The following is a 72089-nucleotide window of genomic DNA, read 5'->3' as shown; positions in this document are numbered from 1 at the left end:
GTAGTGCTGGAACAGCAACTCTGGCAAAATAGGACGTGCTGGGAACCTTCCATTTTGGGCAGATGGTTGTCACAAATGCCAGAAAATCCACCCCTTCAACAAAAGAAAAAGGGAGAACGTCCAGTGCTAACATTTTAGCCAGCTTAGCATTGTAAAAACTTGCTATTGGGTGGTTGCATTCGTACTTTTCTTCCTGCCTAGTAAACATGCTAAAAATGGTACGCTGCATGCTATTTCTTTCTGTTCGGCTTGACGCAGCACTTTGCATCGCAGTACTCCTTGGTGTCTCCGGCTGACTCTTACTCTTGTGCCACTGAGATGTTGCTGATGAGGAGGATGTGAACTGTACCACTGCAGTGCTAGGGACAGGGCTACTTTGTGTACCACTACCAGATAGAATGTCTCCCTCTTCTTCTTCCTGTTCGACCATGAGTGGACCTTGTACTAGATCATCCCCACCAACATCAATGGTTCCAGTGTGTATGCTACCAAGGTGGTCCTCTCACTTGATGGTGCGTGGTGTTTTTTCAAATGGGTCATTTGGCCTCCGGTACCATAGTTTGTACCAAGCTTACCACGCCTAACAGAGGAATTACAAATGGAGCATATAGCAATGTTCTCCTCCTTTACACTAACCGTAAAGAAGTCCCACACTGGGGAGCTTAACTTTTGTCTCCTGCTAGAGGTGCCACTTCCCATGCCGGATGAACTAGAGGGTGTGTGTTGAATTCGACTATGTGGCTGCACAGTAGTACCACTACCTACGTCTGCTGAGGTGGTGCTTATGCTGGATGTAGGACACTGCCGGCCCTTTGCTAATGTAAATATGGAAGCTGGAGGTCGTGTTGGTGTTGCCTGTGTTGGAGGTATGCGTGCTACATCCCTACTAGTCCCAGCCATTCTGGATAGGGTAAAAATGTTGGTCTCCATGTCCTCGGGCCAGGAGTGATGCTTGTGATGACTGGGTCAGAATCAACATCATCATTATCCTGCTGTTCTACATAGACCTCAATAAGTGTAAGGCTTTCTGGAACCTTCCTTTTCCCTAGCCTGATCTTGGGATGTGTCTCCCTCTCATGCTCAGGTTGTTGTGGCTCCCAATTGAGATCTAGATCATCAGAAGGGATGCTTGGCGTAGAACTCGATGCACTAACCCGCCTTTTCCTTGGTGGGGATTTGGAAGACAATAGATCTCCTGCATGAGTGGCTTCATCTTCTTCTTGCTCTGCATGAGACTCAATTTCCTGAACTGCCCCTACTTCGGGAGGAACAACAACTAATATTGCGGGCGGTGGTTGTGGTTGTTGTTGTTCACCACTTATCTGCTGTGTTCCCTCATGAGTTGATTGCGATAAGTTTAGGTCAGGCTCCGCATCGCTGCTTTCCACCATTAGGTTGGCTACCTCTTCCACACTCATCTGCTTGGGCCTGGGTTGGTGGGTTGGGCCCACTCATGCGGGGGTGCTGCCTCCAGCTTGCCCCTAGGACACCGCTGCTTCAGGCGCACTTTTTGATTTCCCAAAAAAGGTTTTGTGGTTAACACCAGACTTAAGTGTCACTTCCTTCTTCTGTTCGTCCTTCTTCTTCTCTGCAACTTTCTTGGTCTTGGAGGACCTGGTACCTGCTTTCTTTGGACCCATCTTCTTCAGATTTCAGCAGCACTCAGTTGCACAAGTTGTAGAGATGTCTGGTCAGGTCACACCAAACGTCACGTACAACAGAAGGACAACTGTCTGGCAGTACAACGGGCGATGAATGATGCCAGACAGACACCTCCTCCTCAGTCTTTTGTGCACCTACAAGCAAAGAAAGCAGAAGAACATCAGTGAAATGTGGAATTTGTTGTGCTTTAATTTTAATTACTAGTAGTGTTAGTACACTCAGTAAGAGTAAGAATAGCAAAGAACTAAAATACAAATGTAGTGGAAGTGGAACTTGTTTATCCTTAATTTGTGCATCATGTCGGATGGATGCAGCATCAGTGACCTGCAGCAGATAGCAATGGGGATGGAAACAGTAAGCTAACAGGAACAATGGAAAGCCACAAAGGCCTATGTGTCAAAAACAAAACAGCACACTACTACTACCACAACCACAGCCCCCAGCCACATGGTCACTCATCACAGGCACATGGGTAAAGCCCAGAAAACAATGAACTCAAGCAGGCCTTTATCCCTATATGACCAGATAAAGGAGGATGCCTGTTACACATCAAAGCTTTCATACAAAAAAGAAAATCCGCATGGCTAAAAAGGTTGGAAAGTTACACAACAATAACACATACAACAAAGGCATTTATTAACACACATCCAAAAAGTTAACTACACCCCAAACACCACATTTGGGAATTCAATCCAATGGCATCCATGCCCTAAATGATGTTTAAATTCAACAGACAACATAGAAACAGCTACATCAAGCACCCCCGATGACTACCTCTGGGACTCTAGGCCTACTGGCAGAATGGGCCACAAGTTTAGAGGCCTATGGCAAAAGCATAGTGGAAGGTCACACAAAATGGCTGCCACCACATGGCCTGGCCACCCACAACAACATGAAAAGAAAGAGAAGACAGACAATGCATGCCTATGGCAAAAGCACAATGCTTGGCTTCACAAAATGGCTGCCACCCACATGGTCAGCCCACCGTCAAACAACAAAGTACATACAAAGGACAGGAACAGGAAGTTGAGGTCTCTGGGGAACTTCCTTCCTCTTTTAAAAAAAAATGAAAACAGAAAAATGACTCCATGCTCCCTTGTTGAGGTAGACTGGCTGAATCTCAGGTACAGTTTGAGAGTATTGATCCAGCATCCAAAATCCTGTCACATGGTATCTTCTCCTTTTCCATAAGATCAGAATGTTATCTATGTATTATCGACACGTTAGAATATTGGCTTTAAAGGGATATCTATTAATTTCTCCACATAGCTAGACATGGGCAAAATTAGACCTATTTGTGCTGCATGGTAAGGGGACTTTACAGCCTGTTGGGGCTCTGTGAGGGCCTAAAGAGGTGCGTTGCAGGATGTCTTGCATTGCGGGGTCTATGACAGTCTTTGCATCTTCATGTTATGCTTTTGTCTAATTTTTCCATATTTATTTGAGTATTTGCAGTTCACAGTACAGTGTGCTCTTGGTACAGGAACAGCGCTGCTTCTTACACCATTCACTGTTAAAGACAGGGCTCTCTGTTCCCATATGTAGTGCTCAGCCCAAGATCACTGAACACAAAAGCACTGGCTCTGATCCCCGTAAGCAGGGCTGGCATCCAGTGTTTGCTGATCTTACAGACAGCAACACTATCCCACATTTATCACAGACCTTACACCGGAGACCTATTCCTCATTTTACACAGATCTTACACATCTCATCAATAGCGGTTGCGCTGTCTTTTATTTTTGAAAGAGCAAGGAAAGGGTGCAGTACCACAGGCTGTTATTAGGTGCCCCTTTGGAGTTTTAAACGGACCTCTATTAGCTACTGTACTTTTTTTCTAACAATTCTTTTTATTAACAGTGAACAAACGAGAGACATCAGGTGGCATTAATCCGTTACACAGTTTTCAAATATACAGGTCCATACTTCAAACAATACATACAGGATGATGATCAAGGGATCACGGGGACTCCTGTGCCTCCTCTTCTTCCAGATTGATCGGGGGCATACAAATTTCACCACGGTAACAGTTCCAATCTGTCCAGATCTTACCCCACTTTTGGGAACAACCTCTAGAAGCGTAGACCGATCTCTCCCTAAACATGCACTAGTCCATGTCATCTGCCTATTTCCTGATCCGGGGCGGCTGTCTCACTCCCCACAGCTGATCAATGTTGCGCTTGGCAACCATGCATGCTGACGTTACCCACTGCCGCTTGTACACACACAGGTCTAGGGATTCCCAAGCATTCAAAATACATCTACGAGCCTCCGGCCGTATCTCCACCCCAGGACATCTCGTAGTTTATCATGGATCTCTGCCCAATAGTTCTGTACCTCCCTACAGTGCCACAAAATATGTATAAATGTGCCAGGTTGTCCACAACCCCTGCGACATTCCCCACTCTCTGACCTTCCCATTAAGACCAGATGAGGCCCCATGATATATGATCTGTGAAGAATCTTTAACTGCACTAGTCTGAGCCTCATCCAACTCAATTCCGTCTGCGCTCCACTGTGTCCTCAGTAGTACTAGCAGGTACTCCGTATTGTTGATTCGTTTTTTATATATTAGAATAGATGGTATTCTCCGGGAGAAGACCATCCAACACAAGGTCTTCAAGGGGAGAAGCATCTGGGAGTATCGTGCCAATGGGGATATGTGTGAGTAATGCATGTCTGACCTGGACATAGCTGAAATACACCCTATTGTGAAGGTGATATTGCTGCTGTGAATTGTATCTTTCCCCAGCCGTCTTTAATCTGTGTAATCTCGATGATTTCCCACTTGTCGAACCCCTTAGATTTCCAAAGGTTTCCTAATCTTTCCAAACTCAATAGTGGGGTGGCAAGTGTTAGTCTCCCCTCCCACTTAAGGTGTTTATTGGCCTCGTGCCACACCTGTACAGCGTGTGCCGTAGGACCCGTAAGGGGAAACCGTCCCGATCTGGCATACAGTGCCCTGGTAAATTCGCCCCCTGGGTGCTTGCCAGCGTTCGATCGCATAGCCGGGGTCCACTGGAGCTCCATATATAACATGGTTTACCGCCGACAACTGGGAGGCCCAGTAATATTTTCGTAGGTCGGGCAATCCTAGTCCCCCATCGTACCAGGGGAGGGTGAGCTTGGAAAAGGCTATACGGGACTACCATCCCAAAGTAGTTGTCTCTGGAGAGTCTCTATTTCCTTGAAATAAGACGCTGGTACAGGGTCCATAGCGATCTGGAGCGCATATAAAAATCGGGGAAAGGCCATTATCTTGAAGAGCACTGCTCTGCCCAAAAGAGACAGCGGAAGTGCCCGCCAACGCATCACGTCCCCTTTATGCCGGGCCATAAGGGGACCCAAGTTGTTATTGTATCGCAACTTCGGGTCAAGTGTGACATAGATACCAAGGTATCGAAACCCCAACGGCTCGACCTGTATCGGACAGTTTTTCGGGACCACCGACGGATCACCTCTGAGGACAAAGAGGACTGATAGAGCAGAATATCATCGGCATACAGTGACATTTTATCCTCCCAATCCAGCGTCCACCGCAGTCCTCGGATCGACCGGTCCCATCGGACCCACGCCGCGAACGGCTCCAGAGCTAAAGCAAACAAGAGCAGAGACAAGGGGCATCCCTGCCTCGTGCCTCTACCAAGAGGAAAGTCAGCAGACTTATGATTATTTACCGCGACTCAGGCAAGGGGGTCAGCGTACAAAAGACGCACCCAACCAATGACCTCTGGTCCAAAGCCCATCTTTCCCAGGACTGGATGAAAGGTAGGGCCACTCAACCCTATAAAATGCCATTGTGGCATTAAGCGACACCAGTACCGCTGGTTCCTGTATCGTCGGTGTAGGAGAGTAGGGTCTGCAATCCCATGATCACCCAGATTTTTTGCTTTTGTTTCACTGGTTTACGACTTTCTCTGGCTGTGGGCCTGCCAATCAGACCCACAGCCTGGCTGTTCTCTTTCTAAATTACGACATGTACCCTAGGTGCATTTACCAATTGGTACTGGGCCACCTTATCAGACCCCGTAACGCAGGGCATAGGTGTACCCAGGGCCGCCAGGGGCTGCAGCATGTATTATGCCACCCCTGGCTGGCCTCCTAAATTTGACACAACTGGCTGCATGACAGCTGGGGCAAAGCCGTGTAACCACCCTTTGCTTTAGGTATAGTAGCCCTATATCTAACCATACAATGGACGCCCGAGTTCCTATCAGTCACTCCTATGGCAGGCCTTGACAATCCTGAAGGCAGAGTGCGTGGGCTCGTGTGAACTAGGTTCTGGCCCGAGCCGAGCCCGGTTGCAGCTTGCGGAACAAAGACCCAATGGCTGGTCCATGATAACGCGTCCCACATCGGTAACTTCGGTGTCGCGTTATCAAGACATGTCGAGTAAGGTGTCATACGAATCGGGATGCTGCCCCCTCACCAATTCTGGCGACGAGGCTAGCATTCCGCCCTCCTAGAGGGACACGACATGTACGTAACTATGAACCCCGGTTAAAGTTAACTAAAGCCTCAGCTCCACAAAATGGATGCTGCCACCACAGACACGAGTCTGACCTCCTGCTGCTGGGAGTCCTTCCAGCAAGGAGCGCTTGGACAAAGGGTTTCCTGCCAAGGGCGGTGTTCGCACCGTCCCAGACAGGGTTTGTGTATTCTGGGTAGGTAGGGCTTTTGTGAGAAGGTGACTGCGGAGTGGCACCCCGGTGCTCACTACACATCTGCCGGTCAGAACCAGTTCCAGGGGCGCCAGCCCTGGCCTGGGGAAAGTCCGGCAGGGGAGAGGGGTGTAACTACCCCCCTTCCTGGTCCCACCCTTAGGGCAGGACCTAGTCATGTACCCACCCCTTTCTTTAGGATAAAGGCCGGAGCGGGGACCCTTCCAAATTAGATCATCTTTGAATCAAGAACTACTTTCTACGAAAGGACCTTCGAGACTCTTCTCAAGATTTCTCCCTTGTGACTAAGGAGTAGTCACCCTGCATCAGCGGGCACCATCTAAGAACTCTGCGGTTTGCTGTAAGTCCTTCCTCAAGGAATCCGACGGCCCAGCTCGACGAGAACCGGCTTCCCTGGCACCTCTGACCTCTACCCACGTCATCAGCTCAGCTGTGATCTGTGGGTGCGACGAGACCTCGAGGGACCGGCCATCATCAAAACCTGCACGCTTTCTTAAATCAGCACGACCATCGAAGCAATTCTCTGGTGAGTGCTCTGGGGTCCGAGAAGCCCCGACCCTGAGCCGCTCCAGCACCGAAGTGCAGTCTCCCAGCATCTCCACGATCTGCGTGGGGCCCTTCTGCTCGCTGCTCAACACGTTGTCTGGTCACTAGCCGCTGGCTTGTGCCCTTCCTTGACGACAACCGACAAACAACACTGCTGGTCTGGTTGCCCCAGATCGGCCCCTGCTCCCTTTTCCGAGAGGAGCACCCCGGACCCTCCTGGTCCCCTCAAGACGCCATCTTTGGCCTACCACGTGGCCCTGAGATCTGCCAAGGCTTGTTGCCCCAACCCTGGGCCCAGCGACGCCGACAGCATCATCCTTCGTGGGACAGCTCACACCTCCATCCTGGTCGCCGACAACGCCTCCTGGTCCGTGAGACTGCAGAGCCTAGCGTCGCCCACTCACCTAGTCGAGGTGACGGCCAACCGGTGCCCTCCTGGTACCCTCTGACTACTGGCTAGTAGTACGAACTTGGTCCCCTCTGCTTTCAGGTGTCAACGATCTCTGATCCAGGCTTGGATCTCTACGAACTATTCATCACTGGTCGCCGGCCAGCAACTCTTTTTCTTCCGGCTCCTGGCTCGTCAGCGAAGACCCCGACGCCTGTAAGACTTGTGCAGCCGCAGCCCTCGTGGCTAGGTAACTCGGCATTTCGGTGCCTGCATAGCCTCTTTACTCTAGGGTCCTGAGTCCCTCGCTTCCGACTTGCCTTATCGGGTCCGCCCGAGACCTCTAAACTTTCCGTGTCCTCGGACACTTGTTTTAATTGTGCACTTGAAGTATTTTCCAAGAGATTTGGTTTGTGCTTAGTACCCTGTCCTCATAAAGAGTACAGGGCTGTTGTGAATCTTAATAAATATCCTGTTTATTTTCATAACACTTGTGTGGTGTCCTTTCACTTGGTGTTCAAGGGGTACATGTGTGGTAAACAGCTGGCTTAACACGCCCTCTCGAGTCTTTAGCCTTAGACTGCTCGTATCCACGCTACTAGGATAGCTGGTCTATAGGTTGACTTACAACCAAACACCATAAGGGTCGTTGGAACGATACATAGCGGTCGCTAGAATAGCGAACGTTGCATATCGGGCCAACTTCTCACATTGGTGAGCAGCGGTTGGGATTTGAGCTTGCTGTTGTTTTACCACGCGTATCCTAAGAATATCTTGTTGAAAGATCACATAAGTACTGTTAGTACATATAACTAAGCTTAGAATACTCTGAGTTCTACTGAACCAGCTGTTGCAGCTCCTCAAGGCCTAGCACACCTTGGCTGCAACTCTTAGCAAGGGATCAGTAGGTAAACACATAGTGTAGGTAGGTGCATCACTTACACCACACTAGAAACAGTATGTCGGACAAAGGTGGAAACTCTGAGTCTCCCCTTGTGTCAGTTGACCCTCCACAGGTCATCCCTTCAAGATATACTGTGCTGAGCTTCAAGGAGTTAAGACAAGTGTGTCACTCCAGGAAGATCAAGCAGGGGTCTAACCCCACAACTTCCTTTCTGATTGGTCTCTTGGAGACTTATGATGCCAGAAAAGCTGAGACCCTTCTTAGCTCTTCTAATCCAGAAGGAGACATGCCTCCCCTTGAGGGAACCAGAGGCGATCCTGACCTCATCCACCTCTCAACTGAGACTGAAGATGTAGAGGATGATGAGGATGAGGATCCCTCTGGGGATGAGGCAGATAAGGGACAGGTAGAAGTCGGTAGACTAAGCAGGTCCAACTTAAGCAAACATGACAGTGGTACGGGGGGACCCCTGGGGCCACTATCAGGTCAGCTTAACATTGGGAATGGACGAGCCAGATCTCTGTCAAGAGACTCTGGCAGATCCCTTCAAACCAATGGCTCTCACAACTCTTCTCAAAGAGGGATGACGTCCCCTCAGCGGAGAGTGTACGAAGCTAAGGAAAGGGCAGCTAATCTGAGGATTGAAAGGGAAGAACTTGCCCTGGCCAAAGAGAGGCTTGCCTTTGCTAGAGAGCAACAGTTAAGTGGGGTAGTCCCCACTGGTGGCAGCATTGTACCTAGTAATAGGGAAAGGAGTTTTGATACAAAACACCTTGGTAAGATAGTGCCCCCCTTTAAACAAGGGGACGACATCCACAAATGGATTACTGCTTTGGAGAGGGCCTGCACTGTGCAAGGAGTTCCCCAGAGTCAGTGGGCGGCTATCTTGTGGCTCTCCTTTGAAGGTAAAGGAAGAGACAAGCTCCTCACCACAAGGGTAGAGGATGCTAATAATTACCACGTCTTGAAGAATACACTGGTTGAAGGGTTTGGCCTAACCACTGAACAGTACAGGGTGCTGTTCAGGGATACCCAGAAAACGCAGTCTCAAGATTGGTCTGACTTTGTCGATTGTGCCACTAAGGCTTTTGAGGGCTGGTTGCTGGGCAGTAAGGTTACTGATTACCAAGGATTGTATAATTTGATGATGAGAGAACAAATTTTAAACAACTGTCAGAACCAGTTGTTGCATCAGCATCTTGTCGACTCGGATCTGACCTCTCCCCAAGAATTGGGAAAGAAGGCAGACAGATGGGTTCGTACAAGAGTTAAGCAGAACCAGGGCCAGAATCAAGGTGGTCAGAAGAAAGCAGACCAAAAGGGTAAAGATTCTAAGGGGGAACAAAATGACCAGAAGTCTTCGACAGGTCCCCAACAACCCAAAGAGGGTGGGGGTCAGGCTCCCCAAAAGAAGAAAGAAGGCCAATCCAAAAGATGGTGCCAGTACTGCAAAAGTAAATCTCACTGGTTTAGTGAGTGCACCAAGAAAGGAGGAGGGCAGACTCCTGCCACTGCAGCCCCTACGGCACCTGTGCCCCCTAGTACAGCCAGCAGTGGTAGTGCACCTCCCAAGGGTTTAGTAGGGTTAACCCTGGGTTCTGAGGGGCGTGACAACTTAGTTGGTACACTCACTCAGGCTGTCCTTGTCAGTACAGGGGATGTGGATATGTCCCCTGACGTAAGTCCCAATACTTTGGGCAAATACAGACAGACACCTTTCATAAATGGAAAAATGGCTCAGGCCTATAGGGACACTTGTGCCAGTGTCACCATGGTGACACCTAACTTTGTGGACCCTGGACAGATCATGCCAGGTACAGAATTCCTGGTGACCAATGCAAGCAATGTCACTACCAATCACAGTATGGCAATTGTAGCTTTCTCCTGGGGAGGGGTAACTGGCCAAAAGAAGGTTGTAGTTAGTTCAGACCTCCCAGTGGATTGTTTGTTGGGCAATGATTTGGAGTCATCACAATGGTCAGAAGTGGAGCACCGGACTCACATGGAAATGTTAGGCTTGCCAGCACACGTGTTCGCTGTGACCAGGTCACAGGTCAGGAAATGCCCCACTGAACAGGTGCTGGATCCTGGAACAACGGACCAGACACCTCCCAAGAAAAAGAGCGGTAGGGTTAAGGCTGCGCCTTCCCCCTTACCGCAGGTCGTGGATCAAGTCTCAGAGGAGGCTGACCTACAGGAATTGAGGGAAACTGAGCCGAGAGAGTTCGAACTTGATCAAGTTGAATTCTTGGGTTCAGGGGGACCCTCAAGGGAAGACCTGGGGAAGGACCAGTTAGACTGCCCTCCTCTTGAACCCCTCAGACAGCAGGCTGCTGCTGAGGCTGCTGGGAACCCCACAGGTACCCACAAGGTATACTGGGAAGATGGACTCCTGTACACTGAGTCAAGAGACCCCAAGCCTGGCATGACCAGGAGGCTGGTTGTACCCTTGTCTCAGCGAGGTTTCCTACTTACCTTGGCCCACGAGATTCCCTTAGCAGGTCACTTAGGCCAGACGAAGACGTGGGACAGGCTTGTCTCACACTTTCACTGGCCTCATATGAACGAAGACACCAAGGAGTTTTGCCACTCCTGTGTCACTTGCCAAGCCAGTGGTAAGTCAGGTGGCACGACAAAGGCCCCCCTCATACCAATGCCTGTGGTGGGGGTGCCCTTTGAACGGGTGGGGATTGACATCGTCGGTCCCATGGAACCACCAACAGCATCAGGGCACAAGTTTATACTGGTGGTAGTGGATCATGCCACCAGGTATCCTGAAGCTATTCCCCTTAGGACCACTACAGCACCTGTTGTGGCAAGAGCCCTAGTTGGAGTATTCTCCAGGGTGGGCTTCCCTAAGGAGGTCGTCTCCGACAGAGGTGCAAACTTTATGTCGAGCTACTTAACTGCTATGTGGAAGGAATGTGGTGTCAACTACAAGTTCACTACACCCTATCATCCACAATGCAATGGGCTTGTTGAGAGATTCAACAGGACCCTAAAAGGGATGATTCATGGACTACCTGAAAAGCTTCGGCGAAGATGGGACGTCCTGATCCCCTGCCTTTTATTCGCTTACAGAGAAGTCCCACAGAAGGGGGTTGGCTACAGCCCTTTTGAACTTTTGTACGGGCATCCTGTAAGAGGACCCCTGTGTTTGGTGAAGGAAGGATGGGAGAGACCTCTCAAAAAGCCTGCAACCAACATAGTGGACTATGTGCTTGGCCTCCGCTCGCGGATGGCTGAATACATGGAGAAGGCATCCGAAAACCTTAAGGCCAGCCAAGAACTCCAAAAAGCTTGGCATGACCAAAAGGCTGTCTTGACTGTTTACCAGCCCGGACAGAAGGTGTGGGTGTTGGAGCCAGTGGCCCCAGCAGCGCTCAAGGACAAATGGTCCAGGCCCTACACCATCCTGGAGAAAAAGGGAGAGGTCACCTACCTGGTCGACCTGGGAACTCCCCGGAGCCCCCACAGGGTGCTTCATGTCAACAGGCTCAAGGCATATGTCGACAGGAAGGACATGAGTTTGCTCATGGCCCTAGATGAGGGACAGGAGGAGGAGAGTGACCCTCTCCCCGACCTGCTCACTCAGAATCCTGACGATGGATCGGTAGATGGTGTTGTCTTTTGTGGCAGCCTCTCCGAACATCAACAGAAAGACTGTAAACAGGTTCTTCAGTCTTTCAGACATATGTTCTCTCTAACACCCAGTCAGACCGATTGGTGCACCCATGAGGTTGACACTGGTGACAGCTTGCCCGTCAAGAGTAAAATCTACCGGCAGCCTGATCACGTTAGAGACTGCATCAAGAGTGAAGTGCAGAAAATGTTGGAGCTGGGAGTCATTGAACCCTCGGATAGCCCTTGGGCTAGTCCCGTAGTTCTAGTGCCGAAACCTCACACCCGGGCGGTAAGAAAGAGATGAGGTTCTGCGTAGACTACAGGGGTCTCAATGCAGTCACTAAGACTGACGCCCACCCGATACCAAGGGCAGACGAGCTTATCGATAGATTGGCTTCGGCCAACTACCTAAGTACGTTTGACCTGACAGCTGGGTATTGGCAAATCAGGTTAGCTGAGGACGCCAAGCCTAAGACCGCATTTTCTACCCCTGGTGGGCATTATCAGTTCGTGGTGATGCCCTTTGGTCTGAAAAATGCACCTGCCACCTTCCAAAGGTTGGTGAATCAAGTCCTTACTGGGCTGGATGACTTCTGTGCGGCGTATCTAGATGATATTGCTGTCTTTAGCTCCACCTGGGAGGATCACCTGGTCCACCTGCGGAAAGCGTTAGGGGCTCTGCAAGCAGCAGGCCTCACTATCAAGGCCACCAAGTGCCAGATAGGGCAGACACAGGTTGTATACCTGGGCCACCTTGTAGGTGGAGGCCAGGTTCAGCCACTGGAGAGCAAAATACAGTCAATCAGGGACTGGGCTCCCCCAACCACCCAGACTCAGGTTCGAGCTTTCTTGGGCCTGACTGGTTACTACCGAAAGTTTGTCAGGAACTATGGTTCCATTGTGACACCATTAAATGAACTGACAAGTAAGAAAATGCCAAAAAAGGTTCAGTGGACAGCGAGCTGTCAAAAAGCATTCGATGACCTAAAGCAGGCCATGTGCACGGCGCCTATCCTTAAGAGTCCAGACTACTCCAAACCATTCATTGTCCAAACAGACGCTTCTGAGTTGGGTGTGGGAGCTGTTCTTTCTCAACTGAATTTTGATGGTCAAGACCAGCCCATTGCTTTTATAAGCAGAAGGCTGACCCCTAGAGAGAAGAATTGGTCAGCTATTGAGAGGGAGGCCTTTGCTGTGGTTTGGGCCCTGAAGAAGCTGAGGCCATACTTGTTTGGCACTCACTTCAAGATTCAGACCGACCACAAGCCCCTCTTGTGGCTAAATCAGATGAAGGGTGAAAACCCCAAACTGCTTAGGTGGTCCATTTCCCTACAGGGGATGGACTTTACAGTGGAACATAGACCTGGCACTGATCATGGCAATGCCGATGGGCTCTCCAGATATTTCCACTTAGAACAAGAAGACTCACCTGGTCAAGGTTAGCTTATTGTCCCAACGTTTGGGGGGGGGGGTCATGTAGGGTCTGCAATCCCATGATCACCCAGATTTTTTGCTTTTGTTTCACTGGTTTACGACTTTCTCTGGCTGTGGGCCTGCCAATCAGACCCACAGCCTGGCTGTTCTCTTTCTAAATTACGACATGTACCCTAGGTGCATTTACCAATTGGTACTGGGCCACCTTATCAGACCCCGTAACGCAGGGCATAGGTGTACCCAGGGCCGCCAGGGGCTGCAGCATGTATTATGCCACCCCTGGCTGGCCTCCTAAATTTGACACAACTGGCTGCATGACAGCTGGGGCAAAGCCGTGTAACCACCCTTTGCTTTAGGTATAGTAGCCCTATATCTAACCATACAATGGACGCCCGAGTTCCTATCAGTCACTCCTATGGCAGGCCTTGACAATCCTGAAGGCAGAGTGCGTGGGCTCGTGTGAACTAGGTTCTGGCCCGAGCCGAGCCCGGTTGCAGCTTGCGGAACAAAGACCCAATGGCTGGTCCATGATAACGCGTCCCACATCGGTAACTTCGGTGTCGCGTTATCAAGACATGTCGAGTAAGGTGTCATACGAATCGGGATGCTACCCCCTCACCAATTCTGGCGACGAGGCTAGCATTCCGCCCTCCTAGAGGGACACGACATGTACGTAACTATGAACCCCGGTTAAAGTTAACTAAAGCCTCAGCTCCACAAAATGGATGCTGCCACCACAGACACGAGTCTGACCTCCTGCTGCTGGGAGTCCTTCCAGCAAGGAGCGCTTGGACAGAGGGTTTCCTGCCAAGGGCGGTGTTCGCACCGTCCCAGACAGGGTTTGTGTATTCTGGGTAAGCATGGGCGAATTTTGCGGATCTCGCGTTCGCGAATTTGCGGATTTTTGAACTCGCAATCCGCAAAATCCGCAAATTCTTGCGAATTTGCGGATTTTTTTTTTTTTTTGTGTTCGCAAGGATTTCTGCCAGTTCGCGAGGGTTTCGTACCAGTTCGCAATTGCGAACTTACATTTCGTCGCGCAACGGTCGCGAATTATGTTGTTTCTACGTCTGGTTCATCATCACAGGTTCCCAGCACCCTCTGTTTCACCACTGCAACCCTCTGTTACATCAATGCCACCCTCTGGTTCATCATTACTGTAGATTATGGGGGGGAAAAGCAAGCACACCATCCCTGCTTCAACTCAGATGAATTAATTTGGGGTTAGTTTATTAATGTGTCACTGTTTTAAAATTCCAGTCTGGCACCTGCTTCCTTATCTGTAATTTTGCTTTCTGTTGCAGTGCATTTTTTTTCCCCAGGACCTTCTTTGTGGCCTACTTGTAGCTATTGTATGAGCCTGCTGTGAGGGTCAGAGCAGGGTCATACAATTGTTGCAACTAGCAACTGAATTCTGGAGGGGCCCCAGTCAGGAAGCACTACCGGGAATTGTTACTAATGATGAGTTTGAACTCTTGCCCCTGCCGAGTGCTTTCACTTTTGAAAAACTCGTTTTTCTGCAATTTCGCGGGGTTCGCGGGGTGCGAACACGCGCAAGATCGGATTCGGAAGCCGCAAATTCGTGCGAATATGCAATTTGTTTTTTTTGCAGCGTGTTAGTTGGCAAGGTTTTGTGCGTTTTTGCGAGCCGCTCGTAGCGCAAGACGCGAAGTTACCCTCGCGGTCGTGCAAGGGCGCAGCCATCTTGTTTGCCTGACGTATTTCCGTTTCCGGGCGCGAAGTGTAATCTCGCAAAGTCCGCGGTTTGCCAGTACAGTCTCGCGCGTGTTCGCAAGGAAAATCTCGCGCGAACTTACCCGCGCGGTCGTGAACGGGCGCGGCCATCTTGTTTCTCATTCATTGCTATGGTTCTGGGCATGGTCTTTGTATCCTCTGTCAATCTCTGCCATCCTTTGCTTGTTTGAAGTTTTTTTTTATCTATTTTACTTATTATCTATCCCTCTATTTTTCTAGCCCTATATTTTTGTGTTTACTGCTACTTTTGGTTAATTTTAAACTACTTTTGTAAACTCTTTTCTTTTCTTCTCTTCCCTATTCTATTTTCTTTATTCCTTTCCGCCCAGACCATGGTGAAGGGAGCCGGGAAGCATCCCGAGAAGGGGAAGGGTCCCGCACCCCGTGTCCGGCTCCCGTGCGGGCGTTTGAGGGGGGAGCTAGTGATGCCACGGGAGATCTTTACCCCGGAGGAGGTGGGCCAACTCATTTTTTATGTTCAGCGCCGCCTCCCCAGGACCATCATGGGAGGCGGCAAGATCAGTGCCGGGTACGGGGCCCGGGAGCGCCGGAAGCGGTGGGAGAAGGTGTGCCAGGCCATTTACCACCACTCTCGGGTCTGGCGCACCTACAACCAGGCCACCCACCGCTGGACGGATGTCCTGACCCGTGAGCGAGATCTGCTCGACCTCCTTGGCCTTGAGATCCCCGGGCTTGGTGAGTAGTAGTAGCTATGTCTTTACTACTATGTTTTCTCCTGCTGTGTTATTATATTGCAAATTTTTGTTTTTTTTACAAGAGCAATAATGCTGCTCATTACATTGTAGGTACATTTTATTTCAAAATCTTCTGTGCATTTCAGGTACACTGCTCTCCTTCTCAGTAGTGTTGCTACTATGCTTATTTGTTTTAGATTTTGTGTTCATTTCATTGGCCTGTGAAATTATGTATGAGTGTAGTTGAAAGAACTGCGCAATGCTACACACTAAGGTTCAGATTTTTAATTACCGGCGCATCCCTGCAAAGTTGCAGGGATGCGCCAGTAATTGTGCGTCACGCCACCATCACCCATGGTGCGCCGTATTACAATGCGGCGCGCCATGGGCCCAAAACGTCACCAAAGCGTTACGCATCTGTGCCGTAAAGGTGGCGCATTGCTGGAGTTGCGTCGCAACGATGGTGCAGCTCCATCAATTCTCTGGGGTGCCCTATCTCCCCAATGCTGCGTCAAGCCGTACGTCTGCTTCAAGCAGGCGCAGGGTTTGAGTCACGCATCATTGTCCTCAAAGTGACTGATTGAAATCTTGTAGATTTCCCTCAGCCACTTTTAGGATGCGTTCCTGCGCAGGAACGCCCTCCCTTGCGCCGGAACACCCCTATTGGCGCAGGGCTTTACAACGTGATGCATCTCCCAGATGCGTCACGTTGTTAATATACGCCGCACCATTGCGCCTCTTATGTGCTGTCGCTGCGTCACAAAAGTCACGCAACAATGGAGCAAAAGAGCCGCAAGGGCCTTATAAATCAGCCCCTACAGACTCAAGTCCAGTCCTTCCTTTGTACACATGGCGATAAGAAGAAATAGTGGTGGTGGATTAATAGTTTGAGTATTTTAATGACTGGTGAATGTAGTAGGAAACTTTAGTGTTGTCGCTGATCTTCAATCACGATGGACTTTGGCTGTCACTTTGCGTGCTGCGGACTGCTGCCTGCCAATCCTAGGCAAACCTTTTTAGTACTTTGTTTAGTGAGTTACATAGGGTAGTTTCCAATTCGACGGTCCGCAAATCAAGCAATACTAAAGTAATGACGTAGTCGACCACATGAGATTGGTCAATAATATATCCCGTGGAGTCGTTCCCTATTTGCTATTTCGCAAAAATATTTTGTTACTTTGTTAGTTCTTTTTTAAATGTTTGATTTGGTTGAGAAATAAATATCATCCATGTTTTCTGTTTTTCTTTCTTTCATGTTGTACATCAGCTTCCCCCAGGGGCAAGAGGAGGACACAGGAGGAGGAGGAGGAGGGTGCTGTTGTCGATGCAGGCCAGGACCGGGCAGTCGAGGGCTCCTTTGCTGGCCCCAGTAAGTTTTAATTTTAATATAGAGTACTTATTTTTTCCTAGCGTTCCTCATTCGATTTTTTCTAAATCGTCTTTGATCTTCTTGTAGACAGGATCTAAATTCTTATCCCTATGACTCCGTGTGGTATTACTAGATTATTCTTATTAGTCTGTCTGTGTAGCTAACTAAGATTGCACATTTGGCATTTCCATTGGACTCCCATTCTAGTCAGCAATAGCTCTATGCACTGAGTGTAGTCCTCTGGGATTGTCCATATTGTCTTTTCAAGTATTCTAAATGTTTATGCTTTGACCATTGCCAACAATAAAAAGGTGAATGACCACCACCAAGAAATAATAAGATACTACTTTACTTTTGGTTTGGATAGGACAATCCATTCTACTACTGTTGCAGGGACAAATCTGCACAAACAGAACTATGGACACTAAATAATGCATCGCTTAGCTTATCAATTATAATAGGTGCTGTAACTGTTAGACTTTCCACATACCTCAGTGATAACAGACTTTGTAGTTGAACCCCGGCCCCAATCTCCTTACTGACTAGATAGTGTGGCAGAGTCATTTAGCTCCCAAAGTCACCGATGGCAGAGGCACGGACTCATGCTTGCAAAAATTCGAAAACCTTTAGCTCATCCACTCTAGTCTGGAGGACCAAAAACCACAGACTCTATTTAAGTTTAAAAGCTTTATTAAAAGTAAACACATTTATTAAATTCAAGTTTGTCATAAAAGTGAACGTGTAACTGAAAATGGAAAAGTGCTTAGTGCTGACGATTAATTGGACACATTTCTTGTGGTCGAGCCGAGCTCTCACCTGGTTTGAACTTGATCCTGCTCGTGTTCTTAGAAGTCAAGGTTCTGTCTGTTAGGAGAAAAAGTGGTGCGTGTTAAAAAGTAAAAAGCAAACATTCATCAGTTGTGCCAAAAAGTGCAGCAAGACAACAGCCTTCCCTGGAAAAAGGGACCTTTTTACTCTAGAGTACACAGTCAAAAATTATTAAATTGTACACTTTTTTTCACATTTCTTTCTTCCTCCTAGACCAAATATTATATAGTAGTGAGTGGTGTATTCTAACATTATTAAATGTACTTTGTAGGTGGAACATCTGGAGACGGGGCCAGCGCGGAGGTGGTGGCATTGGACGAGGAGGACAACTCTGGGGAGGAGGCGGTGCAAGTGCCGGAAAAGGACATGCCTGTGAGGGTTCACACGGTGGTGGCGGGCAGAGGTAAGCTATACATTCCTTAGTCATTGAGATTGAAGACTGCAGAGTGTGCTTTCTGCACGGGTGTATTATAAAAAAAGCAGGTAGTAGCCTCCTCTAAATGTACTTCGACTTAGCTGTGAAGTTTTTGGCGAGAAGAATCCCAATCAGATCTGAGGTGAACTTGATGGATGGGATGAACGAAAAGCGAAAGAAGGGTGTAAGTAAGTGTGGAAGCACGAGAAATGTAATGATGACTGGCAAAGAAGAATGATATGTGTTTGCTTGGTCCCCGAGGTGGCTGGGAAGGTAAGAAAATGGTATGGTGCATGGCTGGGTGAATGATGAAGCAAGGATGGGTGGAAGGAGAACAGCCTGGGTGGGTGAGACAGAAACTGTATGTGTGCAATATACTTTGAATGGATGGATGCCTGGATCATTCATGGTACTATCTGACTCTTAGATAGCATATGTGAATCTAGAGAGAGTAGACGGTCACTGGATGAACTAAGTGTTACTTTGAAGAGCATGTAACACCGCACCCGCACGTCCGTTCCAGTGTAGGAAAGGCAAGGAAAAGAAGTTGTAACGTTGTCCAAAGACTACCATGAATAGTAGCAGTAGTTTGTATTGCAACTGCAAGCACAGCATATATCCAGTTATTACGGTGGGCACTCCCTACCTCCCTTAATAACTTTAGTTTAGTAGTAGTACGTCATTCATGTGTGGGGGTATCACTGTTCACTCAATAATAAGCAAAGCACCTAAAGTCATCCCATATGTCATCAAATACATCCCATGTGAAGTGATAGATAATCAGATAATTTAGCTTCTTCATTTTCCTTTTCTAATACTCATTTGCACTGTAGGGTGAAAGCTAAATTAATTAAGCAGTAGCCCTTTTAACAGAGTATTCTCAGTGCCACCCGTAATAGAAAAGTAAGAGCTTCACCACCTGCATGTACTGGACCGGTACAGTAACGCAAGTCTGTCTCACTCACCATGGTGTGCGTCTGTTTTTCTCGGGTGCAAGTTCACTGCGCTGGCATTATGCCGGCTTGCATAAGATAACGTACCAATTGTCCTAAACAAGAGAGAAGAAGAAGAATAAGAGTGGTGTACTGTCATAGTCGACTGTAATAGAAGTCCATAGTGCTCGTAGAATTTGTTCCTTAAACTCCCACTAATGTTAGAGCAAGGATGAAGAAGTCGGAGGTTACATAGATACTGTCCTCAATAGTTATGCACTGTGCTTTCAATTTGCTACTTGTACTGTGACAACTTTCTGCTCAATCATTTTGTGTTAATCTTAAGGAGCATTGGTTACAGACTATGTCTTTCTTTTTTCATGTAGTTGCTCCTTCCAAATCCAAGACACCATCAAGGAGGAAGGAGCAGACTCGAATGGCCCGGCAACGGAGGCTGGATGCCACTGTTGCTGAATATCGGCGGCTGGTGGCCCTGGAGGAGGAGGAGACGCAGTCTGGAACAACAACAACGTCCACTGGGACAGCTGCCTCCTCCTCCGTGCGGGCTGCCAGCCAGCGCAGTGCTCCAGCGGTACGGAGCCGGGCTACCAAAGCCAAACGCCACCGCCCAGCAGCAAAGAAAGCAGCTGCCCCTCACAGGATTTGCAAGGCACACCGGCGCCGCTTATCCCTCAGACTGTCCTACCTGGAGCAGGAGGTCCATAATTATAAGAACGTGGTGGAGGGCCTCCGCTTCGAACTTGCCACCCTCCGCAAGGAGCATGATGCCCTGGCTGCTAATTCCAACAGCACCCTGCCATAGTGTCCCTTGCCCCTTTTTTAGAGACTTTTGGGGGGTGGGAATTGGGAGTTGTGATTTTTGGGGACTTTTGAAGGACAATCGTTGGGGTTAGGGAGGGTCTTGCGGGAGATTCTTTTGTTAGGGCTATAAAAATATACTTTTTGAAACTTTATCTGACCATACCTGTTTTTTACTGCTTTTGAGTCTGGTGGGTGGGGGTTTAACATAACAGTAAGTTTGTTTTCCTGAATAGTCCTAGGACTTTAGTAGTACTACCGTCAATCAAATCTCTCGTCTCTCCTAATACTCCATTATACTACCTCCAACCAAACGCCTATCTTACCTGTAATTTCTGTTTGCAAGTAGGGCTAGGCCCAGGGCTGGCTCCACGGGAAACAGCAAATAAGGTTGGCAATCCTGGGCGGATAAAATTTCCTCATAGCGGTGGTACTACTGGTGTGACACAGTGGCAGTTGCTTGCCTATGAAAAAAAGAAAATGAAATCTGGTTTGTCCTCCTGAGCAATACAAAGGTACAATACAGAATATAGCAGGTGACAGAAGTACACTAGAACAGTGCCACGTTGTAGCCTAACAAATGTTAAAGTATAACTAATTCGGTTGAAGTTCTTTGACATTAGCCATGGGTCTTTGTCAAGCAGAGTAAGAATATATCCTCGGATTTCTTCACCAGCCTGTTGCTATCACCTTATCCTCCCCAGCAAGTGTGTGGATTTATTGCTGTAATTTAGTCACACATCAATCAAAACCACACAGCCCGGGGGAAGAGGGTTAGGGTTTGAAAAATGGATGGGTACGGGGGTTTTTGGGAAAGGTTTTGGGAGACAAGAAAAAGTAGCACAGCATGGACGAACAATTGTGAACATAAACAAATCTTTGGGTACAAACCTATCCCTCAATCTTTGAAAGTGCATACACTACTGTAACTGCATGCATGTCAGTTAAAAGTAATTAGTACTTTCGACAACTGTGGAAGAAAGAATGCGACAGTACAGGGCGTGGGTGGAAATATTGATAACTATATTCAACATAAGGTCTCTGTAGCCAGATACCTGAGAGCCTTGCTGGTCACTATAAATCCATTCACAACAACACTCAATGGGGTTGGTCTGGAAGGTGTCAGGTTTACTCCCCGTGATCCAGTCGATGCAAATATGGTTCCACCTCCAAATGTCACCAACACCCAGAAGTGTAAACACAGGGTGTTCGAGGCATTAGGCGGGGGAGAAAAATAACAAACTAAAATAAAAAATGTGGGATGGGTAAAGGTAGGGTCAGCAGGGAAAGGATACCTGTAACAGAAGACAAGACAGGCATCAGTGAAGTGCTGTCCTAACATACAAGGGTACTCTCATATAGTCTCACTAAATAGTCTGCAAGTCTCCCGCCTACTCATGGGAAATGTAGTTTCATAGTACGGTAGGCGCTTAGGGGCTGCGTAACCTGACAGAAGGTATAGTAGATAGAAAAGGAGAAATTGCTTTTTTTCTAGGTGTCCCCTCACTCACCAGGGTTGCCCCTTGGTGACATGCTTCATCATTGGGGCCATCCCAGTCCTCTACGGCCTGGGGCGTGCTGCGACTTGCGAATTACGTAGGAGCACTTACAAATGACTATGTGTGGTGCAGATGTGATAGTGGAGTGGACTAAGTGATGTGTTAAGGGATCAATGTAGAAGCAGAGAGAGAGCCAAGAAATGCAGTCACAGTCAGAGAAAAAGGCAAGGGATACTGTATCTATGTGGTTGTAGTGGTCCTGTTGGAAGTGGTAAGTAAGTTGCCCGCAGAAAAAAAATCCTCCTATTAGCGGCACTCCTCCATTGCAGCCGACGCTTCGTCCATCGATGTTGGTCACCAGAAGACACCCTGTCCACTGCCTGCCTGATGCTGAATTGTGGCTCGCTACTGTGAAGCCTGACTCCATCCTTTTTTCCCCATTGCAGAGACTGAAACCCGGCCTGTAATTATTCAACGAAAAACAGGAAGTGATATAATATTACAACACCACTGATAAATAAATATAAGGCATGTAGGCTGTGGAGTGCAAAAAGTCACAATTTGTTTTTCCTAGTAGACAGTACAATGTTTTTGAAAGTGCGTACTCTGAGTCACCTTTTGAAGGATGTATGGGCAAATTAATGTATCGGATCTTGCCCCTCAAGCTAGGTGTACTGTAAACTGTGTTTTAGAACAAAATTAGATCTTCCTAGCAGTGCTCCCACCCAGACCCTTACTAAAGCCAGTCGCAAAAATGTAGAAGACCCCCAATCAAATCTCAAAAAACGAGGCCTAGCAGAAAACTGGTGACAAAACTTACTTTGAAAGTAAAAGTAGGCCGAAGTACCCTAATTACCCATTACCGTGGATTGCATTCAAACCACTTGCAAGCAACCAAGCAAAAGTAGCCATAGCCAGCATCGCTCCAAGACTCGAAATCCCCCCCACTCAAACACATGCAATAGAAATACTGCTAACCCTAACGAACCCTAAGTTAAGAATAGTGGCAAAGGCTTTCTTTAACTATGCCAAATCCCCCCTTTCCCACCATGGATTTTCTTCAAATGACTTGCAACCAAAATTACACATTCTCACGAGTGCTCTAAGACCCCAGAACTCAGTTTGAAAAATCTAGAACACCCCGAAACACATGCAATCCTGCTGCTAGGGCTAACCCTAACGAACCCTAAGTTACAAAAAGTGCCAAAACTAAAGGCTTTTCCGCGCGGATTTTGTCCCAACCACTTCTACCCGGTATTAGACCTTCCCAGGAATGCCCCAAGACCCGGCAACCCACCCGCCAAGAAGCGTAACACCCCCAAACAGGCCAAAAGCAAAATCTCATACTTGCAATATTTCTGGGCCTTCGGTCCAAACGCGCTGCGTAGCTAGGCCATAAGTCGGGGTTGGCACGACGGATTTCCTGAAAAGCAAATGCAATCAAGATTAGAGTGTCCCAGCAGTGCTCCCAGACCACGAAACTCACCCGCAAACAGACGGAACCCCCCCTAAGAGCACCTCAAAGGCAAGCAAGTCATCAAAAACACAAAAAAAATTCCGCCTGGGATTTGGTCCAAAACACTTTTATCCGGTATTAGAGCTTCCCAGCAATGGCCCCAGAGCCGTCAACCCAGGAGAAAACGAGTAGAAGACCCCCAAACAGCCAAAGAGCAAAAGTACAAAAATGGGGACTTAGTCACTTTTTCACAAATTTCCCAAATCACTCCGCGCGCGCTCTGCAGCTAGGCCCTAAGTCCCCTCAGCCACCATGGATTTGCTTCAAACCTCTTGCAAAGTAAAGTATATATAGCCAGCAGTGCTCCCACACCACGAAACTCACCCGCAAACACCAGGAAGCCCCCCAAACAGGCCCCCGAAAACGCTACATAGAGCAAAATGTCAGAAATAGCCCAAAAAAAAATCGGCCTGGATTTTGTCCCAACCACTTCTACCCGGTATTAGACCTTCCCAGGAATGCCCCAAGACCCGGCAACCCACCCGCCAAGAAGCATAACACCCCCAAACAGGCCAAAAGCAAAATCTCATACTTGCAATATTTCTGGGCCTTCGGTCCAAACGCGCTGCGTAGCTAGGCCATAAGTCGGGGTTGGCACGACGGATTTCCTGAAAAGCAAATGCAATCAAGATTAGAGTGTCCCAGCAGTGCTCCCAGACCACGAAACTCACCCGCAAACACCAGGAAGCCCCCCAAACAGGCCCCCGAAAACGCTACATAGAGCAAAATGTCTGAAATAGCCCAAAAAAAATCGGCCTGGATTTTGTCCCAACCACTTCTACCCGGTATTAGACCTTCCCAGGAATGCCCCAAGACCCGGCAACCCACCCGCCAAGAAGCATAACACCCCCAAACAGGCCAAAAGCAAAATCTCATACTTGCAATATTTCTGGGCCTTCGGTCCAAACGCGCTGCGTAGCTAGGCCATAAGTCGGGGTTGGCACGACGGATTTCCTGAAAAGCAAATGCAATCAAGATTAGAGTGTCCCAGCAGTGCTCCCAGACCACGAAACTCACCCGCAAACACCAGGAAGCCCCCCAAACAGGCCCCCGAAAACGCTACATAGAGCAAAATGTCTGAAATAGCCCAAAAAAAATCGGCCTGGATTTTGTCCCAACCACTTCTACCCGGTATTAGACCTTCCCAGGAATGCCCCAAGACCCGGCAACCCACCCGCCAAGAAGCATAACACCCCCAAACAGGCCAAAAGCAAAATCTCATACTTGCAATATTTCTGGGCCTTCGGTCCAAACGCGCTGCGTAGCTAGGCCATAAGTCGGGGTTGGCACGACGGATTTCCTGAAAAGCAAATGCAATCAAGATTAGAGTGTCCCAGCAGTGCTCCCAGACCACGAAACTCACCCGCAAACACCAGGAAGCCCCCCAAACAGGCCCCCGAAAACGCTACATAGAGCAAAATGTCTGAAATAGCCCAAAAAAAATCGGCCTGGATTTTGTCCCAACCACTTCTACCCGGTATTAGACCTTCCCAGGAATGCCCCAAGACCCGGCAACCCACCCGCCAAGAAGCATAACACCCCCAAACAGGCCAAAAGCAAAATCTCATACTTGCAATATTTCTGGGCCTTCGGTCCAAACGCGCTGCGTAGCTAGGCCATAAGTCGGGGTTGGCACGACGGATTTCCTGAAAAGCAAATGCAATCAAGATTAGAGTGTCCCAGCAGTGCTCCCAGACCACGAAACTCACCCAGAAACACCAGGAAGCCCCCCAAACAGGCCCCCGAAAACGCTACATAGAGCAAAATGTCAGAAATAGCCCAAAAAAAAATCGGCCTGGATTTTGTCCCAACCACTTCTACCCGGTATTAGACCTTCCCAGGAATGCCCCAAGACCCGGCAACCCACCCGCCAAGAAGTATAACACCCCCAAACAGGCCAAAAGCAAACTCTCATACTTGCAATATTTCTGGGCCTTCGGTCCAAACGCGCTGCGTAGCTGGGCCATAAGTCGGGGTTGGCACGACGGATTTCCTGAAAAGCAAATGCAATCAAGATTAGAGTGTCCCAGCAGTGCTCCCAGACCACGAAACTCACCCAGAAACACCAGGAAGCCCCCCAAACAGGCCCCCGAAAACGCTACATAGAGCAAAATGTCAGAAATAGCCCAAAAAAAAATCGGCCTGGATTTAGTCCCAACCACTTCTACCCGGTATTAGACCTTCCCAGGAATGCCCCAAGACCCGGCAACCCACCCGCCAAGAAGTATAACACCCCCAAACAGGCCAAAAGCAAACTCTCATACTTGCAATATTTCTGGGCCTTCGGTCCAAACGCGCTGCGTAGCTGGGCCATAAGTCGGGGTTGGCACGACGGATTTCCTGAAAAGCAAATGCAATCAAGATTAGAGTGTCCCAGCAATGCTCTCAGACCATGAAACTCACCCACAAACAGACGGAACCCCCCCTAAGAGCACCTCAAAGGCAAGCAAGTCATCAAAAACACAAAAAAATTTCCGCCTCGGATTTGGCACAAACCACTTTTAGTGCTTCCCAGCAATGGCCCCAGACCCGTCAACTCACCTGCAAAGAGGTAGAACAACACCCCCACAAGTGCTGAGTCTTTCTTCATTGGGCGTAAACCAGCCCTCTGCTTTGATGGAAATAGGAGTCTGGAGGAGGAGGATAGAGGAGCATGTTCTTCTGAACTTGTGAACCTGAGGAATGCAGACTGCGGCACCTTCAAATAAATTAGCAAACAAGTGAAGACAGTTCTGCTGATGGGCTTGTCTTTGTGATTATCTGATTAAAGTTTGAATTATATTAACTGTGCACAACAAAGAAAGACAGACACACAGGAATAAAAGTGAATAAGGATGAAAAAGAAAGTTATTGATTCGTTGTCTCATTTTCAGGGCTCGAAGTCGGAATCACGGTCCAGGAATAAGAATAAGGCTTCGTCATCATACTCTGCGAATTCAGCCCGGGTGAGGTCAGTGCCACCTGACAGAGTAGAAATTCCCTCATCTATGGTGCTGGCCACCTCCTCTTCATCCGGCACGCTCTCTTGTACTCTTATATCTGGTGGTATGAGGTGCTGATTCATCTTGATCATTGTTAACCTCTCCACATTTTTGGGCGAGAGGCGGCTCCGTTTGGGAGTTACAATCCCACCAGCCGCACTGAAAACCCGTTCAGAAGACACACTTGCGAGTGGGCAAGACAAGTAGTTTAAAGCCAGGTTGGTGAGCTGTGGCCACAATTCTTTTTTCCCATGCCAATACGCCAATGGGTCAGAATTAACATAGACCTCTGTGGAGTCATTCAGATAGTCCTTCACCATCGACTCAAGGTCCTCCTCCAAGGTTCCTCCACTTTGCGTAGCTCTTGCTGTGCCTCTGGCCTTTTGAGAACCAAACCCACGCAGAGCTAGCCAATCCTCTTCAGCCTCCAATGTTTCTGCTGTCTTTCGTGCAGATGATGCGGTTGCCGGTGTCTTTAACGGCTGAGAGGTCACTTGTGCCACAGCCACAGGTGCAGAAGTGGATTGTTTTGACTGGGGATGGCCTGCTGATGTACTGCCATTTCCTTCAATTTCCAGCCGTTCTGTTTCAAACTTCTTGGCTGACAAGGCTAGCCAACGTTTGTACTTTGTAACATCTTCATCAGCAAAAGGAAAGAATGCTCTGCCTGCCAGCGCCTTTTTGTAGCGTGGATCCAGAATAGTAGCACAAATGTAATGCTGTTCTGAGTGGATCTTTTGAAGACGTTCATCACCTTGTAGGAGCTCTAATAATTTCTCAGCCAGAAGCAAAGAGTCTTTCTTTTTGTCATCTTTTCGAAACACAGAACACACCTCCTTCAGTTGGTCCTCCAGCATGTACAACAATGGGATAGCTTTTCCCAAATTAGAGTCCTCCTTGCTGACTGCACGTGTGAAGACCTCAAAAGGACGAAGCATGCGTGTTAGGCTTTCAACTATGTTCCATTGCGGCCCACCCATCCTCAGCTCCTCTATACCCTCTTTCAAGAAATATTGATCGAGTTGCGTATACTGCTCATACAGACGCTCAAGCATGTAGAAGGTTGAGTTCCAACGTGTTACCACCTCCTGGATGAGTGCTTTCACTGGCATTTGACTTTGATATAGCATGCTCCTCAGCTGCTTGCGGGCCTTAAAAGAATGCCTGAAATGCTTGCAAATTTTTCGGCAGTTCTCCAATACACTGTACGCTGCACTGCGTTTATTACCCAAGAATTTTTGGACAACCAGGTTTATACAGTGCGCCAAACACGGCACTCTGAAATAGTAACCGTCCCTCATGGCCTTAACTATATTGGAGCCATTGTCTGTGGAAACATAACCAACCTTGCGTTTTAGTGGGGACAGACAGTTAAGGACCTTTGTGTTAAAGACATCCAAAATGTTTTCTGCTGTGTGACGTTTCTCCAAACCAAACATGGCTAGTGTTGCATGTTTCCGAGCACCTTTAAAAACAATGTTAGTGTCAACACCTGAGTTTAGCTTTGCTTTAGCCCCTGAAAAAGAGACCCAGTGTGCAGTGATGCACATGTAATCAGCGCCTGCGCCACTGGTCCACATGTCTGTTGTCAGATGTATAGTGTGAACAGCACTCTTCTGCAAAGCTGCCCCAATCACCTTCAGAACATCTTCATGTAGTGCTGGAACCGCAACTCGGGCAAAATAGAACCGGCTAGGAACCTTCCATTTAGGGCAGAGCACTGTCACTAATTCTAGAAAACCAACCCCTTCTACAAAAGAAAAAGGGAGAAGGTCCAGAGCTAGCATTTTAGCCAGCTTAGTGTTATACAGACGGGTCATTGGGTGGTTGCGTTCATATTGCGCTTCTGTAAACAACATCTTTTTAATGTTGCCCTGGACCAATGATTTACGGGATGATGATGATCTCTTCGACCCAGTTACGCTCGCTGATGAACTTTTCCGCATTGATGTCTCACTCTCTCCCACACTCTTAGTGTGGCTCCCATGGGGTGTGCTGCTGACATGGGAACTGGGTGTAAGTGAAGTGTTTGAATCGTCTTCTACCTCCTCGTCATCAGCAGATGACAAATCAACGTTTTCATTACGTGCAATTCCGGCTTTCTTGACCGCCTCTAGGTGCGGAAACCATTCGACAGGGTGCCTTCTCTCAAGATGACCTCTCTGGCCTCCGGTACCATAGTTAGAACCAAGCTTACCACGACTAAATCGAAGCTTACAAAGGCTACAAATGGCTACGTTTTCCTTTTTTGGGCAAACACTAAAGAAGTCCCAAACTGGAGACTTGAAATGTCTTCGGGGGCCGGAGGAGGCGGCGATACTGGTGGTGGTGGTCCTGCTGCTAATGACAGATGAAGTGGAGGATGTGGATTGCCGAACTTCAGTACGTTTTGCACTTTCACCACCACGAATTGAGGTCGAGGACGAGGTGGGTACCTTCTTGCGAGGAAGAAATATGGAAGCGGTAGGTTTTGGTGTACTACTTAACTCCAAATCTAATGATTCCATTTCCATTGCCTCCTCGCCGACATCATCATCACGCTCAGCAGCTTCTCGGGATAGGGTCAAAATGTCTCTTTGCTGCATGCCCGGTGGGGCTGCAGTGACCTTTGTGATGACTGCCTCGTCGTCATCGTGAGAGGCTTCATCACCAGCAGTATCTGTCACTTCTTGTTGAGCCTCATCACACTCCATAGGTTTGAGTTTTTGGACGACCTTCCTTTTACGCTTAGGTACCGGTGGCAGATCATGGTGTGCCTCTGCCTCACTGTCAGACCGCAGTTGTCGTGGTTCCCAAGACAGATCACTTGCACCAGAACGAGGTGGGCTTGAAGAAGATGTAGACACCCCCCTTGATCTTTTCCTTGCTAGGGATGTGGAAGACAATGAATGATCATCAGGAGGAGTGGCTTCCAATGATACCTCAGCTTCATTGTCGATTTCCAAATGTGCCCCTACTTCGGGAGGAACAACTATTGTGGGCACTTGTGAACGTCCATGCACCTTTGCTTGCGCATCTCCTTTTGCTGCCTCTCCTTCCACATGTACTTGGGCGTGTACTTGCACATGGTGTTGTTGTTGCGGCTGTGGTTGTTCAACACTTGTCAGATGAGTTACAACAACCTGTGTTGATTCAGGGACATTGCTGCTACTTTCTTGCGATGAGCCAACATCACTGGTCGATGGTGATTGGAGAAGTACACTGACTGCCTCTGAAGCACTCAAGGGCTTTGACTTAAGTTGGCGTGGTGGTGGAGGCACTGAACCCAATGGAGCAGGGGTGCTGCTCTCAGGTTGGTCCCCAGCAGATCCTGCTGCTGCAGGCGTACTTTTTTTTTTGCTCCCAAAAAAAGTGGCGGGTGGCACACCAGCCTCCTTGGTAACTTGCTTCTTCTGCTCCTTACTAGCAACTTTCTTGCTAGAGGAGCTACGGAGAACTTTCTTTGGGGCCATCTTCTTCAGAGCAGGTCAGACAGCAGGCCGCAGTTGCACGAATTGTAGAGTTGTCTGAGGCCAGACGTGACGTCGCGTGACGTTATGCTGCACACACACACCGCTGCAGGACTTCTTCCTGGCACTGGTGGTTCTCTTGAGTCTTGTGCACCTAAAAAAAATGGAAGACAGAGGAACATCAGTTCAGTTATAGAGCACAAAAAAATCGAAAAACACTGCAAAATCAGCACAATCCCAATCCATCCATGCCCTCCATAATGTTTAAATTCAAGACAACCCACAGAAAGACTAGGCCCATGCAAGACTCACTACCCCTGGGCATAAATAAAGGTTGAAAAGTAGGCAAAATGGTTGGAGGCCTAACAACAAAGCCTGCATTCAAAATGGCCACTTGCCTGCCAAGCACATGGCCAGTGCCTGTAGCTGCACTCAAAATGGCCACCAGCCACATGGCATGTCCCTCCCCATGAACACCCCCAAAAATCGAAAAACACTGCAAAATCAGCACAATCCTATTCCATCCATGGCCTCCATGATGTTTAAATTCAAGACAGCCCACAGAAAGACTAGGCCCATGCTAGACTCAAATACCCCTGGTGAAAAGGCCCCAACAACAGGTCAAAAATCGAAAAACACAAAATTTTACAAAAAAAAAAAATCGAAAAACACAGAAAAATCAGCACAATCCCAATTCATCTATGGCCTCCATGATGTTTAAATTCAAGACAACCCACAGAAATACTAGGCCCATGCAAGACTCACTACCCCTGGCATAAATAAAGGTTGAAAAGTAGGCAAAATGGTTGGAGGCCTAACAACAAAGCCTGCATTCAAAATGGCCACTTGCCTGCCAGCACATGGCCAGTGCCTGTAGCTGCACTCAAAATGGCCACCAGCCACATGGCATGTCCCTCCCCATGAACACCCCCAAAAATCGAAAAACACTGCAAAATCAGCACAATCCCATTCCATCCATGATGTTTAAATTCAAGACAGCCCACAGAAAGACTAGGCCCCATGCACCACTCACTACCCCTGGTCAAGGCCCCAACAACAGGTCAAAAATCGAAAAACACAAAATTTTACAAAAAAAAAAAATCGAAAAACACAGAAAAATCAGCACAATCCCAATTCATCTATGGCCTCCATGATGTTTAAATTCAAGACAACCCACAGAAATACTAGGCCCATGCAAGACTCACTACCCCTGGCATAAATAAAGGTTGAAAAGTAGGCAAAATGGTTGGAGGCCTAACAACAAAGCCTGCATTCAAAATGGCCACTTGCCTGCCAGCACATGGCCAGTGCCTGTAGCTGCACTCAAAATGGCCACCAGCCACATGGCATGGCATGTCCCTCCCCATGAACACCCCCAAAAATCGAAAAACACTGCAAAATCAGCACAATCCTATTCCATCCATGGCCTCCATGATGTTTAAATTCAAGACAGCCCACAGAAAGACTAGGCCCATGCTAGACTCAAATACCCCTGGTGAAAAGGCCCCAACAACAGGTCAAAAATCGAAAAACACAAAATTTTACAAAAAAAAAAAATCGAAAAACACAGAAAAATCAGCACAATCCCAATTCATCTATGGCCTCCATGATGTTTAAATTCAAGACAACCCACAGAAATACTAGGCCCATGCAAGACTCACTACCCCTGGCATAAATAAAGGTTGAAAAGTAGGCAAAATGGTTGGAGGCCTAACAACAAAGCCTGCATTCAAAATGGCCACTTGCCTGCCAGCACATGGCAAGTGCCTGTAGCTGCACTCAAAATGGCCACCAGCCACATGGCATGTCCCTCCCCATGAACACCCCCAAAAATCGAAAAACACTGCAAAATCAGCACAATCCCATTCCATCCATGGCCTCCATGATGTTTAAATTCAAGACAACCCACAGAAATACTAGGCCCATGCAAGACTCACTACCCCTGGCATAAATAAAGGTTGAAAAGTAGGCAAAATGGTTGGAGGCCTAACAACAAAGCCTGCATTCAAAATGGCCACTTGCCTGCCAGCACATGGCCAGTGCATGTAGCTGCACTCAAAATGGCCACCAGCCACATGGCATGTCCCTCCCCATGAACACCCCCAAAAATCGAAAAACACTGCAAAATCAGCACAATCCCATTCCATCCATGATGTTTAAATTCAAGACAGCCCACAGAAAGACTAGGCCCCATGCACCACTCACTACCCCTGGTCAAGGCCCCAACAACAGGTCAAAAATCGAAAAACACAACATTTTACAAAAAAAAAAAATCGAAAAACACAGAAAAATCAGCACAATCCCAATTCATCTATGGCCTCCATGATGTTTAAATTCAAGACAACCCACAGAAAGAATCAGTCCACCCACCACTGAGTACCCCTGGGAAAAGGCCCCAAAACAGCCCAAAAATCGAAAATCCCAAAATTTTAGTTGCAGCAACTGTAATGCCCCAAACAAACTTACTTGTAAAATTTCTAATCCAACAGTGATCCAAAGAAAGTCAAAAAGGCCTCAAATCCAAAGATCCAGCAGCATCCACAAAAGGTAATCCTTCCAGGTCCACATCCGAATGAAAAGTGACCAGGAGATGGACAAAGCACTGGGAGGAGCCTGCTGAACAGGAACAGGAAGTTGAAGACTATGGGGCACTTCCTTCCTCCCACCCCCCTGCCCCCCTCCCCAAAATGGACTCCTCGCTAAAAAAGTGCAGGCAAATGTCAAACTAAGGAGTTATTCACATAAAAATCATCATTTCTAGAAGGTTTATGCTGCTTGCTGGTGGATTTCTTGTGCAGAATTGCAAATTTATATTTTCGCGCGCCGCATCTCAAATCTCGCAATTGCGAAGTACCGCGAGACGTGATCTCGTCGTACTCGCGTTGACAAACTATCGCTGGCAAGCCGCGATGACGTAATCGCGCTCGCCAATTCCCGCGGGATCACACAGCAAGATCCAAAATGGCGCAGCACTCGCAAACTATCGAAAAAAACAACTCGGCAAACGATGATAAACGCCGCGCGCCGCAAAAATTGTATCACCAACGCCGCGCGCCGCCCAAAAAATCCGCTGCGTGCGAATTTGCGGATTTTGCGGGAAATCCGCAAATTTCGCGGATTGCGGATTTCCCGAAAATCCGCAAAATCCGCGAGCGGAACGGATTTTCCGCCCACGCTTAATTCTGGGTAGGTAGGGCTTTTGCGAGAAGGTGACTGCGGAGTGGCACCCCGGTGCTCACTACGCATCTGCCGGTCAGAACCAGTTCCAGGGGCGCCAGCCCTGGCCTGGGGAAAGTCCGGCAGGGGAGAGGGGTGTAACTACCCCCCTTCCTGGTCCCACCCTTAGGGCAGGACCTAGTCATGTACCCACCCCTTTCTTTAGGATAAAGGCCGGAGCGGGGACCCTTCCAAATTAGATCATCTTTGAATCAAGAACTACTTTCTACGAAAGGACCTTCGAGACTCTTCTCAAGATTTCTCCCTTGTGACTAAGGAGTAGTCACCCTGCATCAGCGGGCACCATCTAAGAACTCTGCGGTTTGCTGTAAGTCCTTCCTCAAGGAATCCGACGGCCCAGCTCGACGAGAACCGGCTTCCCTGGCACCTCTGACCTCTACCCACGTCATCAGCTCAGCTGTGATCTGTGGGTGCGACGAGACCTCGAGGGACCGGCCATCATCAAAACCTGCACGCTTTCTTAAATCAGCACGACCATCGAAGCAATTCTCTGGTGAGTGCTCTGGGGCCCGAGAAGCCCCGACCCTGAGCCGCTCCAGCACCGAAGTGCAGTCTCCCAGCATCTCCACGATCTGCGTGGGGCCCTTCTGCTCGCTGCTCAACACGTTGTCTGGTCACTAGCCGCTGGCTTGTGCTCTTCCTTGACGACAACCGACAAACAACGCTGCTGGTCTGGTTGCCCCAGATCGGCCCCTGCTCCCTTTTCCGAGAGGAGCACCCCGGACCCTCCTGGTCCCCTCAAGACGCCATCTTAGGCCTACCACGTGGCCCTGAGATCTGCCAAGGCTTGTTGCCCCAACCCTGGGCCCAGCGACGCCGACAGCATCATCCTTCGTGGGACAGCTCGCACCTCCATCCTGGTCGCCGACAACGCCTCCTGGTCCGTGAGACTGCAGAGCCTAGCGTCGCCCACTCACCTAGTCGAGGTGACGGCCAACCGGTGCCCTCCTGGTACCCTCTGACTACTGGCTAGTAGTACGAACTTGGTCCCCTCTGCTTTCAGGTGTCAACGATCTCTGATCCAGGCTTGGATCTCTACGAACTATTCATCACTGGTCGCCGGCCAGCAACTCTTTTTCTTCCGGCTCCTGGCTCGTCAGCGAAGACCCCGACGCCTGTAAGACTTGTGCAGCCGCAGCCCTCGTGGCTAGGTAACTCGGCATTTCGGTCCCTGCATAGCCTCTTTACTCTAGGGTCCTGAGTCCCTCGCTTCCGACTTGCCTTATCGGGTCCGCCCGAGACCTCTAAACTTTCCGTGTCCTCGGACACTTGTTTTAATTGTGCACTTGAAGTATTTTCCAAGAGATTTGGTTTGTGCTTAGTACCCTGTCCTCATAAAGAGTACAGGGCTGTTGTGAATCTTAATAAATATCCTGTTTATTTTCATAACACTTGTGTGGTGTCCTTTCACTTGGTGTTCAAGGGGTACATGTGTGGTAAACAGCTGGCTTAACACGCCCTCTCGAGTCTTTAGCCTTAGACTGCTCGTATCCACGCTACTAGGATAGCTGGTCTATAGGTTGACTTACAACCAAACACCATAAGGGTCGTGGGAACGATACATAGCGGTCGCTAGAATAGCGAACGTTGCATATCGGGCCAACTTCTCACAGTCGGGCCTTACCGAAAACTCCATGAAATCTGGGCAGGTTAAGAGCAGTATTTCTGTGCGGCATAAAGCCGGACTGGTCCGTATGTACCAGGGTAGTGATGACCTTGACGAGTCTTGTTCCCTCATTTAACAATGAGATGGGCCGATAGGATAAGCAGAGTGACCTTATGGATGACCACTATATTTGCCAACCGCTGGTCATAGGGGAGCCCACCCTTCTCCTTACTCTGAACAAACATGGACCGCACAAAGGGTCTCAATTTGTTAGCACTCAATTTATAAACTTCAATAGGAATTCAGTTCGGGCCCGTAGCTTTCCCGGAATAAACCCCTCTAATGGCCTGTGCCACCTCATCGTTGGTGAATGGGGATTCTAAGTTTTCCCGATTGTCATCTGAGAGAGTGGGCATCTGGATGTCCTTGATCATTTCTGCATTGTCTGCCTCCGAGTACTTCCCGGTAATAGTGTATACCCCCCTATAGTATTTCCTTACCATACTGGAGTTTTCCTCCTGGAGTTCCGGCACTAGCCTGGACGCCAGCTCCCCCCTCTCAAGCCACGCTATTAATTTACCGGCCTTGTTGCCGTGTTCATAGATCCGGCTTTGTGTCTCATCATTTTGTGCTCTGGCCTTGTCTCCAACGAGGCCCCAATATTCATCCTGGCACAGCTTTAAATAGTGCACATCGTCTGGGGCAGCAGCCTGAGACACCTCCTTCTCAAGCCTCACCACTTCCGCCTCCACCCTATCCATTTCAGCCCGTCGCTTCTTTTTTTTGCCGGAGATCAGATACAACACCTCACCACGGATCACAGTTTTAAAAGCTTCCCATAGAGTCTGCGCCGAGTCCACTGTAACACTATTTTCCAGGATATACCGTTCCATAATTTTAGTGATCTCTTTCTTTGTGACCGGGTCTTTCAGGAGCCACGCATTAATCGGAGCAACTCTACCTACATCTACTTGACCCATCTCAACCCGGAGCCAGATCGGGGAATGATCGGAGATTCCTCTCCCCAAGTGTCGTACCTCACACATCGCGGCGGCCTGGACCGCTGGTAAAAGCACGTAATCTATTCTGGACAGGCTGTGGTGCGCAGCAGACACATGGGTGTAGTGTACCTCATTTGGATTCCTTAACCTCCACCCGTCAACAAGCCCTGTTGTTTCTAAGAAGTCAGGGAGCCATCTCTGCGCGGGTCTTAATGTTCGCGCCGGGTGCCTATCTAGTTCCCCGTCTACCACTGCATTTAAGTCCCACCCCCATCACCAGGAAACCCAGCGGCAAAGAAAGAAAAATAGTGCTCAGGTCACGGAAGGTGTCTGCCTGAAGACCAGGTGGAACATAGATGGACATGAAAGTAACTACTTTCCCCTCCCATTGCCCCGATATCCCGATGTAGCGGCCTCGCTGGTCCGACCATGTGGCCTGAATGCAATGCCGAGTCCCCTAGATCACAAGGTAAACCCAGAATGGGCAACCAGTTTATAGCTCCCTCTGTCTAGGGCCATACATCTACTGCCAATGAGATGGGTCTCCTGAAGTAGTACTACATCTGGGGAGTGCCTTCTAATTAGCTGGTTCACCATTCCCCTCTTAAGTTGATCCCCAAGGCCGTTCACATTCCAGCTGAGTACAGTCATCCCCGATCCCTGTCTAACGCATGGCATTGAAACGGTAGGGACACTTGGTCATTACATTGTCACCTGATGCAAAATTAGAATTAAACAAAGATAAAAGGAAAGAAATCCACAATGCAAATGATACAACAAACAATAATATCACTACAGCTGAACCCTTCATCCACCCCTGCATACGGCTAACGCCCATCCCCAACTCGCAGTGTGCCAGTCGCCCAATACCCCGCCTATACAACTAACTAAAGGTAGTAACAAGGAAGTAACCATTGTTCCGCCCCTCCCCACCCCAAAAAGTACTGTACTGAGCCTTCTAATAGTTCACAGCCATGGCACCCAGCTGCAGAATCGTCCCATCACCCAACTTTCTTAAACTATGCAAAGGTTCCTGTGGCCTCCAACATTACTTTTCCAATCGTCCCTCTACTCCTCCGAGTCCTTGCTCTTCCATCTTGATCGAAGGTCTGCTGTCTATCTAGCCTGATGCAACTTCTGGGTTGTCAAAGAACCATGCCTTCCCCTCGATTTCCACCCGCAGTCGAGCCAGATACATCATGGCATATCGCAGCCCTTTTTCCCTGAGTTTCTTCTTAACGGGAAGGAAGCTTTGTCTCTGTTTCTGCACTGACTGGGTGAAGTCTGGCAGGCGAGAGAGTGTAGCATTTTCAAATCGCAGGGGAGACTCCGCTCTTGCCGCCTTCAGGATCGCATCTCTGTCACGAAAGTTAAGCACTTTGGCAATCATCAGGCGAGGGGGCGCTCCAGGTCTCCCCCGCCGGCACTCTGTGGGCCCTCTCTATTGCAAAAAATGTACTGAGACCCTTCGGCTTAAGGTGATTAAGGACAATGTCTTCTACAAACAAATCTGGTGCCGGACCCTCTGACCTTACGGGCACCCCAGGATGCGTATATTATTGTGCCTGGCTCTCCCTTCGTATTCATCAAGCTTGCGGTCTGTGGCATCTCGAAAAGTCTTGAGGTCCAGCACTTCCTGTTGCAATATCGCCATATCATCGACTAAACTTAATGTCAAGCGACTTAACTTTCTCGCTAGTCTTCGAAAGATCTGCGCGTATCACGTTGACCTTAATCGTGACCATGTCCAGTTTTTTATCCAGGGATTCCATTTTCCCACCAAGTGAAGATTGAACCCCATTTATCGCCGCCATGACATTAGTTAACGTGGGCTCCATGGGGGTGTCATGTGAGTCTCCCCAAAAGATAGGGCCTTCTTGGGTTCAACTGGGGACCCTTTAGCATTGTATAGCGGTCCAGTTTATTGAATTGAACGTGTTTAGATCCCTTTGAGGACCTAGGCAAAGTCTTGTCTGAGTGTTGGCCTGGTATATGATGATCACTATTCTAGTGAGCACCTTGCACCAGTCCAAACGACCCTTATGGTGATTGGTTGTAAGTCAACCTTATAGACCAGCTATCCTAGTGGTAGCATGGACAAAAGCAGTCTTAGGCTAAACTCAAGAGGGCATGTGAAGCAAGCTGTTTTACCATATGCAAACCCTTTAATACCAAATGAAAGGACACCACACAATTTATATATTATAAAATATATGAATTTATTACTAGAATAATCCCCTGCACTCTTTATGAGCACAGAAGTACAAGCGTTAAACAAAGAACTTCATATAACATACAAAAGTTGCACAAATATGGATAGGCCCTGGTGGCCACTCAAACCATATACTAAAATAGTGGTATAAGAACCACGTCTCGAACAATGGTAAGGCCTATGGCCTTGAGAATCGCTGGGACTACTTGGGACTAACGAAGGTTAGGTCGGGGGAGGCCCACAGGATACGGGTGCAGTGTCTATAGGCAACCACGTTTACAATAGAAGTCAATGATGCGTAAAAGTTAGAAAGTTATTGTTTTAGGAGACTTCCGACTGGACTAGAACTTAAACACTTAAAACTAGGACACTAGAGGTGTAAACCACTACAGGAGCACTGGAGTACTCTCGTTACCTCACCCACAGGAAGCGGGTGCATAGGTGTCAAAGTGCGTCGGGTTTAGTCGTGGAGTTCTATGGAGCCTGGAGGAAAAGATGCTGCAGGCGACCAGGAGAGAAGAGTCCGGTTGGATTCAAGGGTGGATCGAAGATGTAGAGTACCTGAAAGCAGAGGGGATAGAGTCTGGGTCACTAGCCAGTGACGAGGATGGAACCAGGAAGGAACCAGGCGATGTCGGGTTGCGATCAGGTGATGTCGTGTAGTTTGTTTCCGCTGCCACGTGAACCAGGAAGGATCGACGACAACCAGGAGGTGGGCACGGACTGTTCCACAAATGCTCTCGCTGTCGGCGGTGTCGGTTCTTGAATCGGAGTCAACAGGCCTTGGCAAATGCAACCCACGCAGGAATCAGAGATGGCTTCTGGATCAGACCAGCAAGGTCTGATTGGTGGCTCCTTTTCAGGGGAGCAAGGGCCAATCTGGAGCAACCAGACCAGCAGTATAAATTTGAAGGATCGTCATTACAGAGGCCACTAGCCAACGGGCAAGTGACCAGACAACGCATTGATCAGGAAAATGCAAAAAGGCTCCACGCAGCACTCAAAGAGTGTAGAGAGGTGATCTTTGGTGCAAAAGCTGCTCCGGGCTGGGGCTTCTCAATCCCCAATGCACAGCTTCAAGGGTGCCTCGAGAGCTGCACAGGAAGCACTTTGCTGGCTTTCCAAGATGGCTGGTCCCACGTCTCACGTCGCCTCCACGGGTCTCAGCTTTGCTGGGACTGTGGATCGGGCTGTTTGAAGTCTGGGAGTCCAGTTCTTTTTGGTCTCTGTTGTTTGAGCTCCAGCGGGAGCAATGGCAAAGAAAACCTTTGAGCACTGATGGTGCCTGCTTGTGCAGGGTGGTCACTCCTTGACCACAAGGGAGATTCTTCAGTGTTCTACGTCGAGTAGGATGTCGAAGGGTCCAGAGTTTCATATCAAAGTTTCAGTCAGGATGATCTGATGTGCTAAGGTACAGCTCCTACCTTTATTCCAAATCAAGGGGCTGGATCACCTGCTAGGTCCCTCCTATGGGTGGGACCCAGGAAGGGGGTGGTTACACCCCTTTCCCTTTGTCCAGTTTCGTGCCAGAGCTGGGGCTGGAGTGCCCCAGCACCGGTTTGAACTGGTCTATGAATGGGACACCTTGTGTGTCCCAGGCGTTTCTAGTTTCATTCAGCCCTCCCTGCCCCAATCCACTATCTCCTGTCTGGGGTGGTGTAACACCTCCCTGTGACAGGAAACCTTTTGTCCAGGCCTCCCCTGCCGGAGTTTCGGTCAGCAGCAGAAGGCCAGACTTGTGTCTGTGGCAGCAGTATCCATTTTGTGATGCTGAGGCTCTGGTTAGATTTAATTGCGTTTAAGGAAAGTAACATGTCTTCTCCCTCTAGAAGGGTGGAATGCTACCCCCGTCACCAGGACTGGTGAGGGGGTAGTATTCCAAAGCGTATGACACCTTACACAACATGTTTCGATAAAGCCAAACCATAGTTAGCATTTAACCGGGAGGTTCATAATGCACTTAAGAGTATATGGTATGGCAATATCCCAGAACAGCTATAAGGACATGGTTCCGAAAGCTGCAGACAGGCTCAGCTCATGCTAGAGCACCATCTCACATAAAACCAAGCACTCTGCCTCGAGGATTGTTAAGGCCTGCTATAGGAGTGACTTATAGGTGTATGTGTGTCCAGATATAGGTTTAGACATAGGTATACTATATCTAAGCAAGGAGTGATTACACCACCTTGCCCCAGCTGAGTGATCAGCCAGTTGTGTCATTTTGGATAGCCAGCCAGGGTTGGCAAAAGATATGCTGCAGCCCCTGGTAGGCCTTGGATGCACCTATGCCCTGGGTACCTATAGTACACTGTACAGGGGCTCATAAGGTGACCCAGTATCCAATTGGATATGTACCCAGGGTACATGGAGTCCATTTTAAAGAGAGCGCAGATAGCCTGGGGTCCTGATTAGCAGGCAGGATCCCAGGCCAACTAAGTCGAAAACCAGCTAAACACTAGGCAAAAAATCTGGGGTAACCATAGTCAGGTATCCACCTTCCTACATAACCTCCCCCAAACAAAATGAGATAAGGCTATCCTTGACCAGGTAATCCTATATTGCCTAAGTGGCCATATAAGGAAGTACCTGCACTAGCATGGTTACCCCCTATCTCATGGTCCACTAAGCAATCCCTCACCCTAAGGGTATCAGAAGGTCTCCGCCATAGGGAATCTCTACCTGTGGTGTGTTTTGGCAAAGTAAAAGGCTGGTGTGGGAATGGAGTATTGAAGTGAGGCTTCACTAATGTTGGGCTCAGCTTCCTCCAATCACTATCCATTATGGATGCCTTTCTTTCCATAACTGAGTTGCACTGTGCTCTCAGGATCAACCTCTGGCTGCCTACAGCTGGAGGGTGGGTCCCTTTTGTTGGCTTACTGGAGGGACAAGTCAGGTTTAGGGCCTTTGGGTCCCAGGTTTGGCTGTGCCCAACAGAATCCATCTGGGGGTGGCTCCTAACTAAGTGTAAGTAGATCCCTCAGGAGTTTTTGACTTTTTCACCTTGCTAGGGCTGCTAGCTTTGGTGCCCCTAATCTGCTGATAGGGTGGTTCTTTTGGACAGGGGGCCCTTTGGGGTCCACCACTGGCCTCCCTGGCCTCTACAGCCCTGGGCTGACTGAGGCAGGGTAGAGAGGGGCAGGTTACCTGCTCAAGACTGGGTCCCACCTTGGAAGGGTCCACTGATATCAGAGGCTCTGCCAGGCTAGGCCTGACTACCTCTGGGGCAGTTCCTTCACAAGGGGTAGGGTCAGTTCCCTGAGGAGGCTGACTCTCACCTAATGTCTGGTGGGAGGGAGACTTTTCTTCCTCCCCAATGCTCTCTGTTTGAGTGGAGTGATCCATAGTTTCAGGCTTCACAACACAAACATCTGTTTGAGTTTGGGCTGTGACCATCACAGCCCCACCAACCTTTTCAGGAGGGATCTCAGTTTGGGTGTGGCCCTGCCAACCTTTTCAGGGAAGTCTGCCTGAGCTTGGGCTGTGACTATCACAGCCCTTCCAACCTCTTTAGAAAGGAATTTTGCTTGGGCGGGGGCTGTGGCCATCACAGCCCCACTAACCTTTTCTGCAAGGCCTAACATTTTATAATAGGTTTCTTGTTCTACCTCAGCCCAGGCTGAGATCTCTAGATCATTTCCCAGTAGACAACCTACAGGCAAGTTCGATGACACTGCCACTCTCTTGGGGCCAGTGACACCTCCCTAGCTGAGATTTACTACTGCCATAGGATGATCTTTCTGCACTCCATCAATGTTGATCACCTGATAGGTGAACCCAGGTAAAAGTTGTCCTGAGGGAACTAGACTGTCAGTCACCATAGTGATGCTAGCCCCTGTATCTCTGCAGGCTTCAACTTTCTGGCCATTGATGTGGGGCTCCTGTCTGTACTTGCCCAAAGTGTTGGGACAAGCAGTGAAGTTGGCAAACCTCATGCCATTTACACAGACAAGAGTAGCTGTGGTAGGGGACCTGGTTAGGCCAGAGTCCACCTGAGTTCCCCAAGTAAACCCAGCCAAATTCTTGGGGTCACTCCCACCACCTGGGGGATTACTACTAGTAGTAACAGGAGGTGTTGGAGTATTACTTGGAGGAATATTCTCCTTATTGCTGGCCTTAGGGCAACTGCTGTCAGTCTTCCAATGGCCAGGCTTTTTACAAGCATGGCAATAAGGTTTCTTAACTGTAGAGGAAGTGTTTTGGGACCTACCCCCATCTTGGGAATTTTGGGGCCCTGGGGAAGTCTTGTCTTTAGATTTATCCCCACCTTTCTCTTGAGTCTTGGAATTATCTTTCTTTTGGTCACCACCCTGATTCTTAGGCCTAATCCTGGTTCTGACCCATTTGTCTGCCCTCTTACCCAATTCTTGTGGAGAGGTCAGATCTGAGTCCACCAGGTGCTGGTGTAAAAGCTGGTTTTGACAATTACTAAGGATCTGCTCCCTCATAATCAAATTATACAATCCTGTATAGTCATGTACTTTGCTGCCAAGCAACCAACCTTCCAGAGCCTTAGTAGCACAATCTACAAAATCAGTCCAGTCCTGAGTCTGAGCTTTTTGGGTATCTCTGAACAACAACCTGTATTGCTCAGTGGTTAGGCCAAACCCCTCAATAAGAGCACTCTTCAGGACAGTGTAGTTTTTAGCATCCTCAGGTCTAACAGTGAGGAGCTTGTCTCTCCCTTTTTCTGAAAAGGAGAGCCACAAGATTGTTGCCCACTGATCTTTGGGCACCTGCTGTACCATGCAGGCGCTCTCCAGAGCAGTTATCCATTCGTGGATGTCATCCCCCATCTCTGTAGGGGGGCACAATCTTACTCAGGTTTCTATGATCATAGGACCTGTCTTTATCCTTAGGGATACTGCTGGCACCAGTGGAATCTAATCCACTTAATTTGTGTTCCCTTGCTAAAGCAAGTTTAGCTTGGGCCAGGGCTATCTCTTCCTTCTCTATCTGAAGTTGGACAGCTCTCATCCTAGCCTCATGCTCTCTTCTCTGGGGGGAAGTCATTCCCCTTTGAGATCCTCTTGAGGCATTAGAGAGCATAGACTCCCTGGAGGGAGATCTATCCCTTCTATTGCCTGGGTTAAGTATACTATTAGGTCTGGGATGGTGTAACACCTCTCCATCCCCAGGTAGGCTTAGGTTGGCCCTGCTAAGTCTTCTGACCTGAACCTGATCATCTGAGTCCTCATTTTCTTCTACCTCTTCAGTCTCAACTTCTGGGCTAATGGTCTCATCATCTATGGGGACTCTCTCTCCTGTAGTACCTGAGGGACCTGCTCCAGGACCCCTCTCTAGATCAGCTGTCTCTAGGATATTTATCAGAATTTATCCAACTTCCTACAGTGACCCAGTCCAGACCACGGGCCCCGCGCCTCCCCGCATCTTAGTCAGGGAGAAGCGGTACCGAACCCTTCCCCAGGGGTATATGTACCCAAGCAGGGTCCCCCGTCAGGCAGTGTCCACTTCACCCCCACAAAGACTAACAATCACAGGGGCTGTGGATCTTCCCATTAAAGTGCAGCAGTTTGCTACGTGGGGGGGGGGGTCCTGCATGTGATCCCCACAGGGCCACGTCGTCCGCATGCAGCACAATAGCAATCCCACTGCGACATAGCGCCCGATTCCTCCTGAGCCAAAATCTCGGGAGTGGGGCACAAAAGTTCAGGTGCGCTGCCCCCATCCAACATAGACCACTTGAGCTCACCCCAGCATTGGCGTCTTGCAATGAGGGTCTCGGTTCCCTCCGTTTCCCCCACCTTTCACCTGCGCGCTGGCCCTGCCTCCTTATACAGCCCCCCGGAAGAGCCTCTCAACACACTTTTCTTAACAGCCGGGTAGTCCACCGGTGTGCCCCACAGTCACGGCACCTCCAATTCCTGCTGTGTGTCTCTCGGTGTCCCTCCAGTAATTTAATGGTTCTCCTCGCCTAGGCAGACCCAGTCGGTCACAGGCTTCCGGCCCAGAAGGCCCACAGCCGCATTCACTCACCCCCATGGGCCCACGCAACTGTCAGGCTGTGTCGGGGGATTCGGAAGTCCACTGAGGTCCCCCACCGACATAGACCACCGCGATGCGGCGACTCCACTCTGCAGGTGCCCCGGGCAGCGTCACGCTCACACTCACCACCGGCGGCCACAGCAGGGTCGGTCCGCAGTCTTGTTGATGTCTCCGTGGGGCCAGGTATCACCCCCACTCTCCGGCGATCCCGATACAGCGACGGGGCCGGACCCACGACTTCCGGTCACTGGCACCGCTATTGACCAACTTGCTGGTCAACGGCTGGAGTTTACCTGTAACAACCCTTAGGCTCAGGACAACAAGGGTCAGGTGGCAGTAGTGCCAGGACAGTTAGTGTTCCATTTCAGGGCTTTGGTTCTGTTTCATTGCCTTTTCTAGAGCTTCTCAATGTGCAAAAGTTGAAGCAATTTCTCTTTGTGTCTCCATATGCAAACTTCATTGCTTGGTTTTCTTCACCTCAATGTGCCACCCACATTATCACGCATTTGGAAATAGAATGCAACTCAGAGGCCCAATTAAACCATGGAAATGTCACTCATAAGTTGCCTGAAAACTTGGCAGCTATGCAAGAGGCCCTCGCAGACTAATCTCCTGCTCCCTCAGTCCAATGTAGGACCCTGCTTTGCTTTCCTTACAGTCCTATGCGCCCCTTGTCCCTTTTTAAAGTCCTGTCAGAGCCCCAATAGAATGCAGCCAAAACAGCTGCTAAAGACAAGGGGCGCACAAATTAATCCGGCAGACCTGAACTCAAGGACAACTCAGGTAAAAGGGTGACCTTAGCTGACACAGAAAGAGAGGATACATTTTACTGTGAAACCTCAACTACAATAAAAACTGCTAGAAGAGGTTGGCTCACTGTCTTAAGCCAGCTCAGTTGGGCAATGTGCCTGCCGAAGAGAACTGATGGGAATACCTTCAGTGCCAATTTTAAAAATGTAAGCATTAGTGACTTAACTATTTTATTTACTCATCATTAGCAGACATTGATACCGTTTTATTGTACACAAAGGAAACCCTTCTGGCAAATAAGGATTATGATTCTTGCCATGCCAGGGAAAGATGGTGCCCACACCTGGTTTATTACTACTGACCCTGCCAGTTGTAAACATGGAATATGGTACCTCTTTTTTGCCAACACAGAATGTTGGAAAGTATGCCTCCTGCCTTGCTGGATGTGGGTTCTCCATGTGACTCTGCTGGCTTGCTCGTCCACTTTTTTGCATGTTTTGAATTTTGGAATGTGCTATTGTGTATGCGGCTTAAAATCAATGCTTACAGTGTTGATAGTTACCTATTATAGGATACGTACTGATCTCAAAGCATTGCTGACAATGCACGCAATAGCCAATTACAATTTCAACAATTCTGCAAAGATTTTCATACACTTTGCAGCAGAAATGAAGCACAAAATGAAATGCAAAGCCCCATTATAATTAGGGTTCCTGGTTTTATGCTATTTATTTTTATAACATTTCCAACTGTATTTATCCATATTTCTTTTTTGGCCATCTTATTGGTATTGATCCAGATTTATTTTGTGTTTTGAGAATAAATGGAGCTGTAAAATGGTATATTTCACTGTTGATTTCAGTCTTGGACGTGCTCTCAAACATGGGTGCCTCTCACGTTTTGGCAAACTAAGGAGCCGCGTATAAAAAACGACTATACTCACAGGTACATTTTAGCATTATACTACAAATATATGTGAACATATGCCTGTATTTAATTACATCTCATTCTGTTTTTTAACTCTCCATACTATCTGCCTAATCAGCTTTTGCCTGGAATTCACGAAAGACAGCATGGAGAGTTTCTTACAAGAAGCATCAGTTTCAAGATTTTTTCGCTTTTAAAAATAAATACAGACAGGAAATCAATTGTTTTCTGTCTGTGTTTATCTGTAAAAATCTGTAAAAAATGAAAAACTGGAAGCCTTAATTATAATATTGCATAATTGCTAATAAGTGCAGATAAAGTCCTGCTGAATATATAAACACTGATAACAGTTACTGTTGCTGCCCCTATAAGTAATAACAAAGATGACAATTGTACATACTGGCCAATTAATTAAAGTTACAGGAGCATTGTAAGACAAGTCTGAGGTATGTCTGTGGAAAATGTAGCATCACTGCAGGCAAATACAAGTATTGCCCCATTAGATTTCAGAATTGTTCACAGGTGCAGGCAAAGGCCATTCCAGATAAGCTTGGATACCACTGGTTGATGGAAAGCACAGGCTTTAGGAAACATACACAATTGTAAGCCCTCAAGAAAGTAAAGCACATAGAGACAAAAAAGATAGTGCCTGCTAAATTTATATTAATAGCAATTGCTTCATTCTACTTTTATATCCCTTGACTCAACATTTTCTGGATTTTACTCACACATGATGTTCAATGTAGAGTAACTGATTTGTGTATTTTGATAGCTAGTGATCTGATGAGGAATATCCGTTTGATTCCAGTCCTACTTCAAAACTTGATTGTAATGCAGCCTGCTTTTGCTGGTGTCTGCTGGCGCTTATTGGTTTAAAGTTGCTGTTGTCATTTAAAAAGCAGAATTTGTCTTATATGTTCCTGCCTTTGCAACAGGTATTATGTCTCACCTCTGTATCCATTGTGAAAATTTACTCACCAATTTTACCCATGCGTTTTTCCATTACAATCCTCCCAATGTCAATTATGATCATCCAGTGTCCAGCCTTTATATTGTCAAACTCTACATGGTCTTAAAATCCACGCTTCCTTACCAGAGAGCAGGTCTGACAAGCCCTACCTCTGTTGCTAATTGCCAGAGCCTGTAATGGTTAAGAAAGTTGGAAGTAGTAATGGGAGACAGGATCAGTAAGTAAAAGCAATGTGGAGGTAAGATCAGAAAGAGAGATGAGGAATGACGCAAAGGGAGGAAGAGAGGGGGATGGTATCCAGAGAAAGAGAGGGAAAGGATGGAGGAAGAGCAACTGTACACAAGAGAGAAAAGGAATGATGTTGAAAAGGATTAAAAATCATAGCTAATGAGGAGAGGAAGTGATGGAGCAATGGCATGGAAACATAGAAAGAATGAAGAACATGGAGGTAAAAACAAGAGAGCAACAGTAAGAAAGAGAGAGAAGAAGAAAGAAAGGCTGAGAGGAATCCGCCATGAAAGGGTCATATTCAAGGAGATAGAGGCTCCTCCAGGCATGGGATTATGCTCCACCTCCTCCAAATCCCTGTCAAGTCCTTCTGCCCCCCGATGGGCAGATTAATGGAGTTTCTCCCAATCTGCGAGCTCCTGGGGGCAGAAATCTCACAAGACAACAGTGAAAATAATTTACAAAAAGGAATGGGGAGAGGGCAGCCTCTCTGGCATTGGTCTGCCCAGGTTTCCAGACAGTCGTTATGCCTCTCTGGGAGGCAGATTAGGGAGTTTACTCCTAATCTGAACACATTTTGGAATAAGAAAAACTAAACCCCATGTCTCCAAAGAACACTGTGACAATTTTTCAATATTCTTCAATGATAAAATCATGAAGATCGAACTCTCCTTAGATCACCACATTCCGCCATTCTCCAGAATCCCTGCCCTCAGAATGGAGGAAACCAACACACCTTCACCATCTCTGCACTCACAAAGGGCCTGAGCGCACACACCCTAAGCCCTCTGGAAGCAACATAGACTCAGGATACCCCCCAAGAGATCGAGGATGTTTAACTTGTTTACGGAGGACAACGTCTCAAAGATGATTGTGAATTCCAAGCTCTTCTCTCACCTTTGCAGATCCCCTTACAGCCTCCCTGGTGAAAATGCTCAAACATGCCCTGGCACCCCTCTGAACCAAAACAATAAATAGCTCCCTGAGTAATGTGTCGATGCCTGACTGCCTCAAACAATGGCAAATCACTCCCTTGCTATAGAAACCAGGTGTATACCCAGATGACCTCAACAGCTTCAGACCTATCTCCAACCTTCCATTCTTGGCCAAAATACTTGAGAAATGCGTTCTCTCCAAACTCACCCAACCCATGGACTCCAACAGTATTCTCGACTCACTACAGTCAGGCTTTAGTAAAGGATGTAGCAAGGAAACAGCCCTACTGAACATAGCTGATGACATACACAAGTCACTGTACACTGATAGATGCTACCTGCTCATCCTTCTAGACCTATTAGTGGCCTTTGACACTGTCCATTACAAGATGCTTCTACAATCCCTCCACAAACGGATGAGAGTCGACTGCTGGTCCAGAAATCATTCACCTTCTATCTCCATAACCACTCCCAACTCCTTAAAATCAAGAACTCGACCTCAGGCCTTCATAACCAGGGTAGGGATGTAAGACATTACAAGGCATGCTTTTACCATGCATGCTGTTACAATGCAGTTTTTACAACGCATGCTGTTACAACGCATAGCGCTTTGGGGTGCTGGATAGTGAATAGTTTCATTTACTATTCCAACTCCAGTCCCCGTGGATAGTAGGGAAGGTGTTGGATAGTAAATTAAAACTATTCCCTATCCTAGAGCGCCCCCCAGTGCAATGCGTTGTAATGGTTTTTGTTGTAAAACGTGTGTTGTAAAAGCACTGCTTTGTAAAAGTTTTGTTGTAAAGGATGTTTCCCCCAGGGCAGTCCCCCAAGGCTCAGTATTCTCACCTACACTCTTCAATATATACTCAAACAAGCAAACATCCTCTATCACCTCTCAGTGTGTGACACCCAGATCTGCCTAGAAATATCCTCACTAGAAGACGTACAATGACTTAACTCCACTCTCATAAAAGTCCAAAACTGGCCCTCAAACAACCACCTGAAACCCAACCGAGATAAGATGTAAACCCTCCTCTTTTCCAACAGTGGACTAACCACCCAGGTCCAAGAGTGGATAGGCTCCACTGACACTCTGAACTGCAAATGGATGCTTTCCGACAACCATCAACTCTTTGGAGAATTCCCTTGACCCAAGCCTGAGGTTAAGCCAACACATAAATATTACAGCAAAGAGTGCATTCTAGAACCTAAAACTCCTACAAATATCCAATATTTCCTCCCCAGAATGATCTAAAAACCACCACACAAGCATTGCCACTGTCTAGATAGGACTACAGGAATGCCACCCTCACTGGCTCCACAAAATTGCACCGAGCCCCCTTAAGAGCCATACTAAATACAGCAAGAAGGAGGGTTATTGGAGCTAAAAGACACAATCAGAACTTCCCCTCCCTAAAAAACCTCAAATGGATTCCAATTGAAGCCAGTTGTTGCTTCAAAAAGGCCTGCCTCACCCACAAAGTCCTCCACATCGGTAACCATCTTACCTTGCATCCAAACTCTAAAAAGCAGGCAGACAAGATATCTAAGAAGCACCAACACTCTGCTTCTCATCCCACCAAAAAAACTGAAACGGAAAGCCTTCATGCACTCCTTTTTGGGCAATGCACCCAGATTCTGAAATTCCCTCCCAGTGCAAATCAGGATGAACCCCTCCTTTATGAGATTAAAAAGACAACTAAAAGATCTGCTCCTCAGTCGACACTTCAACCCTTCGGACTCCAACACCTGGCCCACCACTGGACTCTCACTCACTTGTTTCCCTTCTACAAACTACTGTGAAGCTACCAGTCAACAAGTCCATATTGTGTAATCTATGCTCTCCATCACGGCCTTGTCTGTTGTCCTTTTCTGTAAAGCACTCTGATACCCCCGGGTCTTGCCAGCGCTATATAAAAATCCTCAAATTAATACATAAATAAATTGTTCAAAGAACAGAATTTCACAGAAGGAAAATAAGTAAAAAGGCGCCAGCTTTTCTGATAATTGTTTATATTGAAAGGTTCACAACAACTAAATAATGTTATATAAGCTCAGGATGTGAAGAACTTTATACCCGGCAACACAGACGATACAGGCCATGCTGAGTTGCATCACCTGCTCCTTCTGAAATATTAGGGGAGGCATTCAACCTTTACTGTCTGAGCTTATCACCCTAGCTGTGAGTGCAGATAAGAATAGCAGACCTTACTGTTATGCTGAACATGAAGCCTTATTGTTCAACTAGGTGTTAGGGTGTGAACCATCCGAAACTTGAATTAGGCCTTCTTTTCTAAGATATGCTTTAGTCAGTAAACAAATGAGGGTGGGATTGGTATAAAATGCATTGTCAATGTACTAGAATAGTTCTTCCTATTAATGCTTTTAGTAAAAGTTGCAGTTACCATGTTATGTCTATCTCGTGATTATAATTTATATTGTGTGCACTAGGATAGGATTTTGATTTTAAAAATCCATCTTTAAAATGTATGCATGGTTTCATATTAATCTTGAGTGTGCTGTTTCCTAATGAAAAGGGTTTTATAATTCCACTAACTTTTCCTATGATTTCTCTTAGGATTGATCATTACCTGTGATCCAGCGCTCCTACTAAAATTCTGCATAAATGATGTCACTATCTACCACCATACTTACCAATCAATACCAGGCCCATATAAATAACAGAGCAGCTGAATCATGAGGCGAATAGATCTAATATGTTTGTTTTGAAACTTACTATAATAAACAAGACCAGCTTGTCATTTAAAAGTTTATTCAAACATATTCAGAAAAACTTAGGTTTGGAACTTTATTAAGCAAGCATTATAAAAAGTCATAAGAAAGTTTTATTCAGCATTTATAAAGAGAGCTTAATTCAAGAAAATATTATTCATTAGCAGAAATAAGTGAAAAAGAGCATTTCCAAATCCTAACTAACTCTCTGTCTCTACCCTCATCGCCTGAAAACAAAGACTTTTAAAGTTACCTTTCCTTACGTGTAATCATCGGACAGCAGAACACGTCCCTCTGGAATCAAGAAGCGTAAGCCAAAAATCTGCTGCTAGAGCCTATTCTTATACCCTAAATTAAGCTGAGCTAACTATTTTTCACATTCCATCAGCTGAATTCTGGCTCCTCATTGGCTGAACCACCTCACGCCACAGTAAACTGTGACATCTTCCACCACGAGACCGAGCTTTTACACAGAGCCATTGTTCAGGCACAGAGTCCTGGCGACAGTTCCTTAGTCTGCTACATTTTGTAGCAAAGATGTTCAAGCAATACAAAATCTGTCACGTCTCTTCCTTTCAACCTTGAGCCTGTCCGTTCTGAGCTTTCCGTGGCACAAGCAAACCTCTCCACAGAGTCGTCTTTAGCAGTTCTTTTTCAAAGCTTTTCATAATAAAAGTTTATAGGCTTGTCATCTTTTTCAAAATAAATTTTCTCCTGTGGCTTAACATCAGCAGGCCTTTTTTAGAAGGCGTCAATTTTTCGGCGCCACTTTTGCTTGCGTCACTGCGCCACTTTTAGCTCGCGTCACTTTCCAGAAAACTAATATTTAAACAAACACAAAACAATAATTAATTCAGGAAATGAAAGTCATTCTGTTTCCAACCTACATAGCTAATGTTAACCCATTAGTATAAGTTACCTAGCAGAAGCACACAGAAAAGCAGCACATTTAAAATCTACCATTCTTCATCGTGTCCAGCTTTAAGTTTCTGAAAGAGTAAAACGATGATTAAATAATACACAGACAGACAATCACAACATAGGACAAACATGTAAGCACATATAATAAAGGACATGCCATGAATGATCAGCCGCATATTAATAGTGACAAAGACAATAGGACAAACATGACAAACAAAACAATATTAGTTATGTGTAACAAAACAGACTTGCAAATGCAACATAAAGCACATTAGTCCTGTATAATGATGTGGAATCTTACTCTAAATTGGTTTAATTATAACAAATCATGCAAACACTCATTAATATATTATTTCAAGTTATAAGAGTATGACATCACGAGCCAGAATAAAATTATTTCTAAAGCTCGCTCCATCACCTGAAACACATCTCACTGAAATATTGCTTAGTGGATTGCAGGGTGATTGAAGTCCAACTTGTTTTCTGTCTTGCGTTGGCAAGTGTACTAATTCTTTGATGCCAGGGGGTCTAGAAGACAAAACTACGCTCCATGTCCTAGAAGAATTCAGAAAAGCTATTGGTTTTTGAAAGTTTGGACCAAACATACTGTGAGACACAAGTAATTTTACATGACAAACTCAGTGCCTTTTCAGAGCTGTTTGAAAAAATTAAAAAAACAACAGCCCATGCTGCCACGAGATACCCTTTTGCCCAGGTCCAACATTGGCTGTACAGGAAGGGGAGGTGGAACAGCTGTCAAAACTCGGATGAATGTGTAGAAGAGTTAACGCAATGCCAAGCTGCCATGGAAATTAAGGAAAGAGGGGTTAATATGTGGGCACTGATATTTTATCACTCAATTTAGAGAAATTCTCTTTGCTCATAGGTAATTTTCATAATATCCACCAGCATTAAAGCCCATTAGGTCATCTTGCAATTAAAACTTCTTCCTCAAAATGACTTCTCTCTTTGTAGATAGAGCCACTCCAGTGGAAAGGTCCTTGTGGCTCCTGCGTAGCTTGCTTCCTGGAGACGCCCACGTTTAGGCTGCAGTCATGCTCTTAGTATTGTGGACCTGGTCTTAGCGCACACCAGAAAACATAGCTGACTCATCTCAAAGGACAGGTCACATCACCATGGATTCCACAGTCCCTATGTCTGATTCTGACCAAGATGATGTGCTTCATCAGACAGAATCCTTTTCCTGGTACACGTCTCTCTGGGCTGGTGTGCAGTACAGCCTTCTGAATAATCAACTGGAGATGCACGAGCTACTGAAGGCCCGAGCCAGGCCCAAGCCAAATGCTTCCTCAGGCTCAGGTGCTGTGGGACCATTGAGCCCCAAAGTTCCATATCGATTCTGCCTACCACTCACGCTCTAATCCCATGTGATGGATATTAAAGACATAGCATGAACCTTTGACATAACATGGAAGAGAGAAAGAGATACCCATGTAATTAATGAATTGAAGCCAGAAAAACTGGGATCAGTCCTGACTGCCCTACTTGACCAACGTGTATGATACAAGGCAGAAATTACTTTTTTTCATAGAGGAACTGTATATGAACCAGTGGCCCAAGCCTGCATGCACCTTATTTTGGTAGAAGAAAGTTATTCCAGACATGTTAAGGAGACGACAAGAAGAAAGGCCATCCATGGCCTCCATTCAGAAATATCAAGCATCTGTATATCATCCAGTGCCAGCCTGGAAGGAACCGTAGTCATCAAAGGAAAGATGAATTTAGGGCGCGGCATACAGTACAATCTTTTTCAAAAGCACATGATGTAGTCATTCTGTGTCTTTTACAATAACAGTCTGTATCCTGTCTTTCACATGTGTGCAAACCGCAGCCCTTGATATATTTGAGGTAAGAGCAATGGGGCTCCACAACAGTAGACTTCCGTGTAAAATAGGGTGAAGTTCTTTCTCTGTAGGTCCCTCTATTACTACACTCCATGCTTCAATTTAGCATGAATTGATACATTATATCATCATATCCCTCGCTAGCCTATGTAAGGTGACTACCATGGAGAGGTTTCAGAATCCTGAGGAGCACTCCTTGTACCGTGACATCTATGCCCTCCCAAAATTCAGAGTTATATTAATTCTGTGTAAGTTCTGATTTATAAGCTTTTTTTACTCAAAGGTCTCCTGGTGCTAAAAGCGGGGCATCAGAACATACAACACACCAAGATTTAAAAAAAGTATGGAACACTTCAGAAATTTGGCTCATCCTTCAGGAGGGATTATGCTAATCTTCCCTATATCAGTCCAACTTTAGAAAAAGTCCCCCTGAACCTAGCACACAGCACCTATGGACTTGAAGGGAGTTCACCCATCAGTCCCAGCTCCTCACCTTCCGCAGCCTGTCACAGACTGGCGCTACCAGCCACTGGGCATTTTCGTAGTGGGCTTACATGGTGGGGGCAGTATTACTGCTGGTGGGGGCAGTGTCACTGCTGGCGGGGGCCGAGTTTGTTATTGGGGACTGGAAGCCTGTGTTTCGTGCCTCTCAGGGTCTACACGTTTTAAAAATAAACAATGCAACAAAAATGATTTTAAAGTGTGCTTTAAACACTTTGTTTTTGCATTTGGGTATTCCCTGTCTTCTGCAGAGTCGACACAAGCAGCCCTGACCTCCAGGGCTTAAGGGAAAGGGTGGGTGGCTGAAGGGTCTGCTGTTAATTGACTCAAAGAGTCCAGGACATAAATACTCTTCGAAATTCAAAACTATGTGTTTCTTTATAATGTGATTTTTCCAACTCATTTCCGTCTACTATATCAAATTATAACATCGCATTGCATGGCAGTTGTTTGAAGTGACAGATTCTAATCATGAAGTTAGAAACATTCATGCCTCCACCACTACCGCCCTGACAACTAAGCTATTAATGAACCCAGAGAAAGTAAATTGTCGATACTATGACAGATAAGAGTAACAAAGAGTATTTTGCTTTTTTGCAGCGCACACCCCAAACTGATGTATTTCAAGGCGCTCTCATGATGATGACATTGAAGGGAGCACTGTGAGAAAAGTAATTGCCTACGATTACACAATGTCAAGTGGAAGCCGGGACTGATGCGAACTTTTCTGGTTTCACTCTGACTACAGCCCTCCCATTGCAGCCTGTGTGGGTTGGTGCTGTGCATTTCAGCCACTACATAGTTATCTTATTTTCTCTCCTGTTTTAGATCAAATCTTAATGCTTTATTTTTCATACTTTGAGGGGTTGAATCAGTACACTGTGTTAAATACGTCCAGGCTATAAGCGTTTCCTAAAGATTGGCAACAGTGGTATTTGAGGAGGGTGATGTTTAAATGCAGAAGCTGAAGTGAAAACCAGAGCACTCACCCATGGTCAGTGCATAGAGACCAATTGCTCCACGTAGCTAAAAATCTTTGTTTATATCATTCATTCTTGAATTAATTCATCCATGCACGCCTCACAGTCAAACTATTCATTCTTTGAGCCAGGCACTCCGATATCCAATCTTCATCCAGCTATACATCATTGGACAGGGTTCTATAATAAAAAGTGTGCTGTAAAACGCACCATATTTGCAATTTTCACCCAAAAATTTCTTGTGAGGATGTTGAAGCTATTAAACACAATAAGGTAGCGTGTTGACCGATTGAGAAAATCAGCCAGCAGACTTCTCCCAAGTCTGAAAACTTGGTCAGTATACATACAAATCTCCACGGTCATGGATCATCTTGTCCCCCCTGTAAGATGAAGCGTGTACAAGCATACTGTTTTACGGCTTATCAGGTGTGCTACATATTTTAAGCAAGCCTTCCTGCAATAAGAAACAATTCCTGCTTCCCAAACCATTATAGTAGGTAAAATGCCTAATAGTTCAGCTTTGTACAGTGATATATATTAAGCAATGTGAGGGGCAGCAAATGTCTCAAATCAGAAACTGCTAGTTTGCATTATTCCAGGTCTAATACAAAATGAAGAGTGAGATGCACAGATATTCTTGATGTTGATGATAAAATTCCCAGGTCAGAAGGTCATAGGGCATACATCCAGATTTACACATACACATGTTTTTTCTCGGGCACTCTTATTTTTTTCATTTATTCTTCCACAGGGGGTAACCACACCATGCCCCACCGCCCCCCACAGTGGTGAGGATCTCTCGCTAGATGCAATATGAGGGATGATCTGACAAAATTTGCCAGGGCTGTTTTTGGTTCCCAGTCTAGCCCTGTGTTCATCTTGTGGGTCCCATAGGTAAGTGTTTTGCTCATGAAAGGCATGTGACTTTATTCTGTGTGCAGATACTACCAGATGAACAAGTTCTGTCCACTACTTCTTCCTAAAAGATCTTCTAGATAGAGGATCCTGTAACAGACATCATTGTATTCACATGACAACTACATGTTCCATCCACAGTGCATTACTAATGCAAATAGGAAAATAAACAAATTTAAGTCAAAGGAACTCCTTCTTAGCTTGGCTTAAGATGGTGCACTACCTGTCCTGGCGAATTCATACAAGCTAAGGTTATTTTCTCGCTCTACTTACCCTCAAGTAGTCATGTTGCTAATGGTAACTGTGTAAGTGCATATCTTACTTTACTTTCATGATTAAGGTGATCATTTCCTCACCACTCTACAAGTTCAAGTCAGACATCTTGTTTTATGCTAATTCTACCGTCATCTCACTTCCATGCATTTCTCTGAGTATAAATTATATGAAACCTTCACTGGGAAATCGTACACTGTCTGTCCTGGCCTATTCATACTGTGCTGAAGTTATTCTCTTCCTGTCCTTGCTGGACTGTCATTAGGCTTGGTACCTTCATTCATAATTTATTTTTTTTGTCCTCATTTTGCAACTTTTAAGTAAGGAGATATCAGGGTCCCCCTTTCCCTTTCTTCTCTTGCCTTCCCACCTTCCTGGTGGATTCCGAAATTTTTCTTAATGGGAAAATTGGGTCCCCTTACTTCCATTTACTTATTTTGAAGGTTACTTTCCGGGGTTGATTGAGCTAGCCATTCTGGCTACTCTACTTGGCCTTCAATTGAATTGTTGCTTGCACTAATCATAGGACTCAGGAAAAAAAAAAAAAAAAAAAGACAAAACATCCCGAGAGCCACCTCATTTTCGTTAAGTCTTTAGCCGCTAAAATGATGATTCTCCCATAACTCCCAAAATTTGTATTTTTTAGAAAATGGTTTCTTCTTTTTATCTAACCTATAAATTCTTAAAATTGACGTGAGCCACTTACCCTTAGTAGGTAGGCTTGGCATAATCCACTTTAGACAAATCTCCCTCCTAGCCAAGAGAATTAAAATAAACATTAGATTTTCTTCATGTTTTGTTAATTTGACTACTGAGGGAGAGCCAAATACCCCAAATAATACTAAATCAATACTCACAGTTAGCCGTTTTCTCAAAACCTCTTCGATAGTCTTACCCACTTCCTTCCAGAAACCGTCGAGCTGGGGCACTGCCAGAACATGTGCAGGTCATTGGCCTTCATTAAACCACATTTTGGACATGACTTCACCGTAGCTCCGCTGAATTTGGATACTTTTTCCAGCGTCCAATAAGCTCTGTGGGTGGTATATAAGTGGTTTCTTTTTAATGCCGCAGATGTTACTATTGACCAGCATTTACTCATTGATACTTGCCATAGGTAGTTCATATCCAACGTTGGCAGTTCTTTCCCCCAAATTCTCTCCGGAATCCGAAATTCTTCCTCCCCTGCAACTATGAGAGCCCAATACCAGAATGATATTTCCTTCTTGAAAGGTTTTTCCAACATTTTCTTTTCCAGTAGGATATTGCCAGTTTTGTTTTCCTTCACGGACTTTGTCCAGCTCAAGAGTTGGTAATACTTAAATTTAGAGAGTGAGGAATTTGTGGTTTTATTCAGAATCTCCCACTCCAAGAGTTTATTCTGATATAGCAGTTGTCCCCATGTCGCTATTCCTGCTGTTTTTAGGGGAGTTGCGAGGGAGTCTTTAAGACACTCCGGTGTAGTAGGTGAGTTCCATATTGGGGCTTTATCACTATAGAGTGGAATATTCACTGTCGATCTGATACAGTACCAAGATTTAGCCGCTGCCCTCAGAGTCTTCAATTTAATTTTTGTGAAAAATTTCGGGTGACCGAATTTAAAAAGGAAGTGGCTAGTATTCTTGGTTAACTTCTGTAAATATAATGGGTAATCTTCATATGGACCTAGCATAATTCTTATATTTTTAAATTGAAATGCTCTACAATATTCCAGGATGTCCGGGGTAGCTAACCCTCCCTGATTTTTCCTTCTCCTTATTTTAGTCCAAGCAATTCTAGGTTTTTTGGATGACCATATAAAGCTTGATAACTCTCCCTGGATTTTCTTTATGTGTTCCCTATTAAATTCTAACGGGATTGCACCAAAAATAAAAGTAAACTTAGGCAAGATTGACATTTTTAGAATATTCGATTTCCCTAAAATCGTCAGGGGTAGGCCTTTCCATATATTCAATAGTACCTTGACCTCCCCCTGTATCTTCTGGAGATTAACTTGTGCTACCTTATCTAGATCTTTGAACAAGTCGATACCCAAATATCTGATGATTTTTTCTTTATTATAAGGGCTTTGATAGTTCTCATTCCAAGTCATGGTTTCTGTTTTGGACTTATTTATTAAGTAGCCCGATATTTTCCCAAATTTTGTTAATGTATCCTCAGTAGCTATGAGAGCCTCCTCTAGATCAGATGTAAAAATCATGAGGTCATCGGCATAAAGAGACACTTTTTTACGCCAGTCTTGATATGAAAAGGGAACAATGTCAGGGTGATTCCTGAGGCATTCTGCTGCGGGCTCGAAGTATAAATTAAATAGTATTGGGGATAAGGGACATCCCTGGCGTGTCCCCCTCTTAATTGAGATTTGGTCAGTCAATTCCCCATTTATTAAAATTCTGGCTTTAGGTAGGTTTTAGATATTTTCTACCATCTTTAGGATATTAGTTCCTACATCAAATTTTTTTAACACCTCACTTAAATATATCCAATTAACTCTGTCGAACGCTTTTGCAGCGTCAACAGTAATTATGGACAGAGGAAGTTTCTCGCTCATAGCTATATCCACTGCTCCAATTAGCTCATGAGTTAATTCTTGTAGATGTCTTCCCGCAACAAAACCTTTTTGATTAGAGTTAATCAAAGTGCCTACTACTCGTTCAAGTCTCTTTGCCATTATTTGGGTAAAAATTTTATAGTCACAGTTTAGTATAGATATAGGGCGATACGACTCACATTTCTTAGGGCTTTTACCTGGTTTTAGGAGGACTGTGATGGTTGCATCATTCCACGACTCTGGGAGGCTGCAATTTTCCAGAAAGATTTTATTGAAGAGTGAAGTAAGATGCGTCACTAAAGTATCCTTTAGTTTGATATATAGCTCATTTGGAAGGGCAACTGGCCCTGCGGCCTTACCTCTTTTTAGATTTCTTATAATTCCCAATACTTCATCCGTGGTTATTTCGGTGTTTAACTCATCTTTCATTTCTTGTGATAAATTAGGAAGATTTTGTGTGTCTAAAAATTTATTTATCTCTTCCTCTGTTGGATTACAGTCCTCAGAGTAAAGATTCCCGAAGAAGGCTGTAAATTCTTGCTTTATTATTTCTTCTTCTGCTCCATTATGCACTGGATTACTAGGGTCTATGTAAGCGATTTTATTTCTGGACCTTTCTGTTCTTATTTTCCATGCTAATAGTTTTCCACAGCCTTCACAGCCTTCCCCCCCCCCGAACTGTAGTCATCAAAGGAAAGATGAATTTAGGGCGAGGCATACAGTACAATCTTTTTCAAAAGCACATGATGTAGTCATTCTGTGTCTTTTACAATAACAGTCAGTGCCCTGTCTTTCACATGTGTGCAAACCGCAGCCTTGATATATTTGAGGTAAGAGCAATGGGGCTCCACAACAGTAGACTTCCGTGAAAAATAGGGTGAGGTTCTTTCTCTGTAGGTCCCTCTATTACTACACTCCATGCTTCAACTTAGCATGAATTGATACATTATATCAGCATATCCCTCGCTAGCCTATGTCAGGTGACTACCGTGGTTTCAGAATCCTGAGGAGCACTCCTTGTACCGGGACATCTATGCCCTCCCAAAATTCAGAGTTATATTAATTCTGTGTCGGTCCTGATTTATAAGCTTTTTTTACTCAAAGGTCTCCTGGTGCTAAAAGCGGGGCATCAGAACATACAACACACCAAGATTTTAAAAAAGTTTGGAGCACTTCAGAAATGTGGGTCATCCTTCAGGAGGGATTATGCTAATCTTCCCTATATCAGACCAACTTTAGAAAAAGTCCCCCTGAACCTAGCACACATCACCTATGGACTTGAAGGGAGTTCACCCATCAGTCCCAGCTCCTCACCTTCCGCAGCCTGTCACAGACTGGCGCTACCAGCCACTGGGCATTTTCGTAGTGGGCTTACATGGTGGGGGCAGTATTACTGCTGGTGGGGGCAGTGTCACTGCTGGCGGGGGCCGAGTTTGTTATTGGGGACTAGAAGCCTGTGTTTCGTGCCTCTCAGGGTCTACACGTTTTAAAAATAAACAATGCAACAAAAATGATTTTAAAGTGTGCTTTAAACACTTTGTTTTTGCATTTGGGTATTCCCTGTCTTCTGCAGAGTCGACACAAGCAGCCCTGACCTCCAGGGCTTAAGGGAAAGGGTGGGTGGCTGAAGGGTCTGCTGTTCCTTGACTCAAAGAGTCCAGGACATAAATACTCTTCGAAATTCAAAACTATGTGTTTCTTTATAATGTGATTTTTCCAACTCATTTCCGTCTACTATATCAAATTATAACATCGCATTGCATGGCAGTTGTTTGAAGTGACAGATTCTAATCATGAAGTTAGAAACATTCATGCCTCCACCACTACCGCCCTGACAACTAAGCTATTAATGAACCCTGAGAAAGTAAATTGTCGATACTATGACAGATAAGAGTAACAAAGAGTATTTTGCTTTTTTGCAGCGCACACCGCAAACTGATGTATTTCAAGGCGCTCTCATGATGATGACATTGAAGGGAGCACTGTGAGAAAAGTAATTGCCTACGATTACACAATGTCAAGTGGAAGCCGGGACTGATGCGAACTTTTCTGGTGTCACTCTGACTACAGCCCTCCCATTGCAGCCTGTGTGGGTTGGTGCTGTGCATTTCAGCCACTACATAGTTATCTTATTTTCTCTCCTGTTTTAGATCAAATCTTAATGCTTTATTTTTCATACTTTGAGGGTTTGAATCAGTACACTGTGTTAAATACGTCCAGGCTATAAGCGTTTCCTAAAGATTGGCAACAGTGGTATTTGAGGAGGGTGATGTTTAAATGCAGAAGCTGAAGTGAAAACCAGAGCACTCACCCATGGTCAGTGCATAGAGACCAATTGCTCCACGTAGCTAAAAATCTTTGTTTATATCATTCATTCTTGAATTAATTCATCCATGCACGCCTCACAGTCAAACTATTCATTCTTTGAGCCAGGCACTCCGATATCCAATCTTCATCCAGCTATACATCATTGGACAGGGTTCTATAATAAAAAGTGTGCTGTAAAACGCACCATATTTGCAATTTTCACCCAAAAATTTCTTGTGAGGATGTTGAAGCTATTAAACACAATAAGGTAGCGTGTTGACCGATTGAGAAAATCAGCCAGCAGACTTCTCCCAAGTCTGAAAACTTGGTCAGTATACATACAAATCTCCACGGTCATGGATCATCTTGTCCCCCCTGTAAGATGAAGCGTGTACAAGCATACTGTTTTACGGCTTATCAGGTGTGCTACATATTTTAAGCAAGCCTTCCTGCAATAAGAAACAATTCCTGCATCCCAAACCATTATAGTAGGTAAAATGCCTAATAGTTCAGCTTTGTACAGTGATATATATTAAGCAATGTGAGGGGCAGCAAATGTCTCAAATCAGAAACTGCTAGTTTGCATTATTCCAGGTCTAATACAAAATGAAGAGTGAGATGCACAGATATTCTTGATGTTGATGATAAAATTCCCAGGTCAGAAGGTCATAGGGCATACATCCAGATTTACACATACACATGTTTTGTCTCGGGCACTCTTATTTTTTTCATTTATTCTTCCACAGGGGGTAACCACACCATGCCCCACCGCCCCCCACAGTGGTGAGGATCTCTCGCTAGATGCAATATGAGGGATGATCTGACAAAATTTGCCAGGGCTGTTTTTGGTTCCCAGTCTAGCCCTGTGTTCATCTTGTGGGTCCCATAGGTAAGTGTTTTGCTCATGAAAGGCATGTGACTTTATTCTGTGTGCAGATACTACCAGATGAACAAGTTCTGTCCACCACTTCTTCCTAAAAGATCTTCTAGATAGAGGATCCTGTAACAGACATCATTGTATTCACATGACAACTACATGTTCAATCCACAGTGCATTACTAATGCAAATAGGAAAATAAACAAATTTAAGTCAAAGGAACTCCTTCTTAGCTTGGCTTAAGATGGTGCACTACCTGTCCTGGCGAATTCATACAAGCTAAGGTTATTTTCTCGCTCTACTTACCCTCAAGTAGTCATGTTGCTAATGGTAACTGTGTAAGTGCATATCTTACTTTACTTTCATGATTAAGGTGATCATTTCCTCACCACTCTACAAGTTCAAGTCAGACATCTTGTTTTATGCTAATTCTACCGTCATCTCACTTCCATGCATTTCTCAGAGTATAAATTATATGAAACCTTCACTGGGAAATCGTACACTGTCTGTCCTGGCCTATTCATACTGTGCTGAAGTTATTCTCTTCCTGTCCTTGCTGGACTGTCATTAGGCTTGGTACCTTCATTCATAATTTATTTTTTTTGTCCTCATTTTGCAACTTTTAAGTAAGGAGATATCAGGGTCCCCCTTTCCCTTTCTTCTCTTGCCTTCCCACCTTCCTGGTGGATTCCGAAATTTTTCTTAATGGGAAAATTGGGTCCCCTTACTTCCATTTACTTATTTTGAAGGTTACTTTCCGGGGTTGATTGAGCTAGCCATTCTGGCTACTCTACTTGGCCTTCAATTGAATTGTTGCTTGCACTAATCATAGGACTCAGGGGAAAAAAAAAAAAAAAAAGACAAAACATCCCGAGAGCCACCTCATTTTCGTTAAGTCTTTAGCCGCTAAAATGATGATTCTCCCATAACTCCCAAAATTTGTATTTTTTAGAAAATGGTTTCTTCTTTTTATCTAACCTATAAATTCTTAAAATTGACGTGAGCCACTTACCCTTAGTAGGTAGGCTTGGCATAATCCACTTTAGACAAATCTCCCTCCTAGCCAAGAGAATTAAAATAAACATTAGATTTTCTTCATGTTTTGTTAATTTGACTACTGAGGGAGAGCCAAATACCCCAAATAATACTAAATCAATACTCACAGTTAGCCGTTTTCTCAAAACCTCTTCGATAGTCTTACCCACTTCCTTCCAGAAACCGTCGAGCTGGGGCACTGCCAGAACATGTGCAGGTCATTGGCCTTCATTAAACCACATTTTGGACATGACTTCACCGTAGCTCCGCTGAATTTGGATACTTTTTCCAGCGTCCAATAAGCTCTGTGGGTGGTATATAAGTGGTTTCTTTTTAATGCCGCAGATGTTACTATTGACCAGCATTTACTCATTGATACTTGCCATAGGTAGTTCATATCCAACGTTGGCAGTTCTTTCCCCCAAATTCTCTCCGGAATCCGAAATTCTTCCTCCCCTGCAACTATGAGAGCCCAATACCAGAATGATATTTCCTTCTTGAAAGGTTTTTCCAACATTTTCTTTTCCAGTAGGATATTGCCAGTTTTGTTTTCCTTCACGGACTTTGTCCAGCTCAAGAGTTGGTAATACTTAAATTTAGAGAGTGAGGAATTTGTGGTTTTATTCAGAATCTCCCACTCCAAGAGTTTATTCTGATATAGCAGTTGTCCCCATGTCGCTATTCCTGCTGTTTTTAGGGGAGTTGCGAGGGAGTCTTTAAGACACTCCGGTGTAGTAGGTGAGTTCCATATTGGGGCTTTATCACTATAGAGTGGAATATTCACTGTCGATCTGATACAGTACCAAGATTTAGCCGCTGCCCTCAGAGTCTTCAATTTAATTTTTGTGAAAAATTTCGGGTGACCGAATTTAAAAAGGAAGTGGCTAGTATTCTTGGTTAACTTCTGTAAATATAATGGGTAATCTTCATATGGACCTAGCATAATTCTTATATTTTTAAATTGAAATGCTCTACAATATTCCAGGATGTCGGGGGTAGCTAACCCTCCCTGATTTTTCCTTCTCCTTATTTTAGTCCAAGCAATTCTAGGTTTTTTGGATGACCATATAAAGCTTGATAACTCTCCCTGGATTTTCTTTATGTGTTCCCTATTAAATTCTAACGGGATTGCACCAAAAATAAAAGTAAACTTAGGCAAGATTGACATTTTTAGAATATTCGATTTCCCTAAAATCGTCAGGGGTAGGCCTTTCCATATATTCAATAGTATCTTGACCTCCCCCTGTATCTTCTGGAGATTAACTTGTGCTACCTTATCTAGATCTTTGACCAAGTCGATACCCAAATATCTGATTTTTTCTTTATTATAAGGGCTTTGATAGTTCTCATTCCAAGTCATGGTTTCTGTTTTGGACTTATTTATTAAGTAGCCCGATATTTTTCCAAATTTTGTTAATGTATCCTCAGTAGCTATGAGAGCCTCCTCTAGATCAGATGTAAAAATCATGAGGTCATCGGCATAAAGAGACACTTTTTTACGCCAGTCTTGATATGAAAAGGGAACAATGTCAGGGTGATTCCTGAGGCATTCTGCTGCGGGCTCGAAGTATAAATTAAATAGTATTGGGGATAAGGGACATCCCTGGCGTGTCCCCCTCTTAATTGAGATTTGGTCAGTCAATTCCCCATTTATTAAAATTCTGGCTTTAGGTAGGTTTTAGATATTTTCTACCATCTTTAGGATATTAGTTCCTACATCAAATTTTTTTAACACCTCACTTAAATATATCCAATTAACTCTGTCGAACGCTTTTGCAGCGTCAACAGTAATTATGGACAGAGGAAGTTTCTCGCTCATAGCTATATCCACTGCTCCAATTAGCTCATGAGTTAATTCTTCTAGATGTCTTCCCGCAACAAAACCTTTTTGATTAGAGTTAATCAAAGTGCCTACTACTCGTTCAAGTCTCTTTGCCATTATTTGGGTAAAAATTTTATAGTCACAGTTTAGTATAGATATAGGGCGATACGACTCACATTTCTTAGGGCTTTTACCTGGTTTTAGGAGGACTGTGATGGTTGCATCATTCCACGACTCTGGGAGGCTGCAATTTTCCAGAAAGATTTTATTGAAGAGTGAAGTAAGATGTGTCACTAAAGTATCCTTTAGTTTGATATATAGCTCATTTGGAAGGGCAACTGGCCCTGCGGCCTTACCGCTTTTTAGATTTCTTATAATTCCCAATACTTCATCCGTGGTTATTTCGGTGTTTAACTCATCTTTCATTTCTTGTGATAAATTAGGAAGATTTTGTGTGTCTAAAAATGTATTTATCTCTTCCTCTGTTGGATTACAGTCCTCAGAGTAAAGATTCCCGAAGAAGGCTGTAAATTCTTGCTTTATTATTTCTTCTTCTGCTCCATTATGCACTGGATTACTAGGGTCTATATAAGCGATTTTATTTCTGGACCTTTTTGTTCTTATTTTCCATGCTAATAGTTTTCCACAGCCTTCACAGCCTTCCCCCCCCCCGAACTGTAGTCATCAAAGGAAAGATGAATTTAGGGCGAGGCATACAGTACAATCTTTTTCAAAAGCACATGATGTAGTCATTCTGTGTCTTTTACAATAACAGTCAGTGCCCTGTCTTTCACATGTGTGCAAACCGCAGCCCTTGATATATTTGAGGTAAGAGCAATGGGGCTCCACAACAGTAGACTTCCGTGTAAAATAGGGTGAAGTTCTTTCTCTGTAGGTCCCTCTATTACTACACTCCATGCTTCAACTTAGCATGAATTGATACATTATATCAGCATATCCCTCGCTAGCCTATGTCAGGTGACTACCGTGGTTTCAGAATCCTGAGGAGCACTCCTTGTACCGTGACATCTATGCCCTCCCAAAATTCAGAGTTATATTAATTCTGTGTCGGTCCTGATTTATAAGCTTTTTTTACTCAAAGGTCTCCTGGTGCTAAAAGCGGGGCATCAGAACATACAACACACCAAGATTTTAAAAAAGTTTGGAGCACTTCAGAAATGTGGGTCATCCTTCAGGAGGGATTATGCTAATCTTCCCTATATCAGACCAACTTTAGAAAAAGTCCCCCTGAACCTAGCACACATCACCTATGGACTTGAAGGGAGTTCACCCATCAGTCCCAGCTCCTCACCTTCCGCAGCCTGTCACAGACTGGCGCTACCAGCCACTGGGCATTTTCGTAGTGGGCTTACATGGTGGGGGCAGTATTACTGCTGGTGGGGGCAGTGTCACTGCTGGCGGGGGCCGAGTTTGTTATTGGGGACTGGAAGCCTGTGTTTCGTGCCTCTCAGGGTCTACACGTTTTAAAAATAAACAATGCAACAAAAATGATTTTAAAGTGTGCTTTAAACACTTTGTTTTTGCATTTGGGTATTCCCTGTCTTCTGCAGAGTCGACACAAGCAGCCCTGACCTCCAGGGCTTAAGGGAAAGGGTGGGTGGCTGAAGGGTCTGCTGTTCCTTGACTCAAAGAGTCCAGGACATAAATACTCTTCGAAATTCAAAACTATGTGTTTCTTTATAATGTGATTTTTCCAACTCATTTCCGTCTACTATATCAAATTATAACATCGCATTGCATGGCAGTTGTTTGAAGTGACAGATTCTAATCATGAAGTTAGAAACATTCATGCTTCCACCACTACCGCCCTGACAACTAAGCTATTAATGAACCCTGAGAAAGTAAATTGTCGATACTATGACAGATAAGAGTAACAAAGAGTATTTTGCTTTTTTGCAGCGCACACCCCAAACTGATGTATTTCAAGGCGCTCTCATGATGATGACATTGAAGGGAGCACTGTGAGAAAAGTAATTGCCTACGATTACACAATGTCAAGTGGAAGCCGGGACTGATGCGAACTTTTCTGGTGTCACTCTGACTACAGCCCTCCCATTGCAGCCTGTGTGGGTTGGTGCTGTGCATTTCAGCCACTACATAGTTATCTTATTTTCTCTCCTGTTTTAGATCAAATCTTAATGCTTTATTTTTCATACTTTGAGGGGTTGAATCAGTACACTGTGTTAAATACGTCCAGGCTATAAGCGTTTCCTAAAGATTGGCAACAGTGGTATTTGAGGAGGGTGATGTTTAAATGCAGAAGCTGAAGTGAAAACCAGAGCACTCACCCATGGTCAGTGCATAGAGACCAATTGCTCCACGTAGCTAAAAATCTTTGTTTATATCATTCATTCTTGAATTAATTCATCCATGCACGCCTCACAGTCAAACTATTCATTCTTTGAGCCAGGCACTCCGATATCCAATCTTCATCCAGCTATACATCATTGGACAGGGTTCTATAATAAAAAGTGTGCTGTAAAACGCACCATATTTGCAATTTTCACCCAAAAATTTCTTGTGAGGATGTTGAAGCTATTAAACACAATAAGGTAGCGTGTTGACCGATTGAGAAAATCAGCCAGCAGACTTCTCCCGAGTCTGAAAACTTGGTCAGTATACATACAAATCTCCACGGTCATGGATCATCTTGTCCCCCCTGTAAGATGAAGCGTGTACAAGCATACTGTTTTACGGCTTATCAGGTGTGCTACATATTTTAAGCAAGCCTTCCTGCAATAAGAAACAATTCCTGCATCCCAAACCATTATAGTAGGTAAAATGCCTAATAGTTCAGCTTTGTACAGTGATATATATTAAGCAATGTGAGGGGTAGCAAATGTCTCAAATCAGAAACTGCTAGTTTGCATTATTGCAGGTCTAATACAAAATGAAGAGTGAGATGCACAGATATTCTTGATGTTGATGATAAAATTCCCAGGTCAGAAGGTCATAGGGCATACATCCAGATTTACACATACACATGTTTTTTCTCGGGCACTCTTATTTTTTTCATTTATTCTTCCACAGGGGGTAACCACACCATGCCCCACCGCCCCCCACAGTGGTGAGGATCTCTCGCTAGATGCAATATGAGGGATGATCTGACAAAATTTGACAGGGCTGTTTTTGGTTCCCAGTCTAGCCCTGTGTTCATCTTGTGGGTCCCATAGGTAAGTGTTTTGCTCATGAAAGGCATGTGACTTTATTCTGTGTGCAGATACTACCAGATGAACAAGTTCTGTCCACCACTTCTTCCTAAAAGATCTTCTAGATAGAGGATCCTGTAACAGACATCATTGTATTCACATGACAACTACATGTTCCATCCACAGTGAATTACTAATGCAAATAGGAAAATAAACAAATTTAAGTCAAAGGAACTCCTTCTTAGCTTGGCTTAAGATGGTGCACTACCTGTCCTGGCGAATTCATACAAGCTAAGGTTATTTTCTCGCTCTACTTACCCTCAAGTAGTCATGTTGCTAATGGTAACTGTGTAAGTGCATATCTTACTTTACTTTCATGATTAAGGTGATCATTTCCTCACCACTCTACAAGTTCAAGTCAGACATCTTGTTTTATGCTAATTCTACCGTCATCTCACTTCGATGCATTTCTCTGAGTATAAATTATATGAAACCTTCACTGGGAAATCGTACACTGTCTGTCCTGGCCTATTCATACTGTGCTGAAGTTATTCTCTTCCTGTCCTTGCTGGACTGTCATTAGGCTTGGTACCTTCATTCATAATTTATTTTTTTTGTCCTCATTTTGCAACTTTTAAGTAAGGAGATATCAGGGTCCCCCTTTCCCTTTCTTCTCTTGCCTTCCCACCTTCCTGGTGGATTCCGAAATTTTTCTTAATGGGAAAATTGGGTCCCCTTACTTCCATTTACTTATTTTGAAGGTTACTTTCCGGGGTTGATTGAGCTAGCCATTCTGGCTACTCTACTTGGCCTTCAATTGAATTGTTGCTTGCACTAATCATAGGACTCAGGGAAAAAAAAAAAAAAAAGACAAAACATCCCGAGAGCCACCTCATTTTCGTTAAGTCTTTAGCCGCTAAAATGATGATTCTCCCATAACTCCCAAAATTTGTATTTTTTAGAAAATGGTTTCTTCTTTTTATCTAACCTATAAATTCTTAAAATTGACGTGAGCCACTTACCCTTAGTAGGTAGGCTTGGCATAATCCACTTTAGACAAATCTCCCTCCTAGCCAAGAGAATTAAAATAAACATTAGATTTTCTTCATGTTTTGTTAATTTGACTACTGAGGGAGAGCCAAATACCCCAAATAATACTAAATCAATACTCACAGTTAGCCGTTTTCTCAAAACCTCTTCGATAGTCTTACCCACTTCCTTCCAGAAACCGTCGAGCTGGGGCACTGCCAGAACATGTGCAGGTCATTGGCCTTCATTAAACCACATTTTGGACATGACTTCACCGTAGCTCCGCTGAATTTGGATACTTTTTCCAGCGTCCAATAAGCTCTGTGGGTGGTATATAAGTGGTTTCTTTTTAATGCCGCAGATGTTACTATTGACCAGCATTTACTCATTGATACTTGCCATAGGTAGTTCATATCCAACGTTGGCAGTTCTTTCCCCCAAATTCTCTCCGGAATCCGAAATTCTTCCTCCCCTGCAACTATGAGAGCCCAATACCAGAATGATATTTCCTTCTTGAAAGGTTTTTCCAACATTTTCTTTTCCAGTAGGATATTGCCAGTTTTGTTTTCCTTCACGGACTTTGTCCAGCTCAAGAGTTGGTAATACTTAAATTTAGAGAGTGAGGAATTTGTGGTTTTATTCAGAATCTCCCAATCCAAGAGTTTATTCTGATATAGCAGTTGTCCCCATGTCGCTATTCCTGCTGTTTTTAGGGGAGTTGCGAGGGAGTCTTTAAGACACTCCGGTGTAGTAGGTGAGTTCCATATTGGGGCTTTATCACTATAGAGTGGAATATTCACTGTCGATCTGATACAGTACCAAGATTTAGCCGCTGCCCTCAGAGTCTTCAATTTAATTTTTGTGAAAAATTTCGGGTGACCGAATTTAAAAAGGAAGTGGCTAGTATTCTTGGTTAACTTCTGTAAATATAATGGGTAATCTTCATATGGACCTAGCATAATTCTTATATTTTTAAATTGAAATGCTCTACAATATTCCAGGATGTCTGGGGTAGCTAACCCTCCCTGATTTTTCCTTCTCCTTATTTTAGTCCAAGCAATTCTAGGTTTTTTGGATGACCATATAAAGCTTGATAACTCTCCCTGGATTTTCTTTATGTGTTCCCTATTAAATTCTAACGGGATTGCACCAAAAATAAAAGTAAACTTAGGCAAGATTGACATTTTTAGAATATTCGATTTCCCTAAAATCGTCAGGGGTAGGCCTTTCCATATATTCAATAGTATCTTGACCTCCCCCTGTATCTTCTGGAGATTAACTTGTGCTACCTTATCTAGATCTTTGACCAAGTCGATACCCAAATATCTGATTTTTTCTTTATTATAAGGGCTTTGATAGTTCTCATTCCAAGTCATGGTTTCTGTTTTGGACTTATTTATTAAGTAGCCCGATATTTTCCCAAATTTTGTTAATGTATCCTCAGTAGCTATGAGAGCCTCCTCTAGATCAGATGTAAAAATCATGAGGTCATCGGCATAAAGAGACACTTTTTTACGCCAGTCTTGATATGAAAAGGGAACAATGTCAGGGTGATTCCTGAGGCATTCTGCTGCGGGCTCGAAGTATAAATTAAATAGTATTGGGGATAAGGGACATCCCTGGCGTGTCCCCCTCTTAATTGAGATTTGGTCAGTCAATTCCCCATTTATTAAAATTCTGGCTTTAGGTAGGTTTTAGATATTTTCTACCATCTTTAGGATATTAGTTCCTACATCAAATTTTTTTAACACCTCACTTAAATATATCCAATTAACTCTGTCAAACGCTTTTGCAGCGTCAACAGTAATTATGGACAGAGGAAGTTTCTCGCTCATAGCTATATCCACTGCACCAATTAGCTCATGAGTTAATTCTTGTAGATGTCTTCCCGCAACAAAACCTTTTTGATTAGAGTTAATCAAAGTGCCTACTACTCGTTCAAGTCTCTTTGCCATTATTTGGGTAAAAATTTTATAGTCACAGTTTAGTATAGATATAGGGCGATACGACTCACATTTCTTAGGGCTTTTACCTGGTTTTAGGAGGACTGTGATGGTTGCATCATTCCACGACTCTGGGAGGCTGCAATTTTCCAGAAAGATTTTATTGAAGAGTGAAGTAAGATGCGTCACTAAAGTATCCTTTAGTTTGATATATAGCTCATTTGGAAGGGCAACTGGCCCTGCGGCCTTACCTCTTTTTAGATTTCTTATAATTCCCAATACTTCATCCGTGGTTATTTCGGTGTTTAACTCATCTTTCATTTCTTGTGATAAATTAGGAAGATTTTGTGTGTCTAAAAATGTATTTATCTCTTCCTCTGTTGGATTACAGTCCTCAGAGTAAAGATTCCCAAAGAAGGCTGTAAATTCTTGCTTTATTATTTCTTCTTCTGCTCCATTATGCACTGGATTACTAGGGTCTATGTAAGCGATTTTATTTCTGGACCTTTCTGTTCTTATTTTCCATGCTAATAGTTTTCCACAGCCTTCACAGCCTTCCCCCCCCCCGAACTGTAGTCATCAAAGGAAAGATGAATTTAGGGCGAGGCATACAGTACAATCTTTTTCAAAAGCACATGATGTAGTCATTCTGTGTCTTTTACAATAACAGTCAGTGCCCTGTCTTTCACATGTGTGCAAACCGCAGCCCTTGATATATTTGAGGTAAGAGCAATGGGGCTCCACAACAGTAGACTTCCGTGAAAAATAGGGTGAGGTTCTTTCTCTGTAGGTCCCTCTATTACTACACTCCATGCTTCAACTTAGCATGAATTGATACATTATATCAGCATATCCCTCGCTAGCCTATGTCAGGTGACTACCGTGGTTTCAGAATCCTGAGGAGCACTCCTTGTACCGTGACATCTATGCCCTCCCAAAATTCAGAGTTATATTAATTCTGTGTCGGTCCTGATTTATAAGCTTTTTTTACTCAAAGGTCTCCTGGTGCTAAAAGCGGGGCATCAGAACATACAACACACCAAGATTTTAAAAAAGTTTGGAGCACTTCAGAAATGTGGGTCATCCTTCAGGAGGGATTATGCTAATCTTCCCTATATCAGTGCAACTTTAGAAAAAGTCCCCCTGAACCTAGCACACATCACCTATGGACTTGAAGGGAGTTCACCCATCAGTCCCAGCTCCTCACCTTCCGCAGCCTGTCACAGACTGGCGCTACCAGCCACTGGGCATTTTCGTAGTGGGCTTACATGGTGGGGGCAGTATTACTGCTGGTGGGGGCAGTGTCACTGCTGGCGGGGGCCGAGTTTGTTATTGGGGACTGGAAGCCTGTGTTTCGTGCCTCTCAGGGTCTACACGTTTTAAAAATAAACAATGCAACAAAAATGATTTTAAAGTGTGCTTTAAACACTTTGTTTTTGCATTTGGGTATTCCCTGTCTTCTGCAGAGTCGACACAAGCAGCCCTGACCTCCAGGGCTTAAGGGAAAGGGTGGGTGGCTGAAGGGTCTGCTGTTCCTTGACTCAAAGAGTCCAGGACATAAATACTCTTCGAAATTCAAAACTATGTGTTTCTTTATAATGTGATTTTTCCAACTCATTTCCGTCTACTATATCAAATTATAACATCGCATTGCATGGCAGTTGTTTGAAGTGACAGATTCTAATCATGAAGTTAGAAACATTCATGCCTCCACCACTACCGCCCTGACAACTAAGCTATTAATGAACCCTGAGAAAGTAAATTGTCGATACTATGACAGATAGAGTAACATAGAGTATTTTG

General features: G+C 45.6%; 4 non-coding genes across 4 annotated transcripts; all 4 read right to left on the bottom strand.

The window, feature by feature from the left end:
- Positions 1–53220: 53220 nt before the first annotated feature.
- On the bottom strand, positions 53221–53325 carry LOC147712770 (U6 spliceosomal RNA). The gene has a single exon (XR_015296270.1). It is a non-coding gene; the product is annotated as a U6 spliceosomal RNA (small nuclear RNA).
- A 5936-nt stretch (positions 53326–59261) lies between these two features.
- On the bottom strand, positions 59262–59366 carry LOC147712769 (U6 spliceosomal RNA). Its single transcript, XR_015296274.1, has one exon. It is a non-coding gene; the product is annotated as a U6 spliceosomal RNA (small nuclear RNA).
- Positions 59367–65300: 5934 nt separating this feature from the next.
- LOC147712768 (U6 spliceosomal RNA) lies at positions 65301–65405 on the bottom strand. The gene has a single exon (XR_015296273.1). It is a non-coding gene; the product is annotated as a U6 spliceosomal RNA (small nuclear RNA).
- A 5932-nt stretch (positions 65406–71337) lies between these two features.
- Positions 71338–71442, bottom strand: LOC147712767 (U6 spliceosomal RNA). The gene has a single exon (XR_015296272.1). It is a non-coding gene; the product is annotated as a U6 spliceosomal RNA (small nuclear RNA).
- Positions 71443–72089: the final 647 nt, after the last annotated feature.

This window comes from Lissotriton vulgaris, chromosome 5 (genome assembly GCF_964263255.1).
Source record: "Lissotriton vulgaris chromosome 5, aLisVul1.2, whole genome shotgun sequence".
Taxonomy (NCBI): Eukaryota; Metazoa; Chordata; class Amphibia; order Caudata; family Salamandridae; genus Lissotriton; species Lissotriton vulgaris.
The sequence above is the reverse complement of the archived record's forward strand: the minus strand, read 5'-3'. Positions and strand labels throughout refer to the sequence as shown.